At 42.3% G+C, this 65,191-nt stretch overlaps 1 protein-coding gene across 1 annotated transcript; it reads right to left on the bottom strand.

Annotated features, from left to right (window-relative positions):
• Positions 1-4,516: 4,516 nt before the first annotated feature.
• Positions 4,517-22,880, bottom strand: AADAT (aminoadipate aminotransferase). Its single transcript, XM_033160541.1, has 14 exons — positions 22,803-22,880; positions 22,363-22,468; positions 20,903-21,071; positions 20,299-20,431; positions 18,349-18,423; positions 14,610-14,819; positions 12,755-12,820; positions 11,295-11,377; positions 10,683-10,779; positions 9,562-9,623; positions 8,170-8,234; positions 7,008-7,114; positions 6,773-6,874; positions 4,517-6,181 (listed from the first exon to the last, which is right to left on the bottom strand). Exons 2-14 carry the CDS (start codon positions 22,427-22,429, stop codon positions 6,140-6,142), a joined length of 1,278 nt encoding a protein of 425 aa, XP_033016432.1. The 5' UTR covers positions 22,430-22,468; positions 22,803-22,880; the 3' UTR covers positions 4,517-6,139.
• Positions 22,881-65,191: the final 42,311 nt, after the last annotated feature.

The following is a 65,191-nucleotide window of genomic DNA, read 5'->3' as shown; positions in this document are numbered from 1 at the left end:
TAAAGGGGGAGTGGGGGTGAAGGGAATGCGGAGCTGGGCCATTAGGGGAAACGCCCCAACCGGGCGGAAAAGCGGCGAGAACCGGCCGTGGTGAGCGAGACGTTCTACCTGAGAGAGATGAAAGGAAAAGAAGCTGAGGGTCGTAAGTACTTAATTGGATTAACTGCTGAGTTCAAAGACTTAACGACTTAACGACCCTGGAGGCTGCAGACAAAGGCAGACCGCCTGTCTCCCTTCGGAACTGAGAAAAATAACAGATAGTGATGCTGTTGCTATTGAATGGATACATTGTTAAGACTTTTTGAGGAGTGAGACTTTATAGATCTCCCTTGGGGGAGGAAGAGGATGGAAAATATTCCTTTTGAAAGTTTTAGTCTTTGCGTCCCGGTTTCAGAGAAAATGGCCGCGAAAACTCTGAACCGAAGTGGAAAAGTACTGAGTACTGTTACATTGAAATAGAAACTGAAATTTGATACCTATGCCCATCCTCACCATGCTGGGCTATGTTTTTGAAATTGTTTTGGACTCTGAACTAACTGATGAAGAAAGGATTATTTTACTGGAACTGGAATTGATTAATCGGAAATTGAAGGTTTTGAGTGGGGGTTTGAAGGAAAATATATTTCCCACAGAGGAGACCTTCCAGATACTCGACACTATGGAAGAATGTCTGGGCAAAGAGTTGAAGGAGTTGTTTGAGAAATTGAGTGAGTTGGCATGGCGATCCCTGGAAAAAGGAGCGTTTCTCGGTGGTGGCAGCTCGAGAACGGCAAGGAATGTTATATCCAGCCCCCGAGGTGTGAGCTCGGGAGCGATGGTCAAGAAATTAAGATATTTACAAATAGAAGAATGCAGCATTGAATGGGAGAAGCCGAGAGATGAACAGTGTATCCTGATGCTCGATGCAAAGATGGTTGGGGACGGTGTCTGGCTGGTCTGGCCCTGTGGACGTATAAGAAAAAAGGACAATCCGAGGAGCGGTTCCGGTGAAAGACGGAGAAGGACACTAGACAGAGGGGGGATAGGGTGAACTTTACTAAGTATAAAATATAAATGCTTTGTTATGGTAATCTGAAATTGGAAGGTTAAGACTGTAAGCTTTATTTTAATTTTTAATAAGAAAAGGGATATGCTGAAACTTTTTGATATTAGCAACAGTTTAAGGGAAGAAGAATAATTTAGATTTAATATAAGAGCAATTTGTTAAGAGCCAAAGAATTGTTATTAAGATTGTGGTTTAAGGTTCGAATTGTATTAAGTGAATAAAATTTTTCGAGAAAGGATGTTATTAAAGTAGAATAATGGATATAAAACTGAAGGAGAGAGGGTGGGGGAAGTCAATTGTTAAGATTTGGAACTAGAAGATTTTCTTAAGTGAGGAAATAAGAAGAATTGTATTTGTGTTTGTATTTGATTTATATATGTGGGTGTGGGTGTGGGTTATGTTTTGTTATGAAAATGACAATAAATTCTTATTAAAAAAAAACAACAAACTCCTAGGAAATCTAGATGGTCAATATCTACATTTCCCCTCTCTAGTGCATTTTGGGAACATTGGGAACAGGCTGATCCACAGCGGGAGCAGAGCGGGAATGTTGTGGTATAAAGCATTATAGCCCTGGCTGCCTAACTAGGGTCTTAATCCAGATCAGGTTCTGCCACAATGGCACTGTGTGCAAATGTCACCTCCATTTAAGGCACAAGTTATAGGTGTTCAGGCATCTGTCTGAATATGCAAACACCAAAGTGTGTGCTTTGGCAGAGCTTTGCATGCTCTGCACTTCCCCTCAATGTGCTCATGAGCGTGTCTCTTCAGTCCCCCGCCTTCTGCAGTCTCCACAGCAATTGTGACAATGATAAAGCAGGGTATCTGATCACACAGAGAAGTCTACATCGTAGAAAACCTCTTCAGGCCTTCCTCAAGCAACACAGGGACAGAGGGGACCCTCACAATGCACACAAGGAGGTTGGGGTGGAGTCTGCAGGCACACATGCTCGGCCCTCATCTACATTTTCAGCGTTCTCATGTTCAGACAAACATCTGAATATGCTTTATGGAACTGTACTTTGACCACGACACCACGGAGGACATGTTTCACTACACATGTGGTGTGTCCCAAGGCATTTTCTTCCGTGCAGATCACATTTAGAATGTGTGCTTTCACTCTTACCATTAATAGTAAAGTTTGCAGATCATGTCAAAGAACACTGGGTGAGATCCAACCCCCTTGCACAACGGTAGGCAACCTAAGGCCCGTGGGCTGGATGCGGCCCAGTCGCCTTCTCAATCTGGCCCACGGACAGTCCTAGAATCAGCGTGTTTTTACATGAGTAGAATGTGTCCTTTTATTTAAGACGCACCTCTGGGTTATTTGTGGGGCATAGGAATTCGTTCATATTCCCCCCCCCCAAAAAAAATATAGTCCGGCCCACCACATGGTTTCAGGGATGGTGGAGCTGCCCATGGCTGAAAAAGGTTGTTGACCCCTGCTCTTGCAGGAGATTGCATGCAGGAGGAGAGGTAACAATGTCCCAGAGTATCCCCTCAAGTTTTATGAGTTGCGATTCTCCCCCCTGGCCTTTTGAGAGAGCTTTTACCGGCCACCATTTGAAATGGGAAGCTCTTAAGCCACCATTCACCAGCAGAATCACTTGTGCTGGGTGAATTTCTGACCATGTTATCTTCCTATCAAGCTGGCATTTTGCAAACAAAAAATGTCATACAAATACAATGTTTATCACTTCAAAGCTTTATTCTCTTTTTATGGGATAAAACTGTTTTAATGATTCAGCCCATGAAAGGGAGATTATAAAATGAGATCAGTTTAAAACCGATTCAGTTCTTCAGTCTTAAGTACAATGTTGCTATATGCAGGGTGCATTTTGATAACCTAATAATTTATGTATATTTATATTATTATTATTAAAATTTTCTATACCGCCCTTCGAAGCCCTTATTCGAAGATCACAGGGCAGCTTACAATATAAAAACCACAAAATTACATAGCATAATACCCCCAAAGTATTGTTATTAACTAAGGGCTACACATAATAATAACCAAACCCCTGTAATTTGATAAAAACATAGCATGCAATCTATGCTATCATCTGTCAATAAAACTATCCACTGCAAGCTCAGGAAAAATAATGATGAGCAAACTTTGCTGCAAAGGCACATTTTCAGTTCAATACATATAGTGTTTCTAATAGAAATATTTGCTGATTCCAGCCCAAAACAGTGTCAGCAAGTAAATGTTTCAGGTTATCAGCTTGTGCGATTTTAGCTAAATTGTCTGCTCCATCCTTCTCATTACTTAAAAGGAATGTCCCCATAATGACTATTTCAAATTTCAGAAAGCTTCTTTTAGAACCTAAGGGTCAGAGCCTTCTGTAAAGGGAAATTTATAATGAAAGTAAAATACTTTTTACAGTCAGTAATACCAGTGGGGTTGATTTGACGTTTGATAACACAGACAGTTCAGTCTGCACCAAGACGTATTTTATTCACCTTTAAAATATATATTTTTAACTACCGTTGGTTGACTATGTCCTCTGTCTGCCCCTGCCTAGAAAAAATAACATTTATGAATCAGCACAAGCTTCCCAGATGTATTCAGCCAAGAGAATTCTTTCAGTAGACTCAGAAGATTCTGCTCTTAGCAACAAAACTGAGTCTCTCTTTGCTTCCTGTGAAAGAATTCTAAACCAATAATTGAAAATGAAAGAATAAATGGATTCCCAAGTCTATAGGAGAAGAATCAAATGAATATTTTTAGGGGCACCCATAATTGCTCTAAGGCAGGGGTAGGCAACCTAAGGCCTGTGGGCTGGATGCGGCCCAATTGCCTTCTCAATCCGGCCTGCGGACGGTCCAGGAATCAGCATGTTTTTACATGAGTAGAATGTGTCCCTTTATTTAAAATGCATCTCTGGGTTATTTGTGGGGCATAGGAATTCGTTCATTCCCCCCCCCCCAAAAAAAATATAGTCCGGCCCACACATGGTCTGAGGGACGGTGGACGGCCCAGGGCAGAAAAAGGCTGCTGACCCCTGCTCTAAGGATTCTTTTCTGAGAACTTTGCAGATCAGTTGAGATCAGAGGGGCCCCAAGGTTGCATTTTAAACCATGATCAGTTAATGATTGTTCTTATATTTCTCACTCACCCTTCACCATAAGGTCTCAGGGCAGGTTATAGCAATGAAAAATACAGTATTAAAATCGGTTAAAACAGTCAGAGATTGTTTAAGGACTTTGATATTAGGAAAGAACTTTAGGACCCCATTGGTTGCCTGTTCCACCTTCAGTCTAACAAGCTGAAAGTTTACTTTCCATTTGCAGATTTCAGGAAAGCAAACTCCCAGATAACAGATATAATCAATCCACTTAATCATGTGATGATAAATGCTTCATAAAGGCCTTAGATATTCTATCAAGAGAAGGCACTTTTGCCTTTTCAGAGTTAATATATAAAAAAACAATCATGAGACAACCTCACAGGCCCTTTTTGAACATCAAAAAAATAAACAATGTCAATCTGTGTAGGGTAGTAAGGACCGTTTCTTCTTGGCAACTGACACTGAGAAATTATTTTAGTAGTGTGGCCATCATATATATTATCATAAAAAAACTAGTAACATTTAGAAATACTTTTAGCATGGTGGTTATATATTATGTAAAAAAAACTGAACAGAAAGAGGGACAAATATGATGGCTGTCATTACTGTAATCTGCATCATGTGGTTAGCAGAAGTAGCTTTCATCTTCATTTTTGTAGTTCAATGGATCTCAAACTTTTTTCTCTGGGTCAGAATAAAAAATTGCTCATGACACACTGATTTTTTTTTATTGATAAGAAATACATTGGAAAACAAAAAGTAACAACTTCTAGCGCTGTTTGATTTTGAAAAAATATCTATCCATAATCTGCGAATAAACAAATTATTTTGATAGTATACTATACCACACTTAAATGTTTCTTTGATCGTCCTTGAATCTTCCCGCAACACTTGCCACCCTCTCCTGCTACACCAGTGAGAAACACTGATATAATTTATAGTGTAATCCTTTACATGTTTACTCATAAGTAAGTCCTTGGCCCAACTTACTTTTGCCATTCCCATTTGGATTTCAGGGATTCGCTGCCAAGTCGAAAGAGTTCAATCTGCTTGATTTCCTCAGACAGATACCGGGTTTGCCATTCTGCATGGAGAGTGCAGCTATTTATTTGGAAATGGGTATTTGATCAGTTGACTGTAAATTCTGGGTTGATGCCATGAAATGGCAGCTGCAGTCACGCTTCCTAGCAGCTCCTGCTACTTCTCTCCTTATTACTATCAGACTCTCTTGTTTCTCAGTGGATGAGAGATGGAGAAGATCTACTGAAGTTTTGGGCGATTATGGTTAAAGATAATTTCTCATTAAAATTTGGGGGAAACATGTTGATACACAAAAGGGGGCATTATTTTATGAACTATTTCAATCTAGCAAAAAATTAGCAAGACTCATTGAGGGCAACACTTCAGCAACAGCTTAATTTAGATCTTCCTGAATAAATTACGCAACCAGCATTCCAAGATGTCAATATACAGCCTCTAGCAGCAGATGGGGTGCTGTAGGTGCACTGCTCCTCTGTCCTCTGTATGACTGAGTCACTGCAGCACACTGGGATGAAGAGAGGGAGGTTTGTGTGACAGTGGCCAGGTTGGCATGGTGAATTGGCTCCACTGGGAAATTTACACTGCACCAACCTTGCCACTGCATCCCTCCCGCTCTCTGCATGCTGCAGCGACTCTGTTGGATGGAGCTCAGGTGAATACTGCAGCCCCACCTTATTATCTGCTGTGGACAGCCTGAAAACAACAGCACCATTATGAGGGGAAAGGCGTGCATTTTACGTCATAGCATACTCTGCAGACCACAGGTAACCAATGGGATGCCTGCCAGATGTTGCACTACAACTTCCATCATCCAATGGGCTATAGTGACTGGAGCTGATGGGAGTTATAGTCGAACAACATCTGGAGGTCCCCACAACGGCTCTCCCTGCTGTGGACACTTGGGAAACCCCAGTGTGTTCAAAAAGGTCAGAGTTTCTACCGTAGATTCTTTAGCTTATCAAGGATTTTTCATTTGGTAAAATCATAAGGCTTCTTTGATGAGCTCAGCCAACCTCTGAAAACCCTGCAATAATAAATAAGAATGATAACTGGTTAGGATTGGAGCCATTCAACTGTGGGTTCAGGGTGTGCCACACAAGTCTCAACAATGCCCTATTTATCCTTTCTCCTCTGCCTATGCTCATGAGCATTCCACATGGGCATTCCAAGGAATGGGAAGATGTGCACTTTCCATACTACCTCCCTCCAGACCCCATGTCTATCTCTCATGGTCCAGAGCTAGATATAGGAGGTGTATACAGACCTTCTGTGGCATGAGTTTGATTGGACAGGGACCTTACTGCTTTATATCTAAATGAGCTGATTTGGCAACATTCCTGCACCAAACAGGAATGCTTTGAGCTCCTTCCTTTGAAGGTCAAACCCTTGGCCACTGTTCCCAAATGTCAGCTCCCAACCCTTCCTCTCTCTGAGGGGCCAAGTCTCCACAGACCTCAGGGGAGTGTGCAGACTTCATAGGGTTCCCTGGGTGATGCAGGGCCCCAGACTTGCACCTGTGAGTCTGGCCCTAGTGACAATGATGATAGGAGGCTGAATGATAGCAAATCTGACCAAAGATTTGATAAGCTGGCAGGCACAGCAAGACTGCACTCACCTGATCAATCTGGTTTGGAGAAGACAGCGAGAAGGAAGCTCTGACGTAAGAGCTGGGATCGGAGCTGTTAATGTTAAATGCTCTTCCAGGAACCAGCAGCACCTAAAGAAAAATCCTTCATGTTCAGTTCATAAGCTTATTCTGCCTTTTCCAATATTAGACACTGATAAAACTATGATTACCTCCCTCTCTCCCAACATTATTTTAGGCCTAGGATAGTATAGATTTTCCATACTTGTTTCTCCAAAGCTTTCTTCATGATCAGCTCTTGTGTATCAGAAACTCCCTTGATTTTCATCCATAGAAACATTCCAGCTGCAGGTGAATGCCAGTCTGCTAGGCCTTAAGAGAGAGAGAGAGAAACAGTCAGGGAAAGGAAACATGTAAGAACATAACTTTCATGCAATAACGTAACTTTTCTTCTTTAACAAGTTTGGGCTTCTTTTATGTTCTGTGATCATTTACTGTAAGACTTATGAGCTGCTATCGTCAAGCCATCTGCTGTGCCCATCTTCTCATATACTTCTCTGAACAAATGAGGGAAATTATGGATTTCCTCCCTTCTGGCAATACACCTCTATCACATATAAGAAGGGTGAGGGACTTTTTTTCTGCCTGAGGGCCACATTCCCTTCTGGGTAATCTGGTAAGGGCCACATGACACTAAGGATGGGAAATGAGGCAAAAGTGGGCAGGGCAATAGATATAAATTTTACCTTTGTACAGTAGGCTAGTTTCTACATACACTCACATACTTTTTCCTATCCCACCTCCAGGCAATGAAAGAGGCATTATCAGAGTTGAAGGACACATTCCAGCCAGGTATAAACACCTGATGAAGGTGCAAAAGGGCTGCAGAGGAGTGTGGCATGGAACATGTCCAGCCCCCAGGCCTGAGGTTCCCCTACCAATGGCATCAGTGTGCCGGATTTATGTATAAGCTAAACATGCTATAGCTTAGGGCCCCACTCTTTTGGGGGCCCCAAAAGAATTTAAAGGGGGAAAAACTGGATGCACATTTCCAAACTATAAGATAAAAAACAAATTAAATAAAAACTGTTTTGTGTTGTGTAGGCACCTATGATGTAAGTAATGGGCCCCGCTTGCTAGCCTGCTCCCTAAAATATCACTGGTTTGCTCATTTCTATATCAATTACTTTGATAAAATACATATTTTGTTATGTGCAAATGGCTATTAGGTCCATAAATTACCATATAGCATATATTCAACACAAAAAACAACAATAATTTGTTGTTGACAAAGGACAGCTGGACATATAAAGGGCCCATTACCTTCAGCAGCTTAGCGGCTCATCAAACCTAAATCTGGCCCTCAATGGCACATACAGGAACAAAACAATTGATTTATAGTTCAAATAATACTCTTGTCTTCAAACCTTTTAGCCACTTATCTGCTGCCACAAGCATCACATCCCGCTGCTTCTTGTAAAAGTCCACCACACTGGAATACAAACATCATTGGGGAAAAGCCATTTCAACAAGAGAACTTTTGCATCATTAAAACTGGCAAAAACGAAGAGTACGAGTTTATAAATGAAACAGAAATCTGTTACAAAACAGGGGCTAGAGTGTACACAAAATGGCGACTGCAACGTGGAAGATGGTTTTAGTCCCTCGCCATTCATCCGCGTGCAGTGGCTTATCGCACAAAATGAAATTTCTTGTCAGTGCTTTTTAGGGGCAAGCAGGTGGGATATAGTGGTGATTTAGAGAAAAATCCCTAAACCCAGTGGTGAGTCACATGTAGAGAGTCCTCATGGGGTATATATGTTAAAACTATGCAGCTGGTCTTTGTGTATGCATATCCTCTTTGGTGCCATAGATTTCAATAGATGTAAATAGCGTATAGGTTATGAATGTTTAATGTTCATAGCATTAAGTATACAAATGTTGTTGCCATGTAATACTGTGCTCACACTCCCCCCCCCGTACATATGCTTCTCACTATAGTATGCTATTAACAAGTGTGTGTGTGTGTGTGTGTGTGTACTGGGGCAAGGTGAGGCTCTTCCAGTGGTACTATGAATTGGCCAGTTGCAAAACAATACATGTTTTATGTTCCCATGGCAGTTCTATGTTATTTAAGTATTTTTATCTCCCTCTTCAGCTAAAAAGGCTCCCATGGCAGCCTTTGTAAGATCCATAAAAACAGTAACGAAAAAGGCAACCTTGCCCACAAATAAATTTACAATTTAGAAAGACATGACATAAAAGGAAGGGGGGGGGGAAGAACGCAGAAGTTGGAGGACACCGTCAGTTCCTGGGGTTACAAAGCTCTTGACCTGGCCAGCTCTAATGGAAATTCATGGATAGATAGAAAGGAAGAGCCAAATGAAGCTGGTCTCTCAAAACAGCTACTGGAGTATATGCTCTTTGATGCACAAAATACAAAAAGTAGGACCAATGAAGTAATTATTTGCATGTGCTAGACACTGCACATGAATTGCTCTGTGAGGCAAACTGGTTGACACAAGCTGCCTTAATATCCCTAGCCTTCTTGGCAGTTCTACTGTTCCTTAAGTGTATGATTAGCCACTCATGGAGTGGCTTATTTCTTGCCCTCATTCCAAAGGTCATGATGGACAATGTACAACCCCGCTTGGTATAAAAAAATGCAGCAGTTATGTCTGATAATGTTAGAAGTAGAAGCCTGATTCTGATCATGTTTCCTTGAAAGTCTTAAGCATGGAGCCTTGGGCTACTGGAAAATAGCCCAATGTGAAAACAAAATGACAACAACATAGTAATGTAAAATAGACACGCATTACCCATCTACGTGGTCCAGGAAACCTTTTTGTCCCCATTGTTGAAGAAGCTGGGCTATCATAAGCTATGGAAGTAAAGATTAGAGTAAATATCTTGTCAAACAGAGGCTAATAAACAAGCTAGAATGCCTAGGCATTAGAAAACCTGCATGCTGTGCTGTGAAATCCTTTGCCTGTTTACTCGGAAGTAAGTCCAGTGGGCCTTACTGTCAGGGAAGTTACGTAAGATTACATCCAAAATTCCCTAGAAACCCTTTAATTTATTTATCTAGTTATTTATTGCTTCACATTTATAGCTCACCCTTCTTTCCCAAGTGGAGCTCAGGGAGGCTCACACCAATAAAACTACATAACTCTGAACGACATTATATTACAGAGATTAAAGCCAGCATGGTGAGCCTGTAAGCCTGATACAGCTATTGTTATCTCTCTCCAAGGTTTTTGCTATCTATAAATCCGTATGCCCAGTTCTTAAGGTGTTCCACAACTACAGAATAACCCTGTCAAAGTGATTAGGCCCAGTGTTGCCGTATAAGTTTAAAGCGGTGTTCGTTGCCCAGAAGCAGAGACTGCATGTACCGCTCGCTCCCTTGTGTGTTGCCGTTTCCCTTCCCACCATTCTCAATTATGTTGCTAACTCAAAGGAATAGAAATTGAATCGACAAGGGGCTAGTTGCAAAAAGCTCTAGTTCCCCATAACATTCTGCGTTGTTAATTAACACCACAGATTCCAAACGCTTAAAAGGTCTTTTAAAATTAAACTCAACCCTCTTAATTCATAATTACTTTTAATAATAAATCAAAAGCACTGCTAATATAGGACAGTTACACTTATTTATCAACACACACGCATGTGCAAACTTTGTGAAAATTATGCTGAAATTACAAAAAGTGGAAAATTTTACATAATGGCTTTCTCATTGGTGCCAAAGTTCTTTTGCTGGGGGCGCTCCCGAAAAGCGCCACTTCCGGAATCTGGGACTGACTAAGCAGGTCATGGATTTAGGAGCGCTGCACTGTACATATTTGCACTATTAAACTTGTAAATAGAAGGAACAGACTCCTGCCTCATTACTCACGAGAAACCACCACCCAAACCTTACAGCAACCCTGTTGGCTCTTACCTGCGTGAAAGTACTGGTATGCATTGTGGAAACCTGAATATGCAGAATAACTCTGTCGATGAGAGGCTTGGGACCAGTTAGAAACCCTATCCTTAGCCTATGTGAAACAACAATTAATTAAAATTGTAACATTTCATCATTTAAATATATAATTACAATTCAACGCAATTGTGTTGGAATACCTTCTTTTGCTCCTGACATTTATCGTGACTTTCAATACATAGAAGAGAATTATGAGAGAGGAAGTAGAAGGAAAATGAAACAATACTACAGAAACTGGAGAAGAATCTAGGAGGTAAAGCACCTATAGCTAAGGAACTTTGACAGCTCAGGTGAATGCTTGGCATTTGCTATACTTGCACTCTCTAGAAAAGAGCAGAATCTAGTTCTCAGTAACTGACAGGAGGGAGGACAGAGTGGCAGATGTGGGGGGGGGGGGAAGTAAGTGAAATAAAATTAATGGGGAAGGCGAGAACCAGTCTTTCTTTTATGGTTATACCAATAGTTTAAGGTTCTTTCTACAGTGTGTGGTTGGAAAACTCAAGCTCAGAACCCATGTCATTGCATTTCCATTTTGGGGCATATGGTCCAGAAAGCAAAAAACGATATTACCCAGATGAGAGGATCTTAGAGAAAGAGTCTGTCCTGATAACTCGACCATCAATATCCATGGAAAGAAATGTTGGTGCCCAAGGCTTGTGGAAAGAACACATAGGTTAGTTAGTAAAAGTTAACACAAGAATTCCAGTGCTTATAAGCAGAGGTATAAAATACATTGTTGAAGGTTAGTTCTACTAAAAGTAGGCCCATTGAAATGAACAGATCATTACTAGCTTAAGCTTATTCATTTCAATGACTCTACTCAAAGAAGAACTTAGTTGGCTCCAACTCTTAAAACGCACATCGTTTTTAACCTATTTATGCAGGAAGATGGACATGCCCCCGGAGTCAGAGTCCCACATTCTTTCTCATGCCTTCAGTGCCAGAAAGCAGCTTGTTTGTCTGCATGAGAAATGGCAACATTTGAGATGACGGCATTTCCCAGCTGCTACTGTGGCCATTTTGCCTTTCACCACTTGCCAGACCCACTGAATTCAGTATATGGTTGGAGATTTCTTCTTTCCAGTTGTCAGGAGCCAAAAATAATGGCTGAGCCAATAGTGGGAAAATCCCAAATGACTGGGCACTGCCTGCAAACACCACCAAGCATGTCCATGCCCATTGCCATGATCTTTTTGTTGCTAGAAACCACTTTGGAACACGAGGATGGACAAATTTTACCCATGAAGGAGAGATAGTTGGAAGACTGAAGCCCTTTCTGTCAGCTGGGTGGGGGATGAAGGCAACAGAGGTAAAAAATGTCTTTTTAAAGGTGTGTGTGTGTGTGTGTGCCTATCATCTATCTATCATCTATCTATATTGTAGTAACCTGGTAAGGAAAAGGCAAAAGACACAAATAATGAAGAGAGAAAGGGAGGGGAGGGGAGGTAAAAAAAAGTGAAGGATAAGGAGAAGTGGAACTGAGGAAGAAGAGGTAGAGAGATTCCAAACAGGATGTGCTATGAGCTTAGACAGGAAATGGTCTGAGCCTCAGCAGGAAGGGAGGAGCAAAGTATTCTGTCACAAGTTCTGAGTATTTCTGTCTCTGAGCTGCAGGGGTAGCTGTACTGTCCACTTTGAGACCTCTGTCATCCACGGGTGAAAATATGTGTATTTTGTATACAAAATAAAAACACTCAATAATGTGAATTTATGCATTGCAAAAAATGTATATGCATGTGTAAACAGGATAGAACAGGCACAAGAATAAATGTACATTAAGCTGATATGAACCAGACATGGACTGATCTGTCAATCCCTACTGCCAAAAATGAGTGCCTACCTAAGGCACATGACATCCTTTTATTTTTGCACTTTTGCAAATGCCATGATGAGAACATAACTTTCTGCTTAGTGGGAAAAGAATAGGGAAATATCACTTCAAAAAGCAATCAGTAATGTGGTATTAGTAGGATGCAAGTTAGAAGAGATAGCAAAGTCTATGCTAGCGCACAGCAGAATTGAAAACTCACCTTATCAAACTGAAGGAAGTAATATGGATCATCTTCTATTATGAGGAAATCATATTGTCTTGCAAGCTGAAAGGAGGGAAAAACAACCCACTGACACATACCCGCATTAAAATATTTAATCAAATCAGAAACATTCTGTTGCCCAAATGGTTCCCCTTTGAGCCATTACACCATCACACAAAGTACACAAAGTAGTCTTCAGGTGTTGTCAGGTGAATCCAAACTTAGTTTCAAATGGAATTGTGAACAAGCAGTGGAGATTTTTGCCCTGATCCTAAGATCTGTGTGCATTCTCACATGCACCCGCATCTCTTGAAAATGCTAGGATTCTAATTAATTCCAATGGAGACAGGGCATGCAAAAGCATGTGGATGCAGGTTAGCACTTTCCATGGAAGCTAATTAAGAAAACTGGTCTGGGTAGCAGCAATCCATATACGCTTTCAGGCTCGAGTGGTTGGAAGTCAGGAGGATCAGAGTGCAGTAAGCCATACTCTAATTGAGTGTGTTTAATGCTTTAATCACAGATTTTAAAAGTATATCTGTTAATTGAGTAAGTCATTAGCCACATGCTACAGATTTCTTCTAAAAATTATATTTGCTTGAGTAGATAAATATGGAACTTAAAAGAGGGAAAGGAAACCCTTTTACATTGGCGCCACAGAACATGCATTTCATATATTTCTGTCCCATCTTTGAGGATGATCCACCACAAGGCAATTTACAATAAACATGTTAAAACCAAAAACAACTGAATATGAATATATATATATATATATATATATATATATATATATATATATATATATATATATATATATGTGTGTGTGTGTGTGTGTGTGTGTGTGTGTGTGTGTGTGTGTATAAAACACAGATTAAAAGCATATATGGGGGAGGGGTTTCCAGCAATAAAATCAATACAACTATTGGAAAAATAAAAGTTTTTGGGGACTGTTTAAAGGCAACAAGAGAGGGAACCAAGCACAGCTATTGGGAGAGGGAAATCCACAAGTGTGGAGCCACTGCTGAAAGAGCCCTGCCCCTTGCACCTGCCAACGTGGTTAACATGGCAGGCCAGAGAACAACGTTTCTCAGGTTGATCTTCAGGCCCAGGCAAGTTCTTATGGATGTGGTGGCGGTGGCTGGGCTTCAAATGACCTAGTCCCAAACTATTCCAGGCTTTAAACAAATTACGTACCTTGCTGAACTCTCCTAGAATTAAGAAACTGATATGTTTACAATCACAACCAAACAACACGTCTACTGGCAGCACTGCCACTTTTATTACTCTCAGAAATCACATTAAACAAGTCTTGGAGGGTTCATTTGGGGTCTGATTTCCACATAGATGGATCTTAGTAGCAGCAGCGGTGGTGGTGGTTTGCAGTGCTTACCTGACATCACATCACGGCTGCTGCTGTGGCTTATTGAGAGGAAGTGGGTAAGATAGCAAGAAGATTGTCTTGGTGCAAATACCCTAGTGGAACCAATTGGTGGAACCAATGCATAAGACATTCCTACCGGTGCATATTCACTGTACTGATCTCTCTGCTGCGCCCCAATGACAGTGATGGGAAATCAGTTACCGGTAAGTGTCCCCATCCCACCAACCACTACAGATGAGTACCGTTTTTTATTTCTGTGCAGAGAATGTACCAAGATGCACTGATTTCTCCCAAAAGTCCCTGTAATATAGAGGTCTGTTCTCCACCATGTTTTTTTTAATTACAGTCAATGTTTTGCTAATACCCAAGACATACGGTAATATCCAGCAGGTTCGCTTGATGTGAAACCACCTCCCCCACTTTTATTTTTTGCCAGAGCAGTGACATTAAATGTGCATTTAATGAATATACCTGATAGATATCTTTTTTGCGGTCTGTCGTCAGTGAGGCTCCAGTAGGATTGCCACCGTTAGGAATTGTGTAGAGAAATTTGGGGAGGCTGCTGTTAGGTTTCTTGGCATCTTCTGGAGTCCATCTGGAAAGAACTTCTTTCAGGGCTTTTGGAATAATGCCATGTTGGTCACTGGGAACATTGACAATGTTGCAGCCGAGTGGCCTCAGCTGGTTTATAATACAAGATGACAAGAATGAAGAGAGTTTACATAAGCAAGACATTTTGCATCACATGCATCTACTCTTGCTACAATATTTTAATGGTGCCTAGGGACGCGGGTGGTGCTGTGGTGTAAACCACTGTGCCTTGGGCTTGCCAATCGAAAGGTTGGTGGTTTTAATCCCCGCAACGGGGTGAGCTCCCATTGCTCGGTCCCAGCTCCTGCCAACCTAGCAGTTTGAAAGCACATCAAAGTGCAAGTAGATAAATAGGTACTGCTCTGGCGGGAAGGTAAATGGCAAGGAGTTTTGGCTGCACAATGGGAATTCCCCTCCCACTCATCTTCCCTGTGCAACCTCTAAATCTGCTCTGGGGGTTCCTTCAACCTTCTGGCGCAGATTTGTGGAGGGCACAGAAAATGAGCAGGGAGGGGAGGAAAAAGGGAAGTTCTCTTGCAAAAGCAGAAATCCTTTGTAGCATTTTGTGGTTTTCTGGAGCTTGAAAACTTGTTGACCCGTTCATGAGCAGAAGTTGGTCCAAACCTTAATCTTTAGCTTACCTTTTATAATCATTCGTCCATTAAAAAAAACATCAGCATATATGGCAATTTACTTCCTAAGCAAAAAAGACACAGAGCGTTTCACACCCCCACATCTGCTTACCGTCTAAAATATTACTGCGGAGTGGTGGGAACGGGAAAACCAGGGACAACAAGAGACCTATGTGAGCAAATGCAGCTTACTGAGATTTTGTTGCATACGGGGTGTAAACGATGAAGTAAGGGAATCACAGAAATTGTGTTTTGAGGAAGCAATTGGAGAGACATAGAGATGGTGCTACATATGTATTCTAAGTGGGCATCCCTGGAATAAGGTGTTGTGAGGGAGACTAGACAGAGATCACCAAGAAACAGGAGATCTACTTGGAACAGTTGAGGGTGCTATGCAGTGGTGAAAAGTATGTCTCACTGTGTTCAGTGTGGCTTACTCCTAATAGATGTGCACAGAACCGCAGCCAAATGTGTTCATGTATCACGGGAAATCTAATCTGCATGCTTACTGGCCTTTCTGAGCATACAACTGAGTTGCGGTCTGGTCATACTCTTATTTTGGAATGAACCTTGTACCACCAATTTTTTCTAGGCCCAAGAATGCAAGCTTTTATAACTAAAAGGAACAAGCCCCCCACCACAGTAGTAATGAGAACATCTATGAAACAAATGAGACGGGGTGAGGCATGGAAACAACGTAAGGGTTGATTTACATGCCAGAGCAACCATATAAAAAATCTCTATATACAGGTAAACAAACAAAGCACACCGAGCTGTCCATGTGGAGAGGTTCGCCTTTCAGGTTTTGCGAGTTTTAACGCATCCCTTCCAACAATGGCAATGGCATGGAGAGGCAACTGTCACACGTAACCTGGCCTGCATGGCTGCGCCACACATTAAATGTTATAGATTGGCGCAGGGAACCTCAGGTCCTCTAGGCATCTCTATCTGGCCCTCAGAACATTCCCTAGGCCATAGTTTGGGCCTGTCTGGAACATGACCTTGATTTTTAATGCTTCTTGTTTGTCTGGATGGAGGTTAGACAGTGGTGTGTGTGGCAACTGTGTGCACAAACCTGTGTCCACACTACGAAGGTGAAATTTGCACATGTTGCTTCATTCACTTTTGCCCCTGGGCCTGCTCACCTCTGGCACCCATTATAGATGCATACTTAACACTTTTTAAATGTACAACTTAAGAATGTGATACACAAACGTAAGAGACAGCTGAGACAAAGAACTGGACGCAGTTTCCTCTTAAGTGTACGTTTGGGAGCAAAGCCGGGTTTTCTATCACATAATGTAAGGAGCAGCTCATAGTCTTATCTCTCATTCCCGATCGGGTGAAACTGCCGGAACCATAAATAACTTGCCTCAACGAAAGAAAGGATAATTGCTCCAAAACGCAAGGTATTCAGAAAGAGGCCTGAAATTTCAATAATGCTAATGGATCAACTAGAGGAAAATACAAAGGTGTGGGCAGTTATAGCTGAGGTTTAAAATAAAGAGCCTGCAATTTCTCTTTCTGCACTAACTAGCCCTTCATTTATTAGGCCATAAATGAACTGCAGCTGCATTTAAGTTTTATACTGGGCACCCCCGGAATGGATAATGAAAAAATATTGCCAACAACACACTAAGTCAAACCATAAATCATCCAGACACCACAATGATTTGCAGAATCAGGGAAGGCTGAACTGTTATATACAATATTGACAGGAACAAGATTTATCCCAGCGTTTCTCTGTATCTACGGCTATTATACATTACTGTATTTCATCTAAACTCACGAGGCACGTTTTTTAAAACTACAGAGCCGCAAAGCCAGTTTTTGCACGTGCAAGCTCGCCATTTAGTTATCGCCACACAGTCCCTCCCATGAACAGGAATGTGTGAAGAAACCAGATGTGATGCTAACAGCACAGGCCTGTGCACATCTACTCAGAAATAAGTCCTACTGAGTATAATGGGAAAGGTCTGTGTCTCAGTGGACACAGGCAGGAGGTCTGTGGTGAAATCCCCAGCATCTCTGGCTAGGGCTGGGAATGTGCTCTGCCTGAAATCCTGGAGAACTGCTGCCAGTCAGTGTAGACTGGATGGGCCAATGGCCTGACTCAGCATAACACAGCTTCTTATATTCCTATATATAAGTGTATACAGGATACCTGACCAAATGTGTCTCCAGTAACCATGCCAGGGTTTTTAAAAATAGTAATAGCAGCCAAAGGGGTGGATTTCATTAGGACTGCAGTGTGTGGCAAGGGCAGGTTTAACCTTTATTAACCCACTGTGAATGTGATGAAATTTTGCCGCCGCCACCCCATGGTCGCAATTATGCCTGAAAGAAAATCTCCCATTGGCATGAATGGGTGACTCCCTCCAGATCCCAATGACAGCTGCTGGAAGGATTTTCAAAAGAAGTACAGCAGCAATGGTGGGGTTAAACCTCCTGATCCTATGTGCTGTTGTCTCAATTAAAATTACCCAAAGTGGTTTAACAATAATCAGCTCCTCTTCCCAGCGTATGTTGGGAATGTAGCTCTGTGAGGGGAAAGGGACAACTCTCAGCACCCTTAACAAAACTACAGTTCCATGCATTTTGGGGGGGAAGCTGTGGCTTTTACAATGTGGTTTTGTTGTGCTTTAAAATGTTAGTGCAGATATGGCCCACATGTCAGGAAAGGATTAAAAAAACCTCTCTAGCCCACTGTTAAGCAGCAGTCAGAGTCAAACCAAGGACTCAAGCTTTACAGCTGCTAATATAATGTTTTAGTGTGTTTTAAGGGCAGTATGCAAATGTGACACTAGGTGGTGCTAGTGAGCTAATGCCAAATTCAATATATTTTTAAAAAACGTTTTTTTCAAAAAGCATTTTTACAATGTTTTTTAATATATGTGTAGATTCCACCTCACTTGTTTTTAGGTGAAGATCTGAACTATACCAGCACTTGCCACTGTCGTAGGTTTCCAGAATGATGGAATACTCACAGCTGCCAGTGTCCCAGGATAGGTGGGCGCATCTAAAAGGACCGTGTCTCCAGGATTAATCAGCATTTCAAATACCTACATGTTTAAGATATATAACATATATTATTGCAAGACTTTCTGTGTACCATTAATATTTCTCTCTACTTCTACAGAAAGTGCCTTATGGTAGTAAAGAGTTACCGGTAGCTATTTTGTAAACCAAAGTTGATTCTAAGATGGAATAAAAAATAATATGGGAAGTAGAGAACTGCTCATTGGGTGAATTATGGCTAAACTTGCGGGTGGGGGGGATCCTCAAAATGTCCTGTAGTATTAGAGAGAAAAGAGCAGGCCAGGAAAAAACAACCACCTTGCATAACACATTACAAATGAATGCTAATTAAATGGATAGCAAAGTTACGGCACATAAAGTCCTACTCAACTGTACTATCACAGTCCAATTTTGTGCTCCTAAGAATATAAGTGGCAACAAAATGGACCGAAAAGCCAGAAAGCAGCTCCTTATTTATATTGCACAAAATGCTCATTTCATGGTGTACTTTGCCTGTTTCACAGGTCGTTGGCCAAAACAGTACATATTCAGTAATTACATGCAACCTATTAATAAAGAACAATGACTTTGTCAGTTTCCAAACTGCATAGATCATGATGTCAAATGCAGCAATTCTACTCTAAAAACAGCAATGTGGAATGGGAACAGCCTCCTGAACACGGGACCCTGTGTACTTTTATCTGACTACAGATGTGCCTAAGACATTTTTGGTGCTTTTACATATAAGAAATGATGCTGGTGATGTTCTTAACTTGGGTAGCTGCAGCCACAATCATTGTTCTCCTCCTCCTCCTCTGTCTGGGTGTTTGTAAGCCTGGGCGGAGTCAAGAGGAGGACAGACAGGGCTGGCCCAAGACCATTTTGCTGCCTGAAGGAAAGGATGAGAAATTGCCTCCTCTCAGTCCCATTTGAGGTTCAAAAGGTCAGACGACCACTGGAACTTATTTCAACATCCTCCAGTGCACCCCAAGGTAGTGGCTTAGTTAAGTGGCTGCAGGACAGGTTGCACAGCACACAACACAGGGCTTGCTGCCCTTCCATATTTTCCACCTGAAGCACCACCATGCTGCCTCATGGTAGGGCCAGCCCTGAGAACAGATTAAACAGGCAGGGTGATTCTGAGCTGAAATAACTATTGCCAGCAAAAGATGTGGCAGTTTGGCTGCTTTTGGTTCTTCTTCCCTTGCCTTTAGGATTTCTGAAAATGGAGCATTGCCTAATTTTCAAAGAAGTTTAAGATGGCTTACCACATACCCCACCCCACCCCCCCAAAAAACCCAATGAGAAAAATAATAAAATCTCTATTAAAACCACTAATGTTAACAAATCACAAGGACCAAATTAGAGGAGATGACGGAGATCCATGATCTGGAGGGAGGGAGCAGGCAAAAACTGGAACTTAAACTCCCCTCAGTGCTATTTTCCAGATGCAAGTCATGTACACCAAAGCTCTTATTTGTCCTGCTTGTGAAAACATGCAGGCTGCCACCATGTTCCTGTCAGATGTATCTAATCTTCTTCAGCTAGAGCTCTGGAGAAATGGCATGGCAGACTTCCCACAGTGAGATCCTAAGCATGCCTACTCAGAATTAAGTCCTATTGAATTCACCCAGGCTTTCCCCCAGTAAGTGGAGTTAGGACTGCAACCTCAGTTGGCAAAGGAATCCTTAGAAGATAAGAATTCAGGTAAAGCTGAGTTAATCGTTTAGGAGGTAAGGACTATGCTGACACCATATTAAAAGTACATCTGTATGGCTCCTAAGATATTATGTCAATATTAGTGTGTTTTATCTACCAGCCAGTAGATGAATCTTTGCAATGCAAGATAACAATGCACCGCATTGAGGAAAACAGGGAATAATTATCATAACCTTCAACATATATTGCTTTTGTCTTACTTTACTCAACCCTTCTTGACTGCCGGTGGTGACACACAACTCCATTTGCCCCTTCTCAGGCTGATACTCAACAGTTGGAGGGTTGTGAAGACTCTTCTGCAAATCCTTCAGCCAGGACAACAGCTCTGGAATGCTAAGCAAACATTTCTCTTTCAAATCGTTGCCTCAATAAGCTCCTCATAATAATGTATTACATGTCCCCTTTCAAGATTCTCATCCTTTATTGATCTAACTTTAGATCTTGGTTGAAAATATTTTTGCCTCGAGCAATTGGGAGAGGGAGAACAAGAATGGATGCAGCTGCCTGGCCAGAAATGTTAGCCACCACTGTCTTACAGCCTGATCTTATGGTGCAGCTTCAGGCGCAAGTGACACCCTATCCGAGACCAACCCATAGAGTTGCCACTTCCATAAAAGCTTCCCTGTTCCCTCGCTACTAGTATAAATTTTCCCCAGCAAAAGGGAAGAGGGTTCCTGTGGTGGTACTCTGTGCACCTGCACAAAGGAGCATGGGACACTGTGCCTCCCTGGCCAGCATTTATTTGCAACCCTCCTCTTGCTATTTTAAAAACGCTACTTTAGATCCACGAAATCTGTAAAATACCCCGCAGAGGCTGAATACTGGAGAGCTCTCTTCATTAAGTCTTCCCCAATTTCAACTGTTGTTCCATCTCCAATGGTAATGCTAGCAGTTTTGAAGGGGAAAGTATTGGGGTTTGGTGCCCCTCCAGCCAGAGAAATCAGTGATGGAGGAGACCTCTGCATCAATTCAGCTAAAGTAAGAAAAGCAAAAAGAGAAGAATGAAACTTTAGATCCCGTATCAGCAGATACTTCCTTTTAACCCCCTCCTCCATTTAACCCCCTCCTCATTTAATTTATTTAGATTTCCTACATACTCCATCACAAGCTGTCTGGGCAGGTAACAAAAGTAAAATGTGGGAAAATGGAAAAACCGTATAACCAAGAAGCTCATTAAAATCGAAAAGAAACCTCTACAAACATTAGTAGAAAGCTGGGGCCTTCTGCATATGAACTGTGTGAATGAGCCATGACCTCTCCCCGGTGGTGGGTAGGGGAACAATTCAGAAAAGAGAGTGTTATTCGAGCTTCTACTGGTGCCGGATCAGGAAACCAAGTCCTGTGAGCAACCAATGAAACAGCTGGGTGTATGTTTATCGTGTGGAGAAGAGCAGGTGAAGGTGATGGCAGCAGTCTCCAAATATATAAAGAACTGCCTTGCAGGAGATGGAACAGACTTGTTCCCTTTGGCTCCGAAGGGCAACCAATGGGTGAGAACTGTAGGGGTACAGATTTGGGCTAAGGAGCAGGAGAATGTCAGAAGATTCTGCTGATTCAGGCCAGTGGCCCATCAAGTCCAATTTCCTGTTCTCACAGTGGCCAACCAGATGTTTTTGGGAAGTCAGCAACCAAGGCACGAGTGCAATAGCACTCTGCCCATCAACTATTCTCAGCAACAGGTTATACAGAGGCAGACTTCTTAAAGGTAAAAGCCATACAACAGCAGGACAGAGAAAGTAATGGGCTCTTCGCTGGAGGTGCTAAGCAGTGGTTGGATGGTCTTAAGAATGCTGTAGCTGCGTCCTGTGTTGCAGAACCTGCATTGAGTAGTGGGTTGGACCAGGTCTCTTCCAACACTGTAAAATGACCTTTTGATAGCTCAGAGCAGCCTTTCCCAACCTGGGGCCCTACCAGCTGTTTTGGACTACAACTCCCAGTGCTGGCTGGGGCTGATGGGAGTTGGAGTTGAGCAGCTGCAGGGCCCCCAGGTTGGGAAAAGCTGGCTTAGAGCATTGTTTAGGGCATATGAGTGCCTGTGTTGGCCCTTCTGTTATTGCTCTGCATACCTGTGGTGTCAAACCACACAGGCTGATAGTTTAGTGAGCTCATTTATATGCTGTCCACATAAAGTGGCAAGGAGGTCCCCCAACTCAGCTGGGCTGGGCTCTTGCTTTCTACACCTCTAGGGCTACCTACCACAAAATCATACTAACAACCTGAGGAAAATCAGAGGTTCTGGTTCAAGTGACAAAGTATGTACTTACTGAGGAGCCTTATCGGAGATGCTGTTCTTGCAGCACTGACTGCAGTAATGAATCGTGAGTAATTCATGCCTAAATCATCAAGCACTGGACTTGGCCTCCAGATAAACTGGACAATGGTTAAAATAAAAAGTAATAAAAAGAATGTTTTTTTATTATGCTATTTAAAAACATCACTATAAACACGCTGAAAGAGCACTCACAAAATCTATGGCACCATTTTTGCCAGTGGGACATTGATATGTAATGCATTATTTCTGTATAATCTGATCTGATTAGCTTTGCTTATTGTGGTTTGGCTGATTACGAAAGAAAAAGGGGGAAGCCATATAAGTAACAGATATTTAGCTTAGTTCTGTTTATTCAAAATTCCTAAATATTCTCATGCCACTATGTGGCTCATACTGATAAGATAAAGGGTAGCTGCCATAGCATAAACATACCAAAACACTCCAACTGAAGTAGATGTGTCTTAAAGGTGCTTCATGTGAGCTGGATCTTGCCCTTTGTGCTCAGCTGCATTGGAAATACATAAGAGTAAAGCAGTGTTAAGATAAAAGTAGTAAAAATCAGTTAACAATACTACACAAGGGAAAAGTTGGTTTAAGAGTGGCTACGGTAATTTGTGCATTCTTAAAAAGCAAGGGTTTTGCCTTCATTTCTCATGCTTGTTTAGAATGTCCAAAGTTGAACCTACATGATGGATCTATGACTCTCCCATTTCCTGCCCCCAAACATCTGAAGCTACGCTAAGACGATAGATCTCTCAGATCCCCTGAATTGCTGGTAAACAGACAGGCCTGTTTTCAATATCAAAGTTTCCTTCCGCACGAGGGATAAATAAGGTGGCATATTACTTGGTAGTATTGCACTGATTAGTATAATGTTTTCTCCTCTTTCTATGGTTAATTCCTCAAAAGTCTAATCAGTTCTACATACACCACTACTCGGCCAATGTCTTAAAGATGAGCCACACAACCCCCAAATTGGTTATCAGCACACAGAAAAGTCAAACTACACTTTAATTGGCTGTGCAATAGAGTCATTGTCCAATTGCTTTTGTCTTGCGGTTAGATCAATTTTTCAACACGCGACTGATATTTTTGTCTGTTCGCTTCATCAAACACTGAGAATTGATCCAGCTGTAATTAAATGGAAGCTTTCCCACAAAGTCAGATGTAATTGGCTTTGAATTTGCTGCAAGCTCAGATCTCTTACATGAACCAGATCTCAGTTAAGTCACAATTCAGCCCCGCTTTAAAGTAAGTAAATCAGAGTTTTATTATAATCAGTGAATTGAGAAGGTAGAGGACAGGTGATAGAAGCTGCATGTTCTGCTTCTTTCTATTTTATCCATCTGAAAGCAGTTGAGGGATAACTGTAACCTTCATTTCCCCTATTACTTCTAGGCAGAAACAAAGATAAAACAGACTTAGAGGCATGACAACTGTGCAATCTTTACAAGAACCTGCCTTTGTTTCTTTAGCTGTATATATCCACACTGCAAGCAGTCATGGGATGCCACAGCACATCAGACTGGAGGAAAAGATCCTGTCTAGAGAAAGAACAACAGAAAACAGTCTTTCAAAATGTTTTGAAACGGTGTTATGCCTGTCTACTCAGAAGTCTGTCCTACAAAGTTCAATGGGAGTAAGTTCCAGGTGTGCACAGCACTGCAGCCAAACTGATTCCCCCCCCCACCCAATTTCCTGGCTCTTTCTACCTTCAACACAACCACATATTCTAGCAAAAAAATAAATACTTAACCTAATGTTTGAAGCTTCCCTATTGTAAAAATAAACCAGGATCCATTTAGTTAAAATGTAACAATGAATCCGTGTGCATGCATGTGCCGAGAGAATCAAAAGATTCAAAAGTGCTTGGATGCTGAGCAGTCTCTTTTATTGAATTCATAGAAAAGAGTCTGTATCAGCTGAGAAAACACAGTTATGTTCTATCTGCTTTACAAATTGCAAACAATTTTATGGAAGTAGTTCCTTATGCTCCATCTCCTTGCTGAACATTTTTCCTTTGTACATAAAAATTATTCTACGTATTTATGTTGGGGGGCGGGCGGGAATTAAAATCCTCATTTCATTATTCACTGCAGCAGCAAAAGATCTTCCACATAGCAACGATTTTCCTGCTGCAAAGAGAGTATCCCCACCTCCACCCGCAATAATCCAAGACTTGTTACCATACAGAAGGACTGTATTACAGTATCTGCTTTTGCACCCTTCCTATTTAGTGTTGACAAGCAGGTTTGTGTGGGAAGCTGGCGTGGGGAGGGGGGAACTGTGTTCACAAGCAAGAGAGAAAGGGAATGTATTCACAAGACTGATACTGACACTTGACAAAAACACTGTTCCAAGCAGTTGAGTACTGGCAATCTATTGATCAGTTTGAAGACATGGAGCTTCTTGTTTCCTCTAGAAGTTTAAACTTGGTGCATGTATAGTGAGGAAGTCCCTCCAAAGTATTCCTACAGAGCAGCTGTGGAACAGAAACTTTGGTAGTTTAGACCAGAGGTGTACCTAGGCTCCTTTGCAACCTTGGCAAGGAGCTAGTAGTGCCATCTGACTGGGGCCCCACAGGGCTGCTGTGACGGAGCCAGAGTAGAGTGGCACATTTTAACATCCTTGGTGGGGGCCAACCTAACCAACCCCTAGGTACACCCCTGTTTTAGACTGCGATTCCTTGATCCCTGTAGTAGTGGATATGTGTGGAGAGGCCAGGAATGCTTCCAGGCAGAGGCTTCCTATTGCAAACGGGGTGTTAGCAATAGCTTCTTCTTCTATTTTTAAAGGTAGTGGGCTTTTCCAGAAAAAGGTAAATCTGGAAAAATACAGGCTGCCATTTTTATGTCAACATTACCAGTATGTGGTGTCTGGAAAAGATGCGCCAGAATGAGGGGCACCACCCCACAATAAACACCTGTCTGGGAGGCTCTTAGAGCAGCATAAATACAAGTTACTGGCAGGTGTACGGGACTCCAATATGCCTATGTAGCCCCGCATTGTGAAGAATGGTACCTGTTTGTCATACTGATGTTTGTGACTGGCTGTAGCATCCACACCTGTGATGGGTAAACAGAGCTGATAGAAAAGACTTCAGGAAGACTCTGAAGGATAGTGAATTTATAAATATGATTGTTGAGGGCAGAAAACATCCCAGCAGGACTCTGTTCCACCTTGCACTTTCTAGAGCCGTGGATATTTTTTTTTGGGGGGGGGGATTCAAGAACGTTTTGACCAAGTTAATGGCCTTCTAGGCTTCCTCCAAGTGAGTAGTTCACTTTTTGAATAATAAGCATTATATGTCACGGGGGCAAGCAGGAGGATTTTAGAGATGCTTAGGTGGGGCATGGCCAAAAAAAAAGGTTGGGAACCACTGTTCTACAGTCTCTTGAAGAGGGCCTTAGCTGCTATCTGACCCTTTTTAGCTGAAGAAGCATGCTCTGCTATTAAGAAGGGTCCTTCTCCAGACGTCCACGATCCTTGACGTGCACCACTGTCCCTTTGCGCGCTTGCCCATTCCTTTCCCATTCTAACCATTTCCCCTCCTCTGTGCCGACTCAGCGGCAGGGTCCCCTCCCGGAAAGCTTGGTCCACGTGATTAAAAAGAGCTTCTCTGAACATGCGCAGAGTGCACGCCGTCGCATTCCCACACGGGGTAAACAGAAGCTTGAAAGGCGGCGGAGGCGGAGAAGTTGAAACGTTAGCGCTAGCTTGCTTCCCCGCGCTAGTATAGCAGCAGCAACGCCAACAGGCTCTGCTGCAAAACGTCCGGGGGATCCAGCAAGTCTGGGATCTGCGTGACGCGGAAGGGGTCCAATGTGCTGCTGCTGCTGCTCGGCCCGAGAGGGGGTTGCGAGCTCCGCGGTTGTGAAGCCGGCAGGGAGAGCTGCAGCTCCGGCGGAGCGCGGCCGAGTCGCCCGGCCTGGACGGAAAATCCGGACCCGGCGCCATACTAACCTTCCCAGCCAATGCTTGCCGCTGCTAACCGGGCCCTGCCGCGCCTGACGAAGGAGCAGCCGCCGCGCCGCCGCCGCCACCACCGGGCTTTTCGGGGTCCGCCTCTCCGTCGCCAATTGCGGCCTGCAACGCCGAGGAGCCGCTTGTCTGGCCGCGTCCCTGGCTCCCCTTCTGGGCATGCACGCGCACAAGCTCGCTTCCAGGGAGCCGACCTTGATATGGGCGCGAAGAAGCGTCAACATATCCCCAACTCAGATAATGCGGGTGGGTGGGAAGGAAGCCGCTCCTCCTTTTGACTTCATTAAAAAAAACCACACACACCTTCTGTATACTTTCCAGTTAAAATTTAACACCACGCTAAAAAACACACGGAAAAAGCAGAGTTGGATCTGGATCAGGAAAAGGAAAGTTTTACTTTCGGCTGCTTAAAGCTCACTAGCAGGAATCAATGTGCGCCGGCATGCTGTTGAACATGTGCAGAGTGCCACCTTTCTCTCGCTGTTGCCAAAGCACACCCGGGCCCCAAATAAAAGGTGTATGCTACTCGTATGCTGTTGACCATGTGCAGAGTGCTACATTTCTCCCACTTGCTGAAGCACACCCGGGCCCAAAATAAAAGGTGTACGCTACTTGTATGCTGTTGAACATGTGCAGAGTGCTACCTTTCACTCTTGTTGAACCACACCCAGTCCCCAAACAGCCTAGATAAGCCTTATTGGCTTCCTGGGAACAGATGGTGTAATATTTTTTGTCACAGTATACATTTTATAAGATGCTTGCAATATGTTTTACTTAATTAAATTCCCTTATACAGTACATTTTTAAAAATACCTGTACTCTTTAAAACAGATATCCAGTTAGTTGATCACTCTAAAACCTAAAGGCAAAGCTATTAAATGTTTCAACTTTTAGAGTGGGTGGAGCATGAGAGGTTAAAAAGCTGGACATTCCTACTGTATGTATTTATGTGTGTTCAATTGAATTAAGCATTTTTATCACCTCAGTTTTTGTTCCAACGTGATGGAGGGGATGGAGAGAAAAGAAAATTGCCAATTTTCAAAGATATTATGTGCCAAGACTTTACCCAAGGCAGTTTTTAAAATTTAATTTCAGTGCTGTGCCAGCAGGCTCTCAGTCAAGTCCTGTGATACGAAAACGGTTTTCATTTCTGTTCTTTTAGAGTCATATAGTATGTGACCTAATTCTGCTCTTGCTTAAACTTAAAATAAGTAATGCAATGTTGCATCATGTCTGATGGTCCATTTGTGGTCTAATATTTGTTCCCTTTGACCGCTAGATGTCGCCTATGCACCTTAGTTCGGAACTGTGTGTGTGTGTGTGTGTAAAAAGACAAGTTCCAAGCAGAATTGTGTCAGCTTATTCCATTTGATAGTAATTGCTTCACTGCAGGCAGTTTGTGAAATGGGAAGGAATGAGTCCCGCCTGAGCTATTACCAGGCTGAATTTCATTGGAAGGGTTAACTCCAGTCAGGAGCCATTAGCAGTTAGCGAAATAACTAAATACAGAGTATATAGAATGTGATATTGTTAGATTGCCTTCACAAATGTGTGCATATGTAAGGCTTGCTTTGACATCAGCAAGGAAGTGATAGATGGTAAGAGAACAAGTGTTATATCATTATAAAGTCAAGGGAGTCCTGGAGTCATGTGACTGCTGGTGCTACTAAGCATTTATTCAGTAACGGAGTCGTGTGCTAGGCAACGCTCAGCACCCAGCTGGTGTTCTTTAATAGGAGAAACATGTGTATGGTCATCTTTAGCTGTTCATTGGGTTCTCTTTTAGCGGTTCTGCTGTGCAGCACAGCATATGAGAGACGCCTGCGAAAAGCATTTTTTCACCTTTCAAGGTGTGTGCAAGAGCACAGCAAGTGGTCCTGTGACTTGAAGGTCTAATGAGGCTTTTTTATTTTATTTTAAAATTTAGACGTATTGTGTTAAATTTCCATAGATTTTGTACGTCACGGCCCATTTGCAGTAATGAAAATATTTTTTCCATGCTGGAATTCAGTAATCTCTGTCCTATTTCTTTAAGGAAACAATAAAGGGCTGCTATTTTATCTCAGTTCTGAGTGCGTACTAAACTTCCTTTAACCATTTTATCCACGACGAGGAAGGTTAATTAAATAAATAATCCTGGTACATTTTAATATTTTCATACACTTGACACATAATATTTTTGCAGCCCTGAAAGATAGTATGTTAATTTTAAGTTACCTAAACAAACTAGGAAAGTTGCTTAGTCGGTTGAGCATGAGATGCTTAATCTCAGGGTCATGGGTTTGAGTCCTACTTTGGGCAAAATATTCCTGCATTGCAGGGGGTTGGATTAGATGACCCTCGTGGTCCTTTTCAACTCTATGATTACATTCTATTCTACTGGCCATGATGGCTATGTTTTGCCACCACTATTAGAGGTGATAGGCACCTGAAATACCAATTTCTGGGCATCCCAGGTGGGCAGAGTGCTCTTGCGTTCAGGTTTTGCTTGTGAGTTTCAAATGAGCATCTGGTTGGCCTGATCCCGCGAGTTGTTCTTAGGTTCCAATTAAATTGGCATGGGATCACTTTTGCAACAATGGTAACTAAAATTTAGGACAAATTGGAAGGCTTTTAAAGTGATTTTTGAAGGCCAACTGAACTTATCACCCATTGAATTTGTCAGGGAAATAAATTTAGTAATTTTCAGGTAACGTGATGCACTAGTTTTTCATATAAATGATTCTACCTACCTAGGGGGAGCCATCAATTTCACTATACCTCATATGCAATCTAAAGAGCTAAAGTCAGGAACATTTCACCACATATTGAGCTATTTGTCTAGAGAGCATTTACACTAAAGTATGTCCTTTTTCATAGTCTCCTTTGAGCACTTAACATTGTCATTGCTCATACTGTAGTTTCCAAGTTTCATTGTTTGTTATATAAATATATATATATATGTTGCATTTGTTGTTTTGTTTTAAGCGGTATACAAATATATCAAATATTAATAAATATAACAAACCACTCAAAAACTTACAGCAAGCTGAAAAGGCTGCGGTGTTTTGTAATGATTGCATGGTGTCTACCTGCCCTTGATTCTTCAGTTTGCTTCTCTCTAATTTGTGTTTTAACTGATCATTTTGTTATGGCAAAGGCTGTGGGAGGTGATTCCTAGAGAATGGTTAGTGGCTAGAACAGGGTTATATTTTTTGGAGTGAAAAGCAAAACTCTGCTCTAGCTTGTACAGCACATGGGTCACAATCTGGACACTAACTTTTGGCATGCGCAAGGGATTCTGTGCACCCAGTGGGACTTCTAACTTCCCCCATTATGCAACGTGACAGGCAGTGTGGTATAGTGGTTATAGTGCTGGGCTAGGACTTGGGTTCCTGGGATTCAAATCCCCATTTGGTCATGAAGCAGACTTGGAGACTTTCTGCCGTCGTCTTGCAACCTAACCTACCTCCCAGGGTTGTTGTGAGGATCAAATGGGGGGGGGGAGAACTATGTATGTCACTTTGATCTCCCTGTGGGAAAGATGGAATAGAAACGTAAATATAAATTACATTTATTATTATTATAATAAAGTAAATAAATACCACAAACTGGTTTCTGAAATTCTCTGTGTTTTTGCATGCAGGATTCTGTTTAGAGAAGCAAAGGACACAAGTTTCTTTGGATTATTGCCATGAGCTGCGGACTTTCAGGAAATGCCAGGGTAATCAATTGTCTCTCTTAGTTTTGAGATTGCAAATGGAATTGCTGCTGCTTGTCCTCTTTTCATTTCACCTTGGTGGTGCGGCTGAAACCTTCACAGCATTACTACAGAGGTGATGAGCATTTCCTTGCGTGACTGATTCAGTCATATTTGACATTTTATATCAAATATAGGCAACTTTGACTGTATCAGGAAAAGAAAACATCCAGTTGCAAAGCGTTGTGCCGAATATAAGGGCTAGGACCTTTAAGTCATAATATTCAGTTTCGCCATTTTCTACCAAATATATACAGTAAGCACTGCTTCCCCCCAACCTCCATTCGAGAGATCCATTTTAGGTTCACTATAATTGCTATCTTTTACTCCAGGCTCTGTAAACTCTAGTTATCAGCAGCATTTCTATTAGACAATGAGCCCGAAAAGACATTTTTTTTCAGATCAAATTTTTGTCTTTATGGTGAAGCCAAAATTGGATGGAGCAAAAATCAATAATGTATCCAGCTAATACACTAAAATATAAATGAAATGAATCATAAGAAATGAAATTACTTTTCCTGACAACCTAGAGATAAATACTGTCCTACAAACCTGCCGGCCTGTCAATTTGGATAAATTTTGTTAGCGATCCAGGAATACTATGCAAACCATAATATGTGAGGCCGTCATCTTTCACTACTGGAATAGTTCGAAGCAAAACAGATTGTGGCTTAGGTTGTTGGTCAGTAAGTAGATATAAACAGAATTTCATAATGAAATACAGTTCGGTAAATTTCTTCCATTGGCTCTGCCTGATCCCACATCTCACAACAGAAACATATATTTTAAAAACAGCGAAGATTTTTCTAACAACGCTAGCCATGATATACTTATCCTCCATGTGGTCGTATAATCTTCCTAAAGTTGTCCAAGTTGGTGGCCATCACAGCAACTTGCGGTAGCAAATTCCATAGTTTATGCACTGTGTGAAGATTTGCTTCCTTTTGTGTGTGCTGAATCTCCCAATGTTCAATACTTGTATTATGGGAGTCTTCTATCTGAAGGACTATCCAGTCCATATCAGTTTTAAAGGCTAAAAACCACAGGAAGATGCCTGCAGTTCCCAGTTCACATTTAGCACCTGGATAGCAGATGCTTAAGTCACCTGGTCACAGTTTTTCTCAGCCACAATGGGAAGGGTGAGGAACCTTTGGCTCTCCAGATGGCAAGCCCATTGAAAAATTCGTCTTGCGAGACAGCCTTCTGCTAGCGAATGCCTTTCGTCTAGCGAGTTTTTTGTCTAGCGAGGCATTCGTCTAGCGGGGTACCACTGTATATGGAAATAGAGATTGGAAGCAAGGGAAATGGCACTAGGAGACGACTTCTGCAAATTCAAATAGATGTTGTAATCTAGTGTGAAAGAAAGAAAGAAAGAAAGAAAGAAAGAAAGAAAGAAAGAACATTAGGTAGGAACCAGCCTTTATTTTCTGTTTAGAAATACTGCCAGAGCTCTAATACAGATAATTAGTAACGAATCCATTGTCCCCTCAGGGAACCTGAAGCTGTTATATGTAGAACCTTAAAACATCTGCAGGACGCCAAACACCTCAGAAATTTTCAGAGCTCTGGGGCCAGCACTATGGAAAACGATGCATATTCTATGCCAGCTTTGTGGGTTTTTAATCGTCTAACTGTCAGACTTTAGAGAGAATAGATCACACTTTAGAGGCTAGATCATTACCATTGAAGTCAAGGCAATGGTGACTTAAAGAAATCTAAAATGCTGTGAAGCTAAAATGTGAATAAGAATCCAGCTAGTCTGAAAAATGAGAAGGCAAATCCTGAGGTTACTAGCAGCTCTGCCTTTTAGATTTACTTGTCCGAACTGTCTGCCGAAAGTGAGAGAAGGGAGATGGCTAGATAAGGCCCAGTTTTAAGGGAAATGCCTCAATGGGTGATAGATGCATATAAAGTAAGAAAGAGAAAAATGGCTTGTGAAGACGACAAATGGAAATGCTGAAATATCAAGTGAACAGAATCCCAGAGAGCTTTACGAGAGCCTGTCTGGGTAGCTGAGAGTATCCCTTTGGTAGTGTTGTCTCATTCATGCATCAGTACTAATGATGTGAACATGTGGAGATGTTGGCAAGGCTGGCTCCAGGTGTGAGAGGGGCATAGGTGAAGTGCCTTCTAATGGGCCCTTGCCTGGCTGCAGAGGCAGTGCTCTAAGCAGCACGGGGCAGCTGGATCCAGCCACCCTTTTAATGTCCCACAATGACCTACAGTGATGTCAGGGGTATTGTAGGAAATTAGAAGATGGCTAGATCCATCTAGGGACATGGGTGGCACTGTGGGTTAAACCACAGAGCCTAGGGCTTGCCGATCAGAAGGTCAGCGGTTCGAATCCCTGCGACGGGGTGAGCTCCCATTGCTTGGTCCCTGCTCCTGCCAACCTAGCAGTTCGAAAGCATGAAGTGCAAGTAGATAAATAGGTACCGCTCTGGCAGGAAGGTAAACGGCGTTTCCGTGTGCTGCTCTGGTTCGCCAGAAGTGACTTAGTCATGCTGGCCACATGACCCGGAAGCTGTCTGCGGACAAACGCCGGCTCCCTTGGCCTATAGAGCGAGATGAGCGCTGTAACCCCAGAGTCGTCCGCCACTGGACCTAATGGTCAGGGGTCCCTTTACCTTTACCTTTAGATCCATCTACCTTGCCCTGCCTGGAATGCTAGGCTAGGGCACGCATCAGAACTGAACCCTTCTAGTACCCTGGAGTCCTAGGTGCTGATTCTTGGTGGTTATTTACCAGTTTTGGAAATTCTGTTGTCTGGAGGCCCATGTTTGGGTGAATTTTTAATTTTTTAATTTTTGCATTTTCTATTTTACATCTAAAAGTGAAATAAAAACACAAACATATAATCCCTTTTGACTTCCCTTCCCCCCCGCCACATTGTGGTTCGTAATATAATGATTTCCCCCTCTGCATCTCTTTTATAACTCTATTATGATAAATCCTTTATCATTCCATAATTCAAAATTTTGCTACAAGTTTTCTGTCAATCCTACCAAAGTGTGTAGTTGTTTACAACAGTTTTTCAAGTAGATTATACTGTAAACTTTCCCCATTCTTTATTAAAGACCTCCTCTTCCTGGTTTCTAATTCTTCCTGTAAGTTCGCCATCTTGGCATAGTTCATCAGTTTTATCTGCCACTCTTCATTGGTCGGAGTTGTTTGCACTGCTGGACCCATCGGAATCAAAAATTCGTGCTTCATCCAAAGCTCTTGTGATGAGTGAGCTGTTCACTGAGAACAGAGCTCCCGGTCTACTGCCGTTCTGTGGAAACCTGGAAATCTGGATGAATTTTTAATCTGAGTGAGCTTTGGTTGGCCACAACAACATCAGCAAGCCTTGCATATTTCATTTATATATGAAGTCATTGGTAGTGGGCATTGTCATTTTCAGTGTTTCGACATATCATTAAATGTGTACATTAAAACAACTGTGTGAAACTGTTCTTTGCATCCAACAATTTTTGTGTGCAAAACATTTCAGGGAATAAATAATACAGGGTGCATGAGCACTTGTAGTAATGCTAAGGCACTTGCTTTGAAAGCCAAGGGGTATTGCAAAAAGCAAAACCATCAACACAGCTGTTGCTATTAAGAGGCAACAAAAAGTTGCCTGCAAGCGGAGAGCATCGTCCCACAATCCAAATAAATTTCTTCTGGAACCATCATGTGAACTTGACCAAGCCAGAAACAAAGCCCATTAATGATTTCCATTAACTTAAATGGGCCAGGCCCCAAAGAGCGAAAATGAAAACTGGGAAGGCGTATAAACCCAAGGGAGTTAGAATTACTAATCACCTTGGCTATGGTAGCTGATTTGCAATACTATATTCTCTGTAGCATAGCAAATGCATTGCAAAGTGATTTTGATCTTACGTGTTGCTGTTACCCTGGAAAAATGACAGTCGGCAGTGGTCTGCAGTGGAAAAGATGCTCTTCATTTGTCTAACAAATAACCCATTCTGGGTTGAATTTGTTCTTTAATGAACAAAATGTTGTATGCTCTGTGGTTTTCAATGACAAATTAAAACCAGGCAGCTTGATCATCAGCGCTTTCTTTAGGTTTTTAAATAAGTTAATGTTGTTTCTACTACAGCTGAACTTAGAGCTGTGCTTTCCCAAAACTTTTGATATGTAGGGCACAGGGTTTAAATTGGGGGCAACCTTTTTACACTCTCTCTCTCTCTCTCTTTTGAAGAAGTGTGCATGCACACGAAAGCTCATACCAAGAACAAACACAGTTGGTCTCTAAGGTGCTACTGAAAAGAATTTTCTATTTTGTTTCGACTATGGCAGACCAACATGGCTACCCACCTGTAACTCTCTCTCTTGTTGCCCTGAGTCTGCAAAGCTGAAGGGAAGCACATTCTGGCATCAGCTGCAGACCAGTGGACCACCAAGAGGCTGTACCTGCTACCTCTCAGGAAGAAGACCCACTGGGCCCCATCCACCAGCCAGAGAATGGGCAGCTTGCAGGGTGCTTGATTCCCCCCTCCTTGGCTAAAAGAACACTTGGCTCCCTTGCCATTTACTCCGGCACGACAAAACTCAAGGGAGACACTCGCTAGTGCCTGCAATTGGCGAAGGGTCTGAAGGCTGCTGACATTTCCATTTCAATCTGCATTTTATTAATTGTTGTGTCTTGATGAAGTGCCACTGCTCAAGTTGAAGTGGGTGTGATGTGGATTTTAAATGGATAGTTTTACATGTTACGTCTCTGGTGCAATTATTGTGTATACTGCCTTGTAGGACAGTGCCCCTGAATGAATGAGTGAATGCAGTGCTATTTTGTTAGAAAAAGAGGTGCCGGAACTCAGTTCTGGTCCGTTCCTGCTGAAAAAAAAGCCCTCGTGAGTGAATGAATGAAAGAATGAAAACAAGACATTTTAGCAAGCTGATTGTCATAAAGGTATTTTGAACGATTTTCTTTCTGTCCTGCAAAACTGGAAACAGAAAACAGAAAGCCCCTCCCCAGCTTTACATGCATTCACCATATGATACCAGTGGGCACTTTTCTAGTAAATGATCAACAATCTGTGCAAGCTTTTGCCCTTTCTACCTCAGTTTTTGTGTGTGCAAGCTTTAGTTACAGACTGCACTAAGAGTGCAGTGGGCTTATAGACTAACCACATTGACTTTTGAAATTGTTTCTTTCCTTCTCATTTGAAATCTATTGCTTTGCAGTGTGGATTCCAAGCAAACAAGCAAAGGCAAGGAGAAGTTTTGATGTATGCTAAGCCTTCCATTAGGATGTGCCTCATGGCCTACGGGATTTAGTCAGTTTCATCATTTTTAAAGCTGAAGAAATTGCTTTCTTCAAATATGTTGATGGAGTGGTGCGGGACCATCGATAGTTGCAGCCTGTAGACTATTTATTAGGTTTGAAATTTAGCGATGTATATTTAAAACTACAGAATGCCAGGACACTTCACAAAACAACACTCTATAGATGAACATGGCCATGTCTGGGTACCTGACTGAGGATTTCGAACTGCATCCAGACAAAGCAGCAGTGGAAACAGATGAGCATCCTGACAGGTAAGATACTAAATATAAAATGATGGCAAAACCAGAGTCATTTGAAAGGGAGTTGAAGCTGTCCTATCAAATGGTAGGAAGCAGAGGAGACAGTGTTAAAGGGGCAGCCTGAGGGGTGCTAAAGACATCGGTGGAGGTTGCAGAGCTGCACGGGTTAAGGCCTTGACCCCTGCTGCCACTATGCTCACTGGTCATGCTGGCTGCAAATTTGATGAGCATCTGAAGTGGCCCAACATGTGTGCCGCCGTATGTATGTAGAGTAACTTAAGACAAGAGGGAATAATAGGAAACATAGGAAGCTGCCTTAGGAAGTCAAGCCTTTCGTCTACTATTATCTACCTAGTGTCAGCCTTATCACTTGTCTCTGGTGCATAAAGAGGGGCTTTAAAATGCACATGGAGGTATTTGCCTACAGAGGCTCCCCCATTTCCTTTTCTTGCTTTTGTTGCAATCTAGACTCTGGTTAGTAATAATGTGGTAACGTTGCAGAACAACTGAGAAAGCAGGATAAATCCACTACCGATGAACTAATTATTTGTGTCAAAAACATGTTGCAGAGTATACTTCTAATAAAACACCTGTATGGTTAAAGAGGTTCAAATTACATAGTAAGTACAAATTAAATAGTGAGTGAAGTTGGTTCAATTCAGTGTTCATGTTCATTCACAGCAAAGTATTCAATAGGTGTGCATTTTCTGTCCCTCATTCCATAAATTTATTTTAACTATTTAAAAGTATTTGTGGTATTCAACTTAGATTAGACCTGCTGAAGCTAATGAACATGGCTAAGTTAGGTCCATTCTTTTCAGTAGGTCTACTCTAAGTACTCTAAGTACTCTAAGTACTTTGGCCACCTCATGAGAAGAGAAGAATCCCTAGAAAAGATGTTGGGAAAGATTGAGGGCACAAGGAGAAGGGGACGACAGAGGATGAGATGGTTGGACAGTGTTCTTGAAGCTACTAACATGAGTTTGGCCAAACTGCGAGAGGCAGTGAAGGATAGGCGTGCCTGGCGTGCTCTGGTCCATGGGGTCACGAAGAGTCGGACACGACTGAACGACTGAACAACAACAACAACTGTAAGTAAATCTTAATTGAATTCCACCCAGCATTTCAAAAAACTCTAAGCTTTGTACAGCCTAAAAAGACAATATACCATTAAAATATTAAAATAAAAAACACAGCCTAAAACCGATAAAACAGCAATATAGGAACACATAAAAGAGACCAAAACAGAGATTCAGAGGATTCAGAAACTCAAAACAGGCTACAATCTTAAGGGTCAGGGAAAGGCTGACCATATAAAGAAGGTACTAGCTGTGAGATGTCAACATAAGTTGCCGTTTTGAGGGTACATCTTGTAAAGAGAGCACATTTATTTCTCCAGCTGGAGAGAGAGAGAAAAGAAAACTACGGAAAAGGTGCATTTATATGTTGAACAGTAAACCTGGGGCTATCATTAGGACTGGGAGGTGCAAGTTGAATCAGCAGCTATTGCTTAGCTGCTGGTCATTGTGCATTAAAGCCACAATTTTGATTTTATGACTGGCCAATGAGTGCTATTGATTTGAGGGCTAACAGCATAATTACAGCAATTCATATTTATGACACACTTTTACTGCACATAGTTACCAGGCAATAATGACATGGTAGATGTTGAATGGTGGTGACCCCCAGATGCTTCCAGTGGCCCCATAGCATCACATTGAAGACCTGGAAAGTCCTTCCACTAATGTTTTTCAAGGTCCACATATTCAGGATGTATTAGGAAGCAGAAAACCTTTGTGGACTCCTTTTAAAGTGGTATTTCCATCTGAAAGAAATAGAAGATTATACAGACTTGAAGCTTAATCATAATAACAACAACAATATGTGTGTGTGTGTGTGTGTGTGTGTGTGTGTATTTAGGCATTGCTTAATGCAAAATGCCTCTGAGCAACTTACAGTCAAAGCAAAAACATAGAATATCACACATACATTTTTTAAAAAACACATAAGCATAATAAAATATGCACCGCCAACAAAACTCCACTTTAAGCAAAACTCCGAAGCAGACACAGAGTCTCCATTCAGCAAATAACAAGCCCAATAGTAAGCCACCAGCTGAGAAAAGATGCTAAACGCGTCTTTAAAGATGCACCAGAAAGCAATAATTACACAAAATAGATGAGCTTGCCGCAAGCCTGCCCCATTCACTGGCCCTCTCCATGGCAACTTAGCAGCAGAACAATAGTTTTCAAATTGTGTCTGGGGAACCATAGGAATCCTTGGAAGCTTACCAGAGGTTGTACAATGAGGAAATCAGCAATGGCAGATGAGTTTGTGACCTGATGGCCGAATAAAGAGACAGACACAGAGGCTGGGTTGAACTAGGGACACTTAATGAAGATTAAAAACCCATGAAATCCCTACAGAAGAAGAAGAAGAAGAAGAAGAAGAAGAAGAAGAAGAAGAAGAAGAAGAAGAAGAAGAAGAAGAAGAAGAACAACAACAACAACAACAACAACAACACTGGTATTGGAGCGAGCCTTGACCTCAAGTAATGACTGCTCCCCACATCAAATGGGGGGCATTTTTTGTGTAGTCACGCACAGTCCCCCCCCCGATCCTACGTGGCTCCCTAAAATACAACCTGGCTTTGCCCCCTCCAATGTTGGATATCTGGAGGTTCCCACCTAACCTCAGACAGTTAACCAATCCTGGCCGGGGGGGCATTGCCAGGGGAGTTGGCCAGGTAGGGTAGGACCACCCTGCCCACACAATAGAGGGTGGAACTTACCTGGGAGTCCTCAGTCTGCTCCAGAGCTTCTCCCACCCTGCCCTCCCTCAGTTATGCCTTTTTTCACAGGTTAACGTCTTCTCCAAATGTATGCGGGCGCTGCTACGTCATTGGTTGCTGTTAAAGGACCAGTAAGGAATTTCCCTGCATTGGCAGGTTTTGCCTTCCCCATAGCAAAACGTCACAACTTTGGCGGTTTCAGGCCCTGGGCAGAATCCTTCATCTTCTCTAAATGGGGAGGGGGGGATGAAGCGGTGACCCATGCCCTCCTGCGGCGGCAATCCCAGGGTTCCCTGTTAAAGGGGTTGTTTTGAGGGGAGTCATTTGCCATGCGCTGATAGATTGTCAGTGGTCTTCCCTGCGTTGCGGCGAAATGGGGGGCGGGCTCTCTGCTTAAACATACGTTTTCCAGAGTCAGCCCAATGCCCATACATTTTTGATAACCTTGATGTTCCCCAGATCCCCGGCTGGGAGAGATAAAGGCCCAATGCCTAAGCCAAGGTCTCCCTACACCTGAATCTTTAATAAAGTTGTGGCCAATTTTAATCCCATAACCCATTGTCATGAGTCATTATTCCTCCTGGGGGTTGCCTGGGGTTGGGGTTGGGGTCTTTGCCTGTCCACACAAACTGCAGCCACTAGGGCAACCAAAACCCCTGCCTGCAGGAACCTGAGGCATGACTGTGTCCCGCCTGCCATACCATGAAGTTAAGTAGGATGGCCTATGTCGCTCCACAACCCTCTCCCCGGGGTCCCAGAGCTGATGAAGCAGTTTGGGCCCCAGGGTGGTCCTTATTGCATCCCAGAGCCCAGAGATGGCAGCCTGTCACCTTTAGAGGAGCCTAAAGGGAGTCACCAGGCTGAAAACACAGCCGTTAATCACCCCACACCTTACCACCGAAAGTTAAGACCGCTCAACCTAGTTAACAACACAGTAAACCATCTAGTACCACCACCAGCATGGAGTAGGTGAAAAAAGCCAACCCACAAACAAGGTGGATCAGCAAACAATTCCTACTTAGCCCCCAAAAATCCATCAAATCAGGCTGAGAGGAAAGGTGAAGGAAAGGTGGGTGCTGCTGGAGGGAAAAGAAGAGGGTGGAAGGTGGCTTCTCAGTCCTTCAGTAGGGCAGCCCACCCCACCACACACAATGCACCAAACATGTGTCTGACTCCAGAGCAGGTCCGGCCTACCCATGAGGCAAGGTGAGGCATCAGGGCAGCAGATCCTGCTGATCTTGATTTTTCTCCCTTGCTCCATGTTCCTGATGTAGATATCCCTTCACCCCTTCTTCCCTGGCAGGGAGAGGGGGTGCCATTTGGGGGGCTCCTTGAGGTGCCAAGATGTCTTGGGCCAGCCCTACTCTAGAGTGTCATGTGAGTTCCCCCCTCTCTCAGCTGTCTGGCTGCAACTTTGCCCCCTGCCCCCAGCTAGTACTGAGGTGGAATGAGCAGCAGAATGGGCCTTCCCAGAAACACAGCTTGTTTTCCACTGTTTATTCCTCCCAGTGGAGCATGAACATAAGAAATGGCCCCATAGCATGTCTGACTGTCCAGCTCACTGTTTTCTACTGTCTGTCTGTCTGACAGGCAGCTAGAGGGCTCTCATTTCACTCTCTTCCTGAGCATTTTAGCTGGAGATGCTGGAACTGAACCTGACACCTCCTGCATGTGGAACATATTATTCTCCGGAACGACAGTCTCTCCTTCATAAAGAGGCATGAGAGTTCAGGGTGTGTTTTGGAATGCACCATCTGTTCCAGTGAGGTGGTGGTAGGGATGGGGAAGAAACCTGATTCACATTTAAAGGTGAAGCTGCCTGATTCACACTTGCCAAAACAATATGTGAACCGAAGCACAGCCATCCTTTGAAATCCACACGTATTTGAATTTTTCACTGCATTGGTCTTCCGGCGAGGACGCCATGCTGGGCGGTCGTGGGTTGCTTCGGTAGCGAGGCGACCCAGGCCAGCCCGGGGGTTGGAGCCCTGCTACCGCACAGCGGGGCTCCGATAAGCCGTGGGAAGAGCGTCCCACACCTTGGGCTCTCCAGCGAGCCCACTATGGCGCTGAACTCTTCTCCCGATCCCCTTGTAAAAGGGGAAAAGGAGTGAAGAGTCCACAGCGTCGGGCTGTGGAGGCATTGCCCCAACCGGGCGGCGATGCGGCGGCTGCCGCCTGCATGAGCGCGTCGTTCTACCTGTTTTGCATTTAAAAGAAGGAAACTGGAGGCCGTGAGTACGAAGTTAATTGGCTTTAAAATTTATGGCATTTGGCACCCCAGGAGGATCGTAAAAAAGGAGCCCGTTCCTCCTCCCGTTGCTGATCGGAGAAGATAACATTGTTGTGAGCTGCTGCTGCAGTAGTGGGTACAAAGTTTCTATGGAACTTTTAACAAGTGAGACTGGTTGAATCCCCGTTGGGGGAATTAAGAGTTCGGAAATATCTCTTTTTGGAAAATGATGGACTGCATTCTTTTTACCCTGACCCGGGGGAAAATGGCGGCTGAAAATTATAGTTGAAGATGGAAAAGTACTGAAACTTGATACCCTATGCCTACTTCTACCATGCTTGGTTTCGTTTTTAAACTGGCGTTAGACTCTGAATTGACTCATGAACAAAGGTTTATTCTTTTGAAATTAGAACTGTTAAGCCAGAAATTAATTTTGCTGAACCAGGATCTTGAGGAAAAGTTATATATTACAGGAAAGACCTTTGCTAAATTGGAAAAAAATCTTGCTGGGGAACTCGAGGAAATTTTTGAGAAACAAAGTACAGTGACTGCGCAACTCCAAGAAGCTGAAAGACCCTATTGGTGTGAGAGACCTAGGGTTGGAATACAATTTATATCCAATTTCTGGGGTGGGAGCCCGGAAATGATGGGCAAAAGACTTGTGAAACTACAATTTCAAGATGAATGCAACTGTGAAATGGAGATGCTGGAAGATGAAGATATGAGTTTCTTGGAGCCCCCTGCAAGAATATTTATGGACTGTGTCTGGTCTGTTGGTTTCCAAGGAAAAGAGGACATTCTGGGTAATGTTGTGGTAAAAAGATGGAGAAATGTCGGGGAAGCGACCCCGAGATTGCGAAGGAAAATGGTTAGAAGAGGGATAGGGTGAGATTATTTAAAATATAAACAGGACGGCTCACCATGGTACCCTGAAGTCAGTGTGTTAAGAGTTTAAGATTTTGAACTAGTGAAGAGATATTGGACCTGTTTATTAGCAGCAGTTTAAGAAAATAAGATGTAAGATTGGAGCTAAGAAGTAATAGGTTATATCATGAAGTTAAAAATAAAAATTAAGAAGTTTGTTTGTTATTATGAACATTATATGTAATAATTGAACATTAAGAAGTTTGTTTAGATAATTTTGATGATTTTAAATTTATAGATGAGAAGTTAGATGTAAGATTGGAGCTAAGAAGTAATAGGTTATATCATGAAGTTAAAAATAAATATTAAGAAGTTTGTTTGTTATTGTGAACATTATATGTAATAATTGAATATGAAGAAGTTTGTTTAGATAATTTTGATGATTCTAAATTTAAAGATGAGAAGTTATCAAAGTGGATTGGAATTGGAAACAAAGGAGAGAGGACGGGGGAAGTCATTTAGTAAGATTTGAAACAAGAAATTTTTTTTTAAGATGAATAAGAAATATTGGTGTTTGTTTTGTTGTATTTGTTGTTGTATTGTTGTTTTGTTTTGTTTGTATTATGTGGAAAACTAATAAATTCTTTGTAAAATGAATTTTTCACTGCATTTCTCCAGCCAAGTAGTGTGCAAAAAATGCACATACTAGGGTAAAGTGTACATTATAATGCACATATTAGTGAAAACAATACATAAAAATACACTATTGATTTGCAAAAATGTGTATATAAGGCAAAATTGCACACACAAATGTGTATATTAAGACATGTTGTTGTTGTTCAGTCGTTCAGTCGTGTCCGACTCTTCGTGACCCCATGGACCAGAGTACACCAGGCACGCCTATCCTTCACTGCCTCTCGCAGTTTGGCCAAACTCACACTTAAATGCTTATGAATTTTCACAAGGCCTTTCCTTCCATAAACCAATATGGAAATATTGATAACTTAACTTAAAGTTGGAGAACTGAGAAATAGAAATTGATGAATTTGTCCACCCCAGGTGATGGTGAGGTACAGCAGGCTCTGGGATCTTCTGTAATATGCAGGAACTCAGGGGTACTTTGGCCGGTCATTCAATCTGGAAAATGGTCCATGCAAGTCAAAAATGGGAGGGGGGAACGCTGACAGAAAATGTGAATTGATACAGAGGCTGCTGAACAAACAGTGTTCGCTGTTATTCTATTCTTTCTTTTTCTTTTAAGGGCATTTGGGTTGCTAGTCTAAGAAACCAATGAAAAACAACCAGGTGTGTTTTAATTAATTGATTGCCTGTTTTTATGTTCTTTGTATACTGTGTTAGTTTTATGATGTTAGGCGCCCTGAGCCCAGCTCCGGCCGGGGATGTCGGGGTACAAAAAATTATTATTATTATTATTATTAATTAGTAAATGGTTGCCATATGAGTCGCTTCTGGAATTCTTTAGCTTTTTCCATCGCAAGAGCATCTAACCTTTTGTAATCAATCCATTCAGCAACAGTGAATCTGGGTGTTGCCATTCTGTTGCTCTAACTATTCCTGCTGCCAGCATTAAATGCGAGAGTTATTGATGGGATTTCATCTTATTACCCTAATCCCAAGCCCAGAAGGGCATATAAAGGAGATAATACCACCTGCTGGCTTGCCAGGCAAATATGTAACTAGCAACTTGATCCCGGAGAATTTTCATTTTAGCAGATTATCACAAATATCAGAATGCTTTGTCTAAAGAGGAACATAGTGCCAAAACCCTGAAACAATTCCTCATTTTTATTTCCTTCCCCTCAACTCTGCAGATTGTTTGGACAATGGCGTTCTTTTGTTAAGTGATTTTGGCATTCTGTGTTGTGTCGGGTCTTCAAAGAGAAATTGGCTGCTTCTTTTTCCATGATCATTAAAGGCAGGCTGTGTGGTTTATACACGCAATTGACAGTTGTCGTCAAGGGCTGCTTAACTTGTCAGTGATATCAATCCAGCATTTGGATGGTCTCACAGGTTTTTCCCCAATGCTAATTCTGTTTCAGTTATGTGATGCATGTACTGGCTAGGAGGCTGGCAAAATTAGAAAAAATCTCATGCAGAATGCACCTACGATCCTTAGAATCTGAGCTGTTACTAATTGGAAGCTAATTGGGCATTTTTAGGAGCTAGTCAAAAGAAGACAGAATCAAGCCTGTCTCTTTCCATGTGTACAGGATGTTCAGGGTTCCAGTTTCTGTGCCACTAAGAAATTGGCAAAGAAGGGGGAGTGCCCATAGCTCAGAGATAGAAGACATGCTTTGCATTAAATTAAATTAAATTAAATTTTGCATTAAAAGGGAACTGTAGCTTAAGGGTGCTGGGAACTGTAGGTCTGTGAGGGATAAAAGGCAATTACCAGGATTCTTTTTTTGGGCAGGGGGATTGTGCTTTAAATATATGGTGTGCATGCTTTCTGACATCTCCAGTTGAAAAGGTTCAGGTAGCAGATAATATGAAATCCCTCTGCCTGAGACTCTGCCAGTCAGAGAAAACAATCCTGAGCTAGATAGACAAGTACCCTGAGCTGCTCTGTGTGTGTTCCTAAGGAATTTGCTTTTGCATGGATGCCAAATTTGAAAATGTGGATGAGGGAGAATTGACCCCCAGTTTGCCATCTACTGCTACTGCTGTTGAAATGATGCCTGCACCAGCTGCTCTCAACCAAGGAGTAGCAGAAGTGGCCACTATTTCTGTGGCAGCATTCAAAACTCCCATTGTTCTAGGCGCATTTCGCGACAGGGAATTTCATTTGTGCAAGCAGTTTCTGAGCTCTGGGTGCAGTACTGCCCCTAAGATTTCAGATTAAAACTGCAAAAGGACCTTTTTCTGCCTCCCCACTTCCAGCTGCTCCCTGAAGACTGGAGAAGTGACCCTCTTAAGTATATTAGAGAAGCAGGCAGGGGAAGGACTACACCATGTGAAAAATGAACGTAATATTTTAGCAGTAGTTCATTCATTTTCAGCTTTGTATTCTTGTTATAAAAAGCGCACCTAGACATTCTGTTGTTGCACCCATAACCTAGGATTAAGGTGCCATTTAGCTGCTGGCTTTCGTATCTGTGCTGCGGTGAGTTTCCTATCAAAGTCTTATGTTACAGTGCATGTATGCATGCAGAAGTAAACTAACTGTCATCAGAACAGCAGTGGCAACTGCCAGGGATGGATGCTGAAAATCAGAAGTGGAAGAAAGATTGTTATGAAAGAAGGCCGTTTCCCTCTCAGTATGTGAGTTGCCTTTGGATCAATATCTTGCTGCAGAGGTTTTCAACCTTTTTCGATCGCCCTCCCTTGTGGAGTGTTCCCTCAGCCTCCTTTTCTCTCCCCTCTCCTTGGGAGTCCTCCGAGCAGCTGTTGCTGCCACCCTGGTCTCTGAGCTAGCCCCCTGCCCCAAAGAGAGGTGCCTCCTCACACTGCCCCACAGGGGCCTAGGACTTGTCTGTCTGTTCCCAATAGCAAGGGCTGGCAGACTGGCTTTCTGGGCTACCTCACCCACTTGCTTGCTTACTCTGTGGCCGTCTCAGCTCCTGGCAACCAGCACCCCCTGGCCAGCCCCAGAGGCACCATTCGCCCGGGGAGCTTGTAGGCAGGACAGGTGCAAAAAACAGCTGTGCAAGCCTTTGGGAGGCAGAGACGTGAGAAGGCGTCAGAGAAGGGAGGGAAGGAAAGAGGGACTGAGGCCAGTGTTGCCCACTGCACCCCTGACCATCATTCAAGGCACCCCAGGGTGCCACGGCACACTGCTTGAAAACCACTGCCTTGCTGATTTTACATATATTGTACATATTAATTACATATATTGTGTATATTAATTCTTTAGCATTGGATCGCTTTGAGTATCACAGAACCAGGCCTTGCCTAATACAAGGAGCAGTGGGACTTCTTTTATGAATTATGACAGCAAAAAACATGAAGAATGATACCACCTCATTTCACATCCTACCCTATCTCTCCCTTGTATTTTATTTTAAAGATTGATACCCCACGTATCTTCCTCTTCCCTTGGTTTTCTCATCCATGCTTGAAACCTGGAGTGTATTCCCCTTGGAGCATGTATAGATTCTTGTTGTTTATATTTGCTCTGTATCGAATCATGGAATTGTAGAGTTGGAAGGGACTACAAGGGTCATCTAGTCCAACTCCCTGCCATGCAGTTATTGCTTTTGATGAAAAATATTACGTAAGTAATAGATGGTTGAGTTAAACATTTAATCAGCTGTTAGCTTTTTTCTAGTAGGACTAGCCAGAACCGATTAAAAGGTTCACTGACTGGTTTTCAAGTGCCGTTTGTTTTGTGATGGCCAAAGTTTACTCAGTGTGTGAAACGAGTGGTAAAGCTAACAGTGAGCCATATGGGGAAAACCAAAACAAAGCAACATGTGCAAGGGATTCAAATGGAGCAAGTTGCACCAGGAATACACATATGGATGCTGATTGCTGTGATCTAACAGAGTCTCATAACACAATCCAAAATCTGAGTGCCAGTAATGTGTTGTTTTCCAAGTAGTATAATACAAACACCATCATTCTGGGACACTGCTGATAAAATGACGATTTAAGTGTTTGCACTCAAGCTAACTGTAGCCATTGCATTTCACCCATTGCTATTCCATTGGTTTCAAAATGCGTGAATTGTGCCACAATGCCCAGTTTGCTTGCACAAAAGTCCTGTTGCTGTTGAGCTGCAGGCAAAACAAGCAAGCCTGGCTTGTCATGTTGCCCAAACCTGGGCCATGATTTGTTGCTCCCAAGTAATCCACGAGTGGTAAGCCAAACGCAAACCTTTGTTATTGTTTGTGCTTTGTTTGGAGAAAATAATCCACCAGTTTGGGTTTGGATGAGACAACAAGCAGAGCCTGGCTTGTTTTTTCCGTGGTGTATCTGTCTGCAGAAGTGGAGCAGTGAGAACTTTTGAGCAGCGTGCATTAGCACGCTGCTTATGCACAGTTTGTTTTAAACTATGGTACAATGTGATGTGCAAACCAGACCAGCCTTCTATATGATCAGAAGCAAGCTATGTACATATATCTACTTGGAAGCAAGTTCTATTAAGTTCAGTTGAACTTCCTTCCAGGTAGGTGTGCGTACAGGATTGAAGCACTGGAATGTGTAAATGTACGGTTGTATGGGTATGATTTGATACAATTGTGTTGTTTAAAGACTAGTGGGAGTACTTTGCAGCTTGTTTTCTTTGACTTTCTAGAAAGCCCAGTTATCACTCCAACCTTGTACACCCTGAACCACTCTGCAGTAATTATGTGGCCCCTGTGACAAGAGAGAAGCCGTTATTTGCAAAACGGTATGCCATTTTGAGATACTAAATCACCACAATGTTTCTGTAACTTGGGGAATACATAATGGGATTCAGCATCCTATGCTTCCTAGTCTTTTATCTTCATTTTGTGCACTTGGTCACTTCAAAGACCTTGCTTGAACATCAAAGGATGGCTTTTGAAGTCTCCAAAGGTATGAGCCAAGAGCTAATAGGATTTTCTCTCCCACCTCCAGGGGATTTGAGTAGACTGTCATGGTAGAATCATTCCTTTTAGCATTCTAATAACCAATCCCTCAAGGAAGCTCTCTGCATCAGAAGACAGCAGTCACTACCAAAAAGGCCTCATTAGTTTTCCTTATAACACACAAAAAGAAAAAGATCAAGAGGACCCTGTCTGGAGAGATTCTGACACATAGGCAGGCCAAAAGAGTGAACTTCTTGTTTTGAAGCAAATATCTGTGCCTCTACCTGCCTGGAGTTTGACTCTGAGTTATCAGGAAGTTGTCTTGGTGGATGAGACTGTCATGAAAACATGTACAGTTTGAATTTAGCTATGTTTGTTCAAAATAAAATTCCATTGATTTCCATGGCATAATTCCATGGCATAAGTGCACATTGAAGTGCAGTTCTTGTATGTTTCAGATTTTTGTCCTCCAGGGACCATTAAGGGAATGCAATCAAACTTTTAAGTACTGCTATACAACGCCGTCTCCTTCAGCTTATAAAACGAGATGAGCGCCGCAACCCCAGAGTCGTCCGCGACTGGACCTAACGGTCATGGGTAACTTTACCTTTACCTTTTATACAAGTTACAGGTGGGTAGCCGTGTTGGTCTGCCATAGTCAAAACAAAATCGAAAATTCTTTCTAGTAGCACCTTAGAGACCAACTGAGTTTGTTCCTGGTATGAGCTTTCGTGTGCATGCACACTTCTTCAGATATTCTTTTATACAAGAATACCAAAGAGGCAACAAGGCCTTGGTTTATTTCTTTTCATAATTCTTACTTATCATCATCAAGTGCTGCCATTGTGGCTGCTGTGAACAGCGTTGGGCCAGCCTGTTTCATAGCTTCCAATAAATAAAGAATTGTCCTTGGTTACCCATCACAGTGATGTCCCTCTCTCGGATAACACACAGGACGACATTTTGTCCCTTCTTTTTCACAATATGGTTTTTCCATCAGTGGTGGAGCATGTAAAAGGTCCCAGCTGCCATACCCAACATTTCCTGGTAGTGCTGGGAATGTCATAGGCAGCTTTCTGTGTTCCTTTGCAGAGTAGGATTCATATACAACTGGGCTCCTTGAATGGGTCTCAGATGGGGTGAATTCTTGAGAAACTGCTGAAAGCATGGTGTTACAAAGTTCCACATAGGTTTCTGCACAGCAGAGGGAACACGGTTTTCTTAATGAATCTATGGGTGAACTATTGAGTAACTATTGAGTTACAATGGGCTTTTCCAGATTTGGCCATTAATCTGCAATCAGTTCATTGGGATATTTCAAAATTGTTGTGGCCAGCAAATTATGTAGTGAAATGATACAAGCTGGTATTCTAATGCCAATGATGTTGTGTGCATGCTGCAAAAAGCTTACATGAGAGAGGATTTCGTAGCATCTCTCAAATTAGTATATTCACGACCAATTAGTTAGGTTCTTGCACTTCTTTCTTCTTTAGGGCTATGGTCTTCCTGCTATTTAACTGTAAATAAATTCCACTAAAATCAATGGGACTTAGTTCTAATTAAACACAGTTTAGCATTAGTTAAATATATTTTAGCCCCAGTGTGTTAGGTGTTTCTTAAGAAACCTTCTTGCACAAAAAACGGAAGCAATGTGCAAAAGTTCTAATTAAAGATGGACATGCTTTCCAAAGTGTTTTGATGTCCCTTTAGGCTCTGTTTGTCTTGATTTGAGCATCTGGCATTACTTCACCTTCAGATTATGAAATGTGAATCCTTAACTTCACAGCCACCTGTGCACTCTCATCCAGCAGCTTTGGGGCAATTCATCCTTCCTTCCTTCCATAAATATTTTTTATTAAATGTAACACAACAAATTTCAATTTAAACATATAATTAACCTTCACATTTAGGATTCTCAGAATCTCTTGACTTCCCACCGCCCTTCCTTGGTTTCCATTGTCAATCCCTTTTTTCTTCATCTTATCCTATTTTCTCTAATTTGTTAGAAATATTATTAACCATTTTCCATTGTATTTTGTATGTTACAAGTATTACTCTAATCCTGCCAAAGTTTTTAGTTGTTTACAGTGTTCTCTTAAATACATTATAAATTTCCCCCATTCCTTCTTAAATTTCTTCCCTTCCTGGTCTCTGATTTTCCCAGTCAATTTCGCCATTTCAGCATAGTCCACCATCTTCATCAGCCACTCCTCTCTGGTTAGAACTTTGATATTTCTTATCCATATCACCATGGATTCATACTGGAAAGCAGCAGCAGCAGCAGCAGCAGCAGCAGCAGCAGCAGCAGCAGCAGCAGCAGCAGCAGCAGCAATAACCTCTTAGTGCCATATTATCAGTAGACTGATTAACCATTAAAATGATGAAAAAACCCAAACTTTCAGCATTACCAAAATGCTCATCAAGCCACCACTCTGACTCTGGCAGAGAAGACCAATATAGTCACACCTTAATTCATCTTGAGTTGTATCCAGATTGTGGCAGTTGCATTTAGGTTCCATTGACCATTGACCAAAATAGATTCGTTCATTCATTGAAAAGAAATCAACTCTTTCTATTGAGTTGAACGTGGCCTAAGTGTGAGTAACTTAGTCTTATTCTAAAAAAGATGTGATTTTTAGGGTGGGGAGGGGGCATGCATCCATGCCACGAATAGCTGCCTTTCTACTCTGTCTCTCAATTTCCCCCAGCTGTGCATAGATGGATTTTTAACAACAGAATGTCCTGGTGGAGGAAATTATTTAGAGAGCAAGGGAATGAAAACATCATTTCTGGAGAAGCTTTATATCCATCTCTCAAGACACAGCTGTTTCGAATAGTTCATTTATGTCATGCACAATTTAAATATCCTTTTTTTTGCAAATGTTTGTGAAGATTTCACAATTACTTACTTTCGCCGAGTGAAAGGAAATCCAGCATATGTGGCTATCTACCATTAAAAAACTTGTAGATTAATTTCATAATTTTAAACTGTGGCATGTATTCAAAATATGAAAATAATAGCTTATTGAGGTCTAATTATAGCTAGAACTTGCAATATGGGATAAATAACACAGTATTTTTAAAAGAACTGTCTTAGGCAGTAATCACACATGTATGTTAAAGCCCTTAAATGCACAATCCATTGAGTTCAGTGGTATTTACTTCTAGGTGTGTAAATCAGAATAATGATCTCTTAGGAATCCCCACTTCAGTTAATATGCACTATCGCTGTAAATGAGTGGTGTTTTTGTTTACAGCACCACATATACTTTGACCTAGGAATGGATAAATCTGACAATTGCAGTTTCTCCCATTTTCTCATTTCTCCCAATCTTAAAACCAGCCCTCCACGTTTCCACATCTGTTTCTTTTTTAAAAATAAAATAAAAACGAAGAGTCCTCATGAAAAGTCACGAGCATTTTATGTAGGATCCCCCCCCATTATACATGTTGCCTAATACACACATTTTGCAAAAATCCCCTAAAAGCATGCAACTTTCTACATTAATATTTTCATGAATATATGCATTTTGTACAGATTTTACCCCAGTACATGCATTTTTGTACACATTACTTGATTGGAGAACTGCATTACAAAATTCGGAGCAAAATTTGAGGGATGGTTGCGTTTCGGTTCAAGTATTGTTTTGGAAACTGCAGATTAGGTAGGGTCACCTTTGAATGAAAAGTAAATCTATTTCCCCCCCCCCCCAAATCTCTACTTCTGCCTTGGATCCAACCTCATACTAATGCAACAATGTCTGTTGGCTCACCAATCTTTTGTTAGACTGACTGGTGTCTAGTGGTCAAGGACGATCCGTCAATGTTTCTTCAGGGGAAACTAATGGCAGTGAAAAGTCTCCTGATAGCTGGGAATCTCCTTCGGGTGTTTAGAACAAGATGGCCATTAGACCTTAGATAAAGAAATTCTCTTCCAGACTGCAAAACAGGAGAAGAGAAAACCTAAAAGCTATTTGCAGTTTGAACCGGCATAGTAAGGCGGGGGGGGGGGGGGAGAGAGCTGAGAGTTTTTAGCTGGAACCGGGGAGGCTGGGTGCAGCCTTGAAGAAAGGGTTGCACAAATTGCTCTCAGGGGATGAGACCCCCTCAGATGGAGTAGCTGATTATTCCCAGTGAGCTCCGACAGACACCATAAGTCTCCTGCGTGTGTCATCCGAAGGAAACCAATCTCAGTCTCACTGCCCTTGGAACTTCCCACTTCTCAGAAATAGGAAACCGGATAACAATACAACACGTAACCCTGCCTTTCCTGTTCGTTTACCACTCTGCCCCTGAATGCAAAGCAATTACCTTGTAGACCAAGCAAGAATTCTTGCCAATTGAGTGTCTTTTCAATATCTTCCCTTGCTTGAGATAGAGCCCCCTTCCCTTAGACCCCTTCCCTAGCTTCTCTTCCGCCTCCATATCTAGTGCGGCAAACACCATCTTCTTTCTTTTAAAGCCATCCACAGCTTGCCACACCCTGTCTTTCACCCTTTAATGTGTACTTATCAGAGACCCACTGCTAGCCCAAAGCATCCTACAGCCTGAATTGGTACCCAGATGGTGCCCCCCACCACCTGAAGCAGGCTCAACATCATCATCATCATCATCATTAATACTTTGCTGCACCATTCATACCCCGATTCATTTTCTTCTTCTTCTATTCATCCCATAGTGCGCTTTGAAGCAAGTTGCATAGCAGGGCTTGTCCTCTTCCCCAAAAAATATTTTATTCAAGTTGGCACTCCTGATATGCATTGTGAGTCCTTTCACATTCCAGACAAACACATGGATGACATGGCGTGGCTGCAATACACATTGGCAATGGGGTGGGGCTATCCCACACAGCCCTGTGATGTTCCCACATCTGTTTTTGGAGTGTGTGTGTGTGTGTGTGTGTGTGTGTGAACCCACCTTCACATTCTCCTCCTCTCCTAACATACCCACCCGATAGATTTACAAAGTACTTTGCTGATACTGTTTCATTTATGCCTTGTTGGCAACACCATGCCAAATGTCCCTGTTTTTCAAGCAGATGCTTAGTTTACCAATTATTTACATATCACATTTTGATCCATGTGGTCATATTTGCTCTCCCCTCCACCCTGAAGACTCAACCCATTCTCCTAAAGGGTGAGGTTTGTTCTTTGTTCATCAAATGGCACAACCAGTGAAATCCTAAGTACCTAGCAGGTGCCACATAATTTACTTAAGTATATTATGGGTCATTTATCGTTATGGATCCTAACAGTATGCTACATTATTTACGCAAGACTAGAAAGGAGAGTGCAGCCAACAGATAAATGCATCATTGCCTTCCACAACCCAACTTAGCTTTATTGGGCCAAGAGAAGATCGTCCTGAAAGCTGCATTGCATTCCTGGCCAGTTCTTCTCCCCCACTTCCGTTTGTTGCCTGCTCATTTCAGCTGCAATCCTGCATGAGCTGTTCCTGGGAGTAAATGATATCAAGCACAGTAAGGCTTACTTCTCAGTAAACATCCGTGGGCTTGTGCTTCATGGCAATGCTGCAGCAACATCAGTGTGGGCATGTAAAATCCCTATTCGTAAGGTCTCAAACTTGCACATATTTCTTCCTGAGTAATCATGCGATCAGTATTCCTATATTAAGGATGGAAAATTGAGGCTGGGACAGTGGGACCAATCCACATATGAGTGGCCCAGGTGATGCAACATATCCCCCAATATTCACAAGAAGTCATTGCAGAATTGAGGACAAGTCTTCTCCCATCCAAAAGCCTGGTGATACTTTAATTTTATTAAAATCAGATGCCACCTTTCCTCTGAGGAGATCAAGGTGGCATACATGGTCCTTTCCCCTCCCTCATTGATCCTCACAGCAACCCTGTGATGGTGCTTAGACCAGGAGATAGGTCCCTCCAATGAACTTCATGGCCATCTCCACAAGCACCATTCAGATCCCTGGATCAGGGCTCTAATGACTAGCCAGAGGGCAGCCAGTGAGCTTTTAGCGCAGAAGTCAAGGTTTTCTAGGTCCTTTCCCCACTGGCTCACTCTGCTTCATGCTGAGCCCAGAACAGGAGTGGAATGGCAACCCATCAGAAAGAGGGATGGATTTCAAAGGTTTTAGGCTCATATCCCAATCAGCTCAGCTCAATAGTTTCTGGCAAGTCACTACCTCTAGTTTTCTATCTGTTAATGTGCCGGGGGTGGGGAGGGGGTGGGGAAGGTGGCCAACTTCAAAGGACTGCTGTGGCAAGGAATGAGAAGAGGACTGTAATGTATTTTGCCTGCAGCTGGCGTCTTGATCCTAAACATTTGTGCCCTGTCTGCGATACTGGAGTAACAGCTCTGCCATATCAATGAAGAGCATCATTGTGGCTTGCGAAACTTGCACTGGCACCGTGTTTGCTATTTGTTGACACTAAAAACCCTCCATCCTGGGCATTTAATCTTTCTCTTTTAAATTCCCCCCTCTCATAAAACAAATAAATGTATTTATTGATTTTCCTTTTTAAAAGAAACATGTAAAAAAAAGAAGTACAGTTAACCCAAGGGGGAAAGAAACCAACAACATTGAACCAAATCAATAGCACTTGTGCAGCAAGTCAGATTCATTTATTTATCTGTATAATTTCCCCTCTATTAATCCTCACCTTCTAGTGCCTATGCACTGGTCAGGTGTCATACAATAATTTGAAATCATAATATAATGCACATTAAAATCCCAGCAGTGAAAAATTGGTCCCTAAAAGTGACAGGTGAGGCTACTAGCCCTTTTTGCATATTTCATAATTCAATATTTCCACTAAACCATTAAAAAAAAATATCAGTAGTTCTTTAGATGCCTTATTTCAGGGATAGCCAATATGGTACTCTTCAATTGTTACTTGGACTACAACTCCCATCATCACCCCTATTGATCATGCTTGCTGGGGCTGATGGTAGTTGTAGTCCAGCAACATCTGGAGGGCACCACACTGGCTATCTCTCCTTTATCTGTTAGATGTGGAAGTGTATGGCAATGCATAGAGTGGCACCAGGAACTCAACAGCACTCTCCTGCAATCTGGAGACAGAGAAAAAAAAAATCTTATGAGCAGAAAATGCTATATAAACTTGAAAACATTCAAGGCACTGGGGAACAAAATTGCCCCTTTTGGAGAAGAGCTTTTCATAAAACATAAAAATAAAACCATCTGAATTTAGTCACTCCTGTATGGCAATTTCCTCGGGTACCAATTACCTGGACCCCTTTGGTGTAGCATGTCTGCTGAATGATTAAGGAGAGGATGAAGAATATTGCTAAAAATAGACAAGCAAGGCGGAGTGGGGCAATTAGCAATTTATTCAGAACTCATCATTGAACAAATTAGGACCCATTAAAATTTGCTACTGTCTTTAATGAAGGTAGCAGCTGCTGTGCCACTTCTTATAGAAGTGATAATATCTTAACACTACACAAAGGAATTTGTTTATTTCTATTCCCCAGACCAAGCATTAGACAGGAAAGTCAGCAGGTGCTATTTTTGCAAAAATTGAATGCATTATGAACGGGTTCATTATTCCCCTGATTTCCTTGCATGTTTTTTCTCTATCCCCAGGTCCTCATTAGTAAATAGGGGAAAATAATTTATAAGCTATCAGGAAAATAGTTTCCATGGATAATGAATGTAAAGCAAAGCCAGGGACAAGTCAATAAAGCATTGATCATACGTAATTTACCAATAACTTTACCCCAATGACATGTGTACTACTGATTGTTGCAGTGATAAAATTTAGAGACCTGCCCTATGAAATCTGATGGTAGGGAGACAGGAATTGGAGGATGAGTTATTGCTGGTAAAAGGAGATGAGCCAACTGATTATGATGCCACATGATCGACAGGCATCATGTTAAAATCCCTGGCGCAGGGCTCCCAAGCGCAAAGGTCATTGTTAGTCTTGCTTGGCAAACCTTCCTACTCAGTTCCTTCCAGTTTCCAGTTTCAGAGATTGAAAGGAGCAGCGTGGGTCTGTTTCAAAGAGCAGCACTTGGAAGCAGGGGTGTTTTCCATTGAATAGAAACCACTTCCCATTCTTCGAGCAAGGTGCATTCCTGCCAAAGGAACAACCAGGACCCCATTTTAAATTCCCAGTTGTCCATTTGAAGCCCTGTCCTTAATAACCCCTCACCTGTCAACAGGTGAAGCAGCCTCATGGGCCAAAATTTGGCCCATGGGACTGGAGGTTCCTCACTCCTACCTTATTATCAGCCTCTGCTGCTTACAAATAATAGTGAAATATACAATACAGGAGCTGCACAATGGAATGCTGTTCCTTCACTCTTCTTTGTAGACCATACCAGTTAGATGGACACAGTCATATGTGATAATCACATACTTATTTTTCGTGGTAGGGAGCTGACAGCTGTGTTTGCCCTGTTGCTTCCAGCATAAGTACACAGCATGCATTTGCAAGAAAGGTGATGCATATGTGACCATCATGCGACAAAATGTAGAAGAAGAAGAAGAAGAAGAAGAAGAAGAAGAGTTTGGATTTGATATCCCGCTTTATCACTACCCGAAGGAGTCTCAAAGCGGCTAACATTCTCCTTTCCCTTCCTCCCCCACAACAAACACTCTGTGAGGTGAGTGGGGCTGAGAGACAATCCTCCACGTGTTTATTCAGAAACAAGTCCCACTGAACTCAGTAGGACTTACTCCCAGGAAAGTGGATATAGGATTGGAGTCTTAGGTTGTAATCCTAAACACACTAACTAAAGAGTAAATGTTCATAGGATTTTGCTGGAACCTCTTGATGAAAATTTTATCCCTGAAGGTCCTAATTGCTACCTTGTACAACTGAAAACAAGCTAGTCAGAAGATTAACCCTTTAGCCTGTTGGCAGTGAAAAATGGCACCTGTCTTGTAGCACCGTAAAAGCTAACGCGTTATTATGGCATAAGCTTTCGTGGACTAGAGTCATGTTTATTAGTTGCATGCAGTGTTGTCATAAGTTGTGTGTGTGTGTGTGTGTATATGTGAAAACCTGTAAGCAATAAGATCATATAACAATGTAAAGCAAATCGAAGCTGTGTCAAATCAATTAAATCTTAAACGTATGCAAAACAAACTGGGTGGATTCCTTTCACATCTTTTTGAATTCTCTAGTAGGCACTCAAATATGCTCTCTCTGTTTAGTTATACCTAAGAATGCTTAAGTTGGAATAACAGACTTGAAGCCTCTGAATGCCGTTGGAATGAAAATGTAGAATAAGAGAAGCTTTTGATTTGTTCAGCCGTAACTCACTTTCTATTCACGTCGTCTTAGATGCCTGAGGTAAAATCTTAACTTCACAGAAATCAATGGCTCAGTGAAGTCTGGATTTCACCCTAGAGCCAAGTCTTGAGGGGTGGGGGTTGGGGAGAAAAACTTCATATTCATTTTGAATATGAATATAAACACACAGAAGCTGCCTTTCTGGGCATCAAATTTGCTTAAACAAGACCTGGAAACAGACCTCATCACACAGCAGCTGCAGTTGGAGCTCTGCACCCTTTAACTCCATATACTTTTAAAATTGAATTAAATTAAATTAACTCAATTCACCTTTTCCAAAGCAGTACGCGAACCAAAAGACACTTTGAAATTTGCACTTATATGAATTTTGCAATGCAATTCAGGTAATGTGCGTACAAAACTGTATATACTGAGGAAAAATGTACATTAAATGCACATACTAGTGGAAAAAACATACAGAAATGCATTGTATAAGGAAGTGATGCTTTGCAAAAATTAGTATATTAGCTAAAATCGCATACAAACGTTTATTAGGAGAAGTCTACACTTAATGAATTTTCATGAGGAGGAGAGGCAAAGTTTTTTTCCCCATCTGCCTTTAGATAAGGAAGTCTGAACAAAATGTGAAATGATTAAAATGGAACAGATTTGGGACAATTAAGGAGAGAGAGAGAGAGCGTAGAATTAAGTTGATGGGAAGTCTGAAAAAAATAAGTTGGAGAGAGTGCAAGAGTAGGGCTGTGAGCCTATAACTAACTACTTGGGAGGAAGTAGCATGGGACTCAGTGGGGTTTACTACTGAGTAGGACATGTGTAGGCTTGGAGTGCAGCTTGTGCAATTTTTACATGCAGTCAGATTTTTCTCTTTACCCCCATTGAATGCAAACCTTTTGCCCCAGATGCTTCTGTTTGTGATCCAACAAGGAATGTTCTGAGTTATACAGTGAACACAGGTCCAACTCAATGCTTAGTATGTGTCCACCAGAGTATGTGCACCTGGCAGAAAACTTGTAGCTATCATGTTCTAGTGATTGAGATAATGTATGTCTGTAATGTTCAGAAGAGTCAATCTCATCCTCCCTTCCATTGGTTTTCTTTTAAGAGTTTTGCAAGTTGTTCAGTCGTTCAGTCGTGTCCGACTCTTCGTGACCCCATGGACCAGAGCACGCCAGGCACGCCTATCCTTCACTGCCTCCCGCAGTTTGGCCAAACTCATGTTAGTAGCTTCGAGAACACTGTCCAACCATCTCATCCTCTGTCGTCCCCTTCTCCTTGTGCCCTCCATCTTTCCCAACATCAGGGTCTTTTCTAGGGAGTCTTCTCTTCTCATGAGGTGGCCAAAGTACTGGAGCCTCAGCTTCAGGATCTGTCCTTCTAGTGAGCACTCAGGGAGTTTTGCATAGGTCAATGCAATGTTTATGGCCATGCTTGTTGTGCTTTACATTACTGATGGTCAAGAGTGAATATCTGGGAGTCAAAGCAACTCTGAGTTACTAAAAGAAGTATCAGAAGGTACAATAAATTGAATCTTCTCAGTTAATGGGACAAGGGCAATGTGTGTGTGTGTGTGTGTGTGTGTGTGTGTGTGTGTGTGTAAGACTCCAGAGTCTCCTCTCCTTTATTACACTTCACACTGTTCAGTTTACAGTCCTCCCTGCCCAGACTCACCTCCTTCTGAGAAGGATTAAGGGGAAAGAAAATCACTCAAGTTTTTCAATATCGTATTATGTCTGAGATAAGCACTGGCTCTTCTCAGGTCACAGTGCGCCGTCGCTCGCCATGTCCTCTTACATTCAATCTGTGAAGGCAAATTGAGCATCACTGCTTATAGACTGAATAGGAGCATTGGTGACCTTGATGAAAAGAAATAAATCTCTTTTTACACCAAGAAGAAGGAGAAGAGCAGCAAATTTTTCGCTAGAACTGTAATTCCCAGGCACCTGATTGCCCAGCGATGATGGAAACCAAGAATGCCAGATATTCCTGCACATTTTATTTATTTGTTTACCAATCATATTTATATGTGAATGCCCAATAACATTGTTCTTGGAGGTATGTGTGTGTGGGATGGGGAGAGACTCAGAAGCACAGAATGATATAACACTCACCTCCACTGAACTCATCAGTAGCAAGCAACATAGGTCAGCCAAACAGGGGGAAAATATTTTTTATATTTAGACAGATTTCATATAGTATAGGATGCCTTCTGTTGGTTTGTAACTCAGTCACAGCTTTCATGGATTCTTTCCTGATTTACTTCCATTGACGGGCTCTTTTTTCCTTAAGAACACAAATGTTCGGGGTGTTCGGTAAGGTATCCCAAGAAGCTATGAAACCTTCATGAAGTCCAAAATATAGATATGGAATTGGAGAACTTATTGATCTTGATCAGGCTCCAGCCCTGGTTTCCTGCTCTCTGTGCCACCAGTTAAAAGATGGAACTGTAGGCAGGTGATGATGGGGCACTTGGAGAATTCTCCTCACCTGTGGAATCAGCTGCTACCAGACGTCCTATACTTGAACCGCTGCCTGCTATAAAACTCCAAAATCTCCCAAATCTCTTGCACTTCCTTGGTCTTGGCACCTTGTTGTGGGAGTTCATTAGGTTTTCAGTGTGTGTTGTCAGATGTCTGTTGGTTTGGCCACCTGTCTGCCCGCTTTGGGGCATTTGTGCCTGGCAATTCATGCATCTGTTAATAAAGCAATCTGCACATGGAAGCAGGCTTGTGTTGCGAGATTACCCTTTTGATTTGGATCAGTGCATTGTGAAGCATTCTTTTTTGGGAGTGGGGAAAACATGGTGATCTGTGCTGCACTGGATCCGTGTTTTCAGGCTGCACATTCCTGGCAGCAGATTGCACCAAGCTGGAGAAGCACCTGCTCTGGTGGTCGTGCCTGTGGAAGGGCTGGCATTTGCTGTTGGACTGTAACCAAGAGCTCTGCCTTCTGTGATATTGTTTATTCATCTTATGACGAGGACAATTCAAAACTTCCTTGAGCTACCTATTATCTCTGGCACACACACACACAATTTATGTTGCATCTCTCATTTTTTGGCAGGAAAAATATACCTTATTGTTTTCCCCCACTGATGGGACTGAAAAATGTATCCATTTGCAAGGCTATAATTTTCCCCCAGATATTTGTGTTCATGTATAAATGATTTGGCCAAGTGATTTGGAGTAGTTTTGCCTCTTAGATAATTGCAAAGTCATTTTAAATAACCATGTCTTTGATATTTGAAATTCCACTTGTTTCTCCCTTTCTTTCAGACTAAATGCAGGATTGTAGTTATTCCCCATGACCTTGTGAAGCTGCTTGCTGAAACTCGATCATGTCTTGGAAGCTGATATAAATCTCATGCACGGTAATTCTGGGTTAAATAACATTCTAGCGAAAAGTAAAGAATGATTCATTTTTAAAAGTGCATCGTCAGGTTGCCAGACTTGTGTTTTGATGCTGATCACTTTTGCATTTAACCTTGATTTTCTGTTGGACTGAAGAGTCCATGTCAGATTTATAGGTATTTTATCTTGACTTTACAGCATTTTCTTCTCCTTAACACTTTGTACTTTTTCAAGCTGGCTCTATTAATTACAAAGGGAATTGGTGATTTGTGACAATTGCTATACTATATTTGTCATGATTAAATTGTAGCCTGTTCTGTTTTAGCTTATATAATTGAAAAAGGTACTCTGATACAAGTCTGGTAATGTAGAGAGAAAGGAAATCAAGTTGATTGGTTAAGGCATTATTCACATCAGATTTTCTCTGACACACAATCCTTCAGCTCTATGCTGCACCCTGTGTCTTGCCTTCTTTTGCTTTTACTTTGGATTATGAAATAGCAGAGAAATCTTGATCACACCTTCAGTTACTCCCTGAGTTTCTGATGGAGTACACAGGCTCCACCAGTACCTTAGAGATGTGTGTACCTTGAAATCAGGATCCAGCTCCCTGCTAAGCAAGGAAGAGATATTTGGGTTAGATGAAACTGAAGAGAACTTGATTTGCTGGCAAATTCATATGACCATGATAAAAAATGGAAAAGGGGGGGGGGGAGAGATTATGCTGGTAAATGGTCAACTACCTTGAACAAGATTGTGTTACTTATTAAGGGCACACTACAATGGTTTGATGATTGGGGCTGGTTCACACCTGCATGTTGAACACTCAATGACTGCAGCATCGTGATAACATACTTGGGTCTGATTCGATATAAGCCAGACAGAACATTCATATGATCTAAAAAAGAAGCCAAAGATAACATGGTTGTGAGTTTCAGGGGGTCAGTCTGAATGGTGCCTGAGTCACTTCTAATTCCTGGGATCTGAGATCTAGCAAGGGTTAAAATCTAATGGAGGACTACAACAGAGCCGTCTTAAGGGGATCTGCCGCCCTGGCGCGGCTATCCCTCCGGCGCCCCCGCCATGCCGCCTCTCCGCCGCCTCCCTCCCGCGCTTGCCGCCCCTTGGGAGGGGGGTGGGCGAGCGGGGGGGAGGGGCGTGGCGCTGGAGCGGCGCGGGGCTCTGCGCGCCCTTCCAGCGCTTCCGGGATGGGAGGCGAGGGCGGCCGGCTCGCGCTCCCGCGCAGCTCGCGCTCCGCGCGCAGCTGGACGGCGCGGCGCTGCTGGGCAGCTCGCGCTGCATCGGGCGGGCGGCTGCGCGCGGGAGCGCGAGCCGGCCGCCCTCGCCTCCCAGAGCCCCAGCTGGAGTGCTGGAAGGTCGCGCAAAGCCCCGCGCCGCTCCAGCGCTCCAGCTGGGGCTCTGGGAGGCGAGGGCGGGCGGCTTACAGCCCGCCCGCCGGCGCGCGAGTGCCCGCCTGCCCGTGGGGGCGGGGGCGGGTTGGGGAGGAGGAGCCCGGTATGCCGGCGGGCTCGCGGGGGCGCCCCTGGGGCGCCCAGCGCCCTGGCGCACCGCGCCACCGGCTTCTATGGATGAGACGGCTCTGGACTACAATCATATACTAGTCAGGCTAGTTTCTTTGTGAGATGATGGCTGCAGTTACCATCTAAGTACAGTGGTACCTCGGGTTAAGAACTTAATTCGTTCCGGAGGTCCGTTCTTAACCTGAAACTGTTCTTAACCTGAAGCACCACTTTAGCTAATGGGACCTCCCGCTGCTGCTGCGCCACCAGAGCACAATTTCTGTTCTTATCCTGAAGCAAAGTTCTTAACCTGAAGCGTTATTTCTGGGTTAGCGGACTATGTAACCTGAAGCGTATGTAACCTGAAGCGTATGTAACCTGAGGTACCACTGTACTGTTATAACAAAAGAGATTAAATATTAGAGGAAATAAACCATATATTTGAAAGACACCACAGTCTCCACTGTGTCTCCTTCCAAGGATCCCAAACTCTGGGTAAGTACCTGGAACCCCTGGGATTTCTCACTGCTTGGTGACTGGAGTGGTGTGTAACAGTATACGGAGAATTAATGGTATGTACATGGTGCTCTGAGCCTGCCTTCACAGCTGAACAGTCATGATGAGCATACTAAGCTAGTATCTAGAGTAGTGTGTAGTTTAGGGCATCACATGTTAAGGGCACTGAGAAACTGGACAATGTCCAAAGGAAGGTAACCAGGATGGGGAGGAAATAGCTGGATATGATTACTCTGGAGTGGAGAAAGCTGAGAGTACACATGATAGCTTTCTTAAAATTCTGAAGGATTGTCACACAGATAGCAGAGAAGCCTTGTTCTGTATTGTACCCAACAAACGAGTAGAACTGTTGGGTGCAAATTGCAAGGACGTAGATTTCAGCTAAACATTAGACGAAACTTCCTAACAGTAGGAGCTCTTTGACAGCGGAACAGACTGCCTTGGATTCCTTTACTAGAGGTATTAAAGGAGAAGCTGAGATGACTGTGTGACAGCAATGCTGTGGATGCATCCTGCTTGGTAGTTCCTGAAGTCAGCCAGTTGGACAAGGTAACTTCCAAGATCCATCTCTTAAAAAATTGTGCTGTGATCCAGTAGTGGATGGTGTCCACTGGAACTGGTAAGGAGGACGGCAGGGTGCCCAAACAGTAAATGGAACCTGAGCTGATGACAGGCAGAACCATCTAATTCTAGTTTTCTCCCTATCATCTTCCCTGCTGAGTTATACAAAGAAAACACTGAGATGAAGGTGGGGGAAGCTGACAGGCTGTGCCACCCCCTGGACTGTTTGTAAGTAGGAAGGTAGACAGGTGGGAACCGGCTGAGGGCAGACTGAGCTTGGTGAGCTGTGCCCTATTTGCCTTCAGACACTACCCCCACTGCTTGTGATCAGTCTTTCTTCCCATTTGTTTGCTGCAAATAAGAAACTGGCCTGTAATCTTTAATAAGGAGAAAAAACCCGCAATCACGATCCTATTCTTTAGCATTGTTGTCAATTATGTTTTTTTTAAGTTCACAGTGTTTTATATAAACACCCCAGCCTTTTGTCTTGAATTCATAAAATGCTGTGTGTTAGCAAAACCTTTCAGTGGAACAGCTACGAATAATGAAGTGTTTAATTTGGATGAGATAGTCAGCGGTGTTCAAAAACAAGAATTGCATTAGAGTTCAGTCTCCAGCTCTAAGATTATTCAAACCTTGTTAATGAAACCTGACTTCTAGAATAACAGAACAATCTTTTAAAGATAAGTTTGTATTTGCATTATTTACTATTCTAGACTATCTGCTAAAACTACCTGAATAAAATATGTTTCATACTGCATGCAAGGCTGGTTTTTTTTTTTTTAATTAAACATACCCTGCTGTTCAGGATCATTTTTTTAAATCATAGGATAAATAGTTTTGCACTATTGGGCACATTATTAGTATTATTTCATTTTACTTTCATTTTTATCTCTTTTTTGCATTTGTTCTGTTTTTCTTAATTATTGATTATTGTATTAGCATCATAACTGCTGCTTCTCTGATAAGAAAAATGCTTAATTACAAGGGCAAACAAAAAATCTTAAACAGGCATTATAGAAAAAAGGCAAACACTGTGTCACATAGAACGTTCCTAAATGCTGATAATGACGGGGTTGGGCAAACTTCTTTGGGAAGAGCATTCCACAGCTTGGGAGCCACCACTGAGAAACCTTGTTGCCACCATCCACACCTCCCTTAAAGGAGACACAAAGAATTATAGGATGGTTACCACTATTTTAATCAGTAATAAAAAAAAAATCTGGAATGATGACTTTAATATCAAGTAAGAAATAACAAGATAGCATAACAAAAGAAAACCTTTCAAAATTAACAAAAAGAGGGAGAACCTAGTGGAAAGCATGAGGTCTATATCATTCTTGTGGAATTTATTTGTAAACATGGTCTCCGACGAAAGGAATTTTTAAGCATCTTTCTCAAACTGGAATATAATAGGTTATCTTAGACAAAAAAGCAGTTTCTCTAGATTCTATAAAACTATTCAAAGGAGCAATAGATTATATCCAGTTCTAAGCAATGTCATGCTTTGATTCCATTAGTAAATTGATCATCACTTGTAAGCACTTCTCATCAACCGTGTGATGTAAATAATTGCTCATAAAACATCTTTTCAATGTGTATTCATTTGATTTTATGTTTAGAAACAAATGAATGCCCAATATTTTCTGATCATGTGATTAGTCTGGTAACTGAAAGCAACAACAACAACACTTCTTCTGGAAAAACAAACTAGAGTGTAGACTAAATCTCAGCGTAGCTATCTGTTTGGTAGCTGCTACAATGAAATATGAAGTGCTACTCTTCTCTTTCCTACCTCTTTCTTTTAAAATTCTGCTTGTAATGCTTTAAGCCAGCCTGACAAAAATGACACTATAAATGGATCTACACATCAGAAACATCTGCTACGGCCACATGGGGAAACAGTGTAGAAGGCAAATCTTCTTTCAGCCTTTTTTCTTCAGTAAAACACTCTACAGAACAATCTGCATATCTGTTGCTGTGAATAGTGCTAAAAATTCAGGTCCAGCTGGCAGCAGACTGGAATAATAACTCTTTTGAGTAACACATCCTTCATTATCCTGTTGCCAGACTGTCCTCAATCTACTACCGATTCCAGGAGGTGGATATTATTTGCACAGAGGCGAAAATGTGGCAATCACCATGCTGGCATCTTATGTCCAGTAGAGAAACCAGTCTCTCATCTAGGCTTTGACATGACATCTTAGTTGCTGGTGACAGTGAATGGACCATCAGTATAGTATCATTTTGGTATGGATGGAAAGTCATACCCACCTTTGGGGTGGAAACCTGTTTTTGACAGCTTGGCTGGGTTTATGGAAATTTTTTTTGTTTTGTTATGTTTTAAAAGAGATGCATGGGACATAAAAATAAAAATAGTGGTTTATAATAATCTAAAAACATCAAAACAGAAATCTCATCCCTGGGCATGGTTTGAGGGCACTTTATGAATCAATCTTTCTGAGGGGCCTTCATCATACGTAGGCCTGGGTCTGTTCAGGGTTGGGAAAGGAAGCACTTGGCAAACCCATTTGTGTCTCATTGAGTTCCATATTGGATTGAAGAAAGGTAGGCTAGGAATATGCTTAAATAAATAAGCAAAAAAATCAATAAAGCCAATTATGAAACATGCTATACTGTAGCTACTAAATCAAGCATTTCAAAACAACTCTGAAGCCTAAATCAAAGAATGGAAATTCAGCATCTTCCAGTAGGCTAAGAAAAAACCTAATTAACACGCATTACAATAAAGCAAATAGCCAGTAACCCATCAAAATGTCAAAAAAAATCCAGTCAACATATAATAAAATATAACGTGAAACAGGAGTTATTATCCTAAGCATCCCATTCACAAATTTGTTTCATACTCCCTAGCTGGTTATCATGGCCTCCTCATAGCCCCATCTCTCTCCTAGAGCAGGCTTCCTCAACCTTGGCCCTCCAGATATTTTTGGCC

This window comes from Lacerta agilis, chromosome 9, assembly GCF_009819535.1.
Source record: "Lacerta agilis isolate rLacAgi1 chromosome 9, rLacAgi1.pri, whole genome shotgun sequence".
Classification (NCBI taxonomy): Eukaryota; Metazoa; Chordata; class Lepidosauria; order Squamata; family Lacertidae; genus Lacerta; species Lacerta agilis.
This window is presented reverse-complemented; position numbering and strand designations above follow the sequence as displayed.

Coding starts and splice junctions, on each gene's coding strand:
- AADAT (XM_033160541.1), bottom strand. CDS start 22,429: ATGAATTACTCACGATTCATTACTGCAGTCAGTGCTGCAAGAACAGCA. Junction 21,072..22,362: donor ATCTCCGATAAGGCTCCTCA/GTAAGTACATAC, acceptor TTCTTACTTTAG/CTGAATTGATGCAGAGGTCT. Junction 10,780..11,294: donor TCTAAGATCCTCTCATCTGG/GTAATATCGTTT, acceptor TGTTTCACATAG/GCTAAGGATAGGGTTTCTAA.